The 71,593-nt window shown below is 43.6% G+C and overlaps 3 protein-coding genes across 6 annotated transcripts; 2 read left to right on the top strand and 1 right to left on the bottom strand.

The window, feature by feature from the left end:
• Positions 1–16,435: 16,435 nt before the first annotated feature.
• Positions 16,436–24,798, bottom strand: DAD1 (defender against cell death 1). The gene is made up of 3 exons (XM_033924499.1): positions 24,546–24,798; positions 17,952–18,104; positions 16,436–16,604 (listed from the first exon to the last, which is right to left on the bottom strand). Exons 1-2 carry the CDS (start codon positions 24,754–24,756, stop codon positions 17,974–17,976), a joined length of 342 nt encoding a protein of 113 aa, XP_033780390.1. The 5' UTR covers positions 24,757–24,798; the 3' UTR covers positions 16,436–16,604; positions 17,952–17,973.
• Positions 24,799–24,928: 130 nt separating this feature from the next.
• ABHD4 (abhydrolase domain containing 4, N-acyl phospholipase B) lies at positions 24,929–41,181 on the top strand. 4 transcript variants are annotated; one of them, XM_033924495.1, is made up of 8 exons: positions 25,611–25,875; positions 26,444–26,455; positions 30,309–30,397; positions 31,431–31,803; positions 35,358–35,512; positions 35,785–35,896; positions 37,188–37,374; positions 37,592–41,181. In XM_033924495.1, the coding sequence occupies exons 1-8, from the start codon at positions 25,817–25,819 to the stop codon at positions 37,679–37,681; spliced, it is 1,077 nt and encodes a 358-aa protein (XP_033780386.1). In that variant the 5' UTR covers positions 25,611–25,816; the 3' UTR covers positions 37,682–41,181. The 4 variants fall into 4 exon arrangements, with proteins under 4 accessions (XP_033780388.1, XP_033780386.1, XP_033780387.1 ...); XM_033924497.1 differs by lacking the exons at positions 25,611–25,875; positions 26,444–26,455 and adding an exon at positions 24,929–25,063 and having other exon boundaries at positions 37,592–37,739; XM_033924496.1 differs by lacking the exon at positions 26,444–26,455 and having other exon boundaries at positions 37,592–37,739.
• A 5,392-nt stretch (positions 41,182–46,573) lies between these two features.
• Positions 46,574–47,689, top strand: LOC117350408 (actin-like). The gene has a single exon (XM_033924688.1). The coding sequence runs from the start codon at positions 46,574–46,576 to the stop codon at positions 47,687–47,689; it is 1,116 nt and encodes a 371-aa protein (XP_033780579.1).
• Positions 47,690–71,593: the final 23,904 nt, after the last annotated feature.

Here is a 71,593-nt window from a genome sequence, read left to right as displayed (position 1 = left end):
TGTCCTGTCTCCAAGCTTGCCCAATGCCACCTCTGGAATAAGGCCTCTTTTACAAAGGTGATTTTCGCGGTGGGCCATAGGGATTCAAAGGGTATCAAAGCATTTGCCGCACGGCAGCCGCTACTGAGCCTTTGTAATGGGGGGAGGGAGGATTAGGATTATTGAAGGAGAATCTGCCATGTGACAATGGTGATATTGTCGTACTTTCATATGAAGTATTACTTTTTTAAAATATTTGTATTTTTTTATATTCTTTATTCATTTTTGAATTTTATACTGTTTCTTTAAATTATTTATAGTTAGATGACACAGGTTTGTTTTAACTTTTCCCGTCTTTCTGGAATATGAAAAAAAGGACCAATAGAATACAACTGCCTTGCCATTGTAAATTTCAGATCCCTGAGGCCATGTCAAATATGAATACAGCACGGATGGTTGGAGGAAGAATTCAGTGATGAAAGAGACACCCAACTGGATAATACATATCAAACAGTTGAACAGAGAAATGGGGTGGGGAGATGCAATAAGGGACAACCACCTTTAATCCAAAGGCATGGAAAAGTAGTGTTTTTGTGATTAGAAATTTTTTTTTTAAATGCTCTGGTTACAGGACAAAACAATTTCTCTCAGGAGCAGTGTCTCCAAACGGGTCACTTTTGCATAGGATATGTAGTCCAATATCGCTGCTTGTGTGCTCTCTTGCAGAAGGCTACACACTGTCAACGGCAATGCAAAAATCAGAAAATGTGGGGGGTTTGCCTGTCCAGAAAATGGTAAATCTCATAAGTGACTGCATATCCCTGGCTTTGCATGAGCCATGGGGGCGGGACTGGGGCATAACTAGGGGGGTCTAGGGGTCCGGATTTTACTAGAGTAAGATCTGGCAACTACTCTGACCGTATCTCTTGGTACTTGAGGATCTTCTTTCTTTTCCTGAGCTTATGGTGTTATCGCTAAGGGCAGACACTTTGCTGATTAATGCCCATCTTTCAGCACTGTGACCAGTTTCTTTGCATCCAGCTTTTTACTGGTCAGAATGGGGATAACCCAGGTGATCATAACCTCTTCATTCTTGAGAATTCTCTTAGGATTGTGGGTCCCCCCAGTACTCTTCCAGTCCAATGATGCTAAAGTGTTTACAAAATTCCAATAGGATGTGAGATGTTACTTCATTGCATCTTTCTACATTGAAAATTACTACCCTCAGCACCTTGCAGCCATCTATGAATAGGGTAACTGTTCCTAGCAGTCACATTTCTGTTTTTCCATTTTCCCACTACTGTATGTGCTATGATCCGTATCTCCTGTAATGCACTGTCCTGAGTTGCAACTTTCCAAATTCTTATCCTTTGGTTTCAGTTCCCCTTTCATAAATGTGTCCAGTTTTGATTGATTTACATTTCCCACTCTGATTCCACATTAACCACCTGTTTTTTTCCATGCTGGTGGGAATGATATTGAAACTCTGCTCAAGTGGGAGAAAAACGATTCAGCCTTTATGCTAGACCTTTACCACAGGAGGGCAGCACTGAGCATCTCTGCAGTTAAATATACAGTGGTGCCTCACACAACGAACTTAATTCGTTCCAGGAGCTAGTTTGTTATGCGAAAAGTTCGTTATGTGAAACGCGTTTTCCCATAACAATACATGTTAAAAAAAATAATTCGTTCTGTAGCATAAAATATGCTAAGATGACATAAAAAAAGATAAATTTATCTTGTTAGAGCTGTTAGCATGATATAGAGGGGATATATGTGAAGGGGAGGGGAGACAGGGATTTTGTTGATCCTTGCTGTGTATTATAATCACCCCCCACATACTCCCCAGTACCTTTTTTAATTCCTCCCATCTTTCCCAGCCAGTGGCGTACAGGCCAGAAGCGCAGAGATCAGGAGCAATTCCTCTGCACGCCTGTGTGGGCCCATGCCGATCTCCGAATGGCTGCAGTTAGTTCTTGTGAGTCCCGCGAGAGCTGACTGCAGCCATTCAGAGATCAGCGCAGGCCCAGGCAGTAGCACAGAAGGCTTGCTCTTGATATCTGTCTGCGCTTCTGGCTGGGAAATTTGTTAGACCACCAGTTCGAGTGAGCGGGTGAGATTAAAGTTGCAGCAGTGGTGGCTTTTTTAAAAAAATATGTGGCGGCGGGGGAGGTTTAAAAATATGCGGTGGCGGCAGAGGCTTAAAAATATGCAGCAGCGGCGGCAGGGGGGTTTAAAATATGTAGCGCCACTGCACAGGGAGCCAGGCGGAGAGAGGGCAGTTAAGCGATGCAGCTCGGGCGACTTCGTTATGTGAAACGAAGTTCGTTGTGGGAAGCAAGACCTGAAGTTCGTTGTGCGCAGCGTTCGCTGTGCGAGGCGTCCGTTGTGTGAGGCACCACTGTACTCATTCCTGAAGCAATGTGCCCTTCAGTGGCCATTGTCTGGAATAGCGTCTGCAAACTAAGAGTAGAATGAAAAGGCAGATTTTGAACAGAAGTGAATGAATGAATCCCTTTTAATTTGCCCTTTTAAATTGATCTCAATTGGTTTGTTATTGAAATAAACTGCTTTGCGATCCATAATTGGGGAGGAGGGAATGTGATAGAGTATGAACCTAATCCATCGGGAGTGATGTTGAAACTGCGCAGGTAGGGGGATAAATGGTTCAGCCTTTATGCTAGACATTTGCCACAGGAGTGCAGCACTGAGCATCTCTGCAGTGCTGATTCCCAAAGCAATATCACCCTCCAATGGCTAGTGACTGGAATAATGTCTGCAAACTACCAGATTTTGAACAGAAGTGAATGAATGAAACCCTCTTTATTTGCCCTTTTAAATAGATCTCCATTGGTTTGTTATTGAGATAAGTGCTTTGCGTTCCATAGTTGGGGAAGAGGACGTTCTCTAAATATAAAGTGACAGAGTATGAACCTAAAGCATCTCTTGAGCCGTTTTCAAATGCTGACTCCATGGTAGTCTGAAGATATCACTTTGTTTTGGTTTTGTGTTTTTAATTGTGTAATGAAGCAGACAGACAGACACCAGGACCACACTGTGTTATTGTGAGAAGGTCCACCCTCGCCTGCCACAGTATGCTCTGCTGATCAATGCTTTTTTCTTGCTTCCTTAGATTCTGTGCTTGATCCAGGATTTCTTTTTTTTTTTTTACTTTTAATTTTTTTAATTAAATTTATCAATAAACCATACAAACAGAAGAAAAATAACAGGTCATGGCACAGGTACATATGTATATGTAGTTAATAGTTATGACCAAAGAGGAACTGACATGCAAAGGCATGAGTCGAGAAAAAATTCATGCCTTCTAGCATATGCAGAAAAACAGGGAATAGAACACTAGGGGAGGTAAAGTCTTGTAATTGTAGAGCGCTTCTCTGCAGCAAAGAAACATTACAATTAAATAGGAGCAATGTAGACTTAGCAAAAACACAGAAAGCAAATGCACCCTATGATATAGCTATTAAAATGGGTAGGTAATAATACAATCAATTAATTAATCAGTCAAAGCCTTCTGCTAGGGGTAGCCAGATCTGTTCAATTTTAGACTTGAGAAACGAATTAGAGGAGGTCAGGATCTCATATTTATGGGTTATCAGTACATTGGCACACCATAATGTTGTATTGAGTAAGTTAGCAGATTTTCAGTTTGAAAGAATCATCTGGATGGTCAGTGCAATTAGGATATCAAACAATTTTTTTCTGGTTAAGTGTCAATGGGTCAGAAAGAAGGAGAGATCTGAAAATGAGTATCTCAAAAGATAGGTTTGACGAGATGGGGAGGTATTTACGGATGATTTCCCATATCTCCTTCCAGAAGTTTTGTATGATGGGTCAAGAGAAAAACATATGTTTGAAATCCCCAAGGTCAGCAGAGATTAGAATCTAGTAATCCGGCTCTGTGTAATTTGCTTGGGGTCCAAAAGGCTTTGTGAAAAAAGAAATAGAGAGATTGCATTAGGTAGGTAGATAGTGTGGGTCTATATACTGTCATAAAAAAAGTTGACCATTGAGCGGATGTGCCATTCCAGGAGGAAACATCCAACCAGATCTTTTTGGATTTCGGTAACAGGGAGAAATGAAAATCTCTGAAAACCTTATAATATAGTGAGTTAGTGTGACCCTGAGATTGACCCTATTGATACAAGGGGCTAGTTTTGGTTGATGGGGTGGATAGTTCTAGAGGCCATTTAGTTTTAGTTATACAGTGGTTTAATTGAATCCATTTATAGAATTCAGAGGAGGGAAATTGGAATGTGAGTCGTAGGTCTGCAAAGGGGATTATAGTCAAATTTTTGATGTCTTGGTTTAAGGACCAAATGCCTTTGTTTATAGATTGGGGCCAGAAAATGCATTTATTTTCTATCATAATATTATCATTTTGCCAGATAGGAGCTTGAAGATTTTGGAAATGGGGTGAGCGGACAATAGTTTCCAATTTAATAATTGCAAATCGAGTAGCCTGTATCGTGGCAAGTTGCTGGGGAATATAAGAGCATAAGAATAGCCACTGCTGGGTCAGACCAGTGGTCCATCATGCCCAGCAGTCTACTCTTGCGGCGGCCCTCTGTCTTTCTAGATCAGCAGATTAGAAATGATTATTGTGCTGAATGTTGGGAGCTCTCTCTCTCAAGCAGCCATGCAGAACAAGGTCACACCGGAAGTGGCCCATGTGTTCATTCCTGCCTTATGTGGGTAAAAGCTAAACCCTTCCCTACCCCAGCCAACTGCATCGGTGCTTTTCAATAGCAATCCCTCACACAGCCAAACTTTTTCTTTCTAGTTCTCAGGATTCACATCGGCAAGGGTACTCATACCTTGTCTAATAACAGCTTAGCGATGGTGGTTTTCCGCTAACTTTGCCTTCTAGGAAAGTCAGCCATGGCCAACGTACCTTCAGCTGCCAGGCAATCTCCTTCTCCTGGTGCAAAATGTATTCCAGGATTGCTTCCTTCTCATAGATGTAACCATCAGGGCTAAGGAAAGGAAGATAAGAGAATGTTCTACCAGCCCACACCACACCACCATCAAACAAGCCTAACAAAAGAGGAGATAAGTTCACTTGGTGGTCCATTTGAAGCACCTGCCAGAGGCCTCACATGCATTCATTTCTATCATCCTCTTGAACCTGAATAATTGTCTCTAGCATGCAGTATTCACATCACTACTGGATCTTTACAGGGCTGTAATGACAGGCAGCAGCAGTCAAAGTCCTTCATGGCATCCTTGCTTAGTCACACCATCTGTGTGCCGTAGCCAGATGAAGCTGTAGGAAAAAAAACCCAAGGGTGAAAAAGGTACACCCTCATCTGTGCCACCGTTTCATCCTTTAATTCCACTCTGCACTGCCTTTCTCATAGTCCGAGAAGTCATACAATAAATTAGAGCCAAACATATACAGGGTACAAACAGCATCTTATGTATTTCAAGAATAGATATTAAATTATAAGTAAACAAAACTCACACTCTGAACATAATTAAAATCCCTTCTATTAGTTCAGAAAGTTTGAGAGTATGGTTTCATAGCTACATCTTTAAATGATGAAGCCTTTACCAACATCCTGCACTTTAAAGAGTTTGAGCCATCCCTCTCATACTTCTATGCCAACATTAGACTCTATTCTGATGTTTTTTTTGTGTCCGCTACTAGGATTTGAACCCAGAAATGGATAAATATAAGTTCCCAACAACTGTTGCTGTGAAAACCTGGTTGGCTCAAGGGTTATGTGCTGGGTTAGTAACAGGAGGGTGAGGGTTCAAGCCTCAGCAAAGGAGTAGAGCTGATACTGCTTCAAGAGAAGAGGCTGAGGATTCAAATCTTTTATTGTGTCAGCTACTATGATTTGAACCCAGAAATGGATAAATATAAGTTCCGAAAATCTCTTAATGTGAAAGCCTGGCTGGCTCAAAGGTTGAGTGCTGGGTTAGTAACAAGAGGCTGAGGGTTCAAGCCTCAGCTAAGGAGTAGAGCTGATACTGCTCAAATCTTTTATTGTGTCAGCTACTAGGATTTGAACCCAGAAATGGATAAATATAAGTTCCGAAAATCTCTTAATGTGAAAGCCTGGCTGGCTCAAAGGTTGAGTGCTGGGTTAGTAACAAGAGGCTGAGGGTTCAAGCCTCAGTTAAGGAGGGTTCAAGCCTCAGCTAAGGAGTAGGGCTGATACTGCTCCAAGAGAGAAGGCTGAGGGTTCAAGAGAGAAGAGGGTAGTAACAGGAGGTTGAGGGTTCAAGTCTCTTTTTTTTGTGACAACTACTAGAATTTGAACCCAGAAATGGATAAATATAAGTTCTGAAAATGGATAACAATAAGTTCTGAAAAGCTCTTGGTGTGAAAGCCTGGCTGTTTCAAGGGTTGTGTGCTGGGTTAGTAACAGGAGGCTGAGGGTTCAAGTCTCAGCTAAGGTGTAGGGGCTGATACTGCTCAAAGAGAAGAGGGTAGTTTTACTCAAATTTTGTCCATTCATAGTAAAAAGTAGCAAAAGTTATTAATTTTCACAACCAGGGATAACTGGCCCCTCCTACTCTTGGTCTATCTTATCTATCCCCCCCACCTCCCTGGTCTATCTAACCTTCTTGCTTTGGTGCAACCTAGCTTCTGACTAACCCCCTGCAATCTGTCTACTTACCATCTCTGGCCCCACCTTGCTTCTGACTAAGCTGGACTTGAACCCGTGAACCATTGAACTCCTAGATCAAGTCCAAGTGCTTTAGCCATTGAGCCACCAGTGAGGCAGTTACTAGATGCTTTCGGTTTCTTCCCTTTATACCTTTCATGCTTTGATTTGGATTTAAAAATTCAAACATCCTGGCCCGGGAGTCAAACCCAGGACTCTTTGTTGAAAGGTAATAAAGCTTTCCCCTAGTCCACCAATGGACTGATGAAACTTGACTCACTTTTTCTCCCTCTTATACTTCTTCCTTGCTTTGGCTTTAAAATTCAAACATCCTGGCCCTGGAGTCGAACCCAGGACTCTTTGGTGCAAGGTAACAAAGCATTCCTCTAGCCCACCACTGGACTCATGAAAGTTGGTTTACTTTTTCTCTTCCTTATACTTCTAATTCCTTGATTTGGATTTTTAAAAATTCAAATATCCTGTCCTGGGAGTCGAACCCAGGACTCTTAGGTGCAAGGTAACAAAGCATTCCTCTAGTCCACCACTGGACTCATGAAAGTTGGTTTACTTGTTCTCTTCCTTATACTTCTCCTTCCTTGATTTGGATTTTTAAAATTCAAATATCCTGTCGTGGGAGTCGAACCCAGGACTCTTTGATACAAGGTAACAAAACATTCCTCTAGCCCACCACTGGACTCATGAAAGTTGATTTAATTTTTCTCTTCCTTATACTATTCCTTCTTTGATTTCAATTAAAAATTCAAACAGCCAGTCAGGGGAGTTCAACTCAGTACTCTTTGGTGCAAGATAACAAATATTCCTCTAGTCCACAACTGGATTGGTGATGGTTGGTTCACTTTTTCTCTTTCTTATACGTCTCCTTCCTTGATATGGATTTTTAAAAGTCAAACATCCAGTCCTGGGAGTCAAACCCAGGACTCTTTGCTACAAGGTAACAATCTTTCCACTAGTCCACAACTGGACTGGTAAGAATGGGCTTACTTTTTCTCCCCCTTATACCTCTCCTCCCATCATTCTGGTAAAACTTTCAAACAACTCAAAAAATAGGGGATTTCAACCCACAACCTTTAAGTACAGGTTAGGTACACAGCCACCAAGCCACAAGCTGCTTCATATAATGCTACTAATTTTGCTCCCTATTATACTTCTCATTCCCTAATATGAATTTAAAATTCAAACAGCTAGTCCGGGATGAGATTTGAACCCAGGTCTCTCTGGTACAAGGTAACAAACTATTCCACTACTCCATCACTGGACTGTCAAAATTTGGCTCACTAACAGCTAATGTAACATTGTGCTTTTTTCAGTTTTTGTAAATTGGTCTCTGAACCAATAGCTTCTTCCTGAATCCCTGTACTAATCCCAGACTTGAAGCCCTCACACCTATGAATCCTCTGTGCTTATCTCAGACTGTACATGACATCAGTGGAAGGCCTTAGATTTGAGAATAATCCCATCACATGAGATCTTTTATTTATTTTATACTTGAGGTATGCTGCAACAAATCATAGGAAAAGGAAGAACAGCTGAGGTGATCAATGATTTTTTTTTTTTTTAATCTTACATACCGTCTTAGCTCTATATCTTGGGTAGTTCTGTGGTTATGGAATTTAAAAAAAGACCCCTCTTGTAACTGAGTAACACCAGAGACCTCTCACTCTGCCCACAGACCACCTGGCACTCCCTGAGAAGCACTGAGGGGATTTGTAATAATTTGTCCCTATAACAATCAGCACCACTTTGCCCAGTTAACAAGTGCTGCTTTGCAGATAACTGCTGCCTTAGATTATCAGTCTGTCCACTCTGACATTTAGTAACCATTTCTGAGCTTTTCTGGGAGGACGGGATATGAAACCAAGTAAATAAATATATATTTTAAAAAACGTTTTGCCATATACAAACAGCACTTGAATATTCTTGCAAGACCACCGGAGCTCTAGCTCCAACTGCTACTGTGGTTTAATACTGACGCCTAGTGGTTGTCTGTAGAATAACAGGCGTTAACAATAAAAACCTGTCTTAAGGGTAGCCCACATTGAAAGAGCTACAGCACCAGAATATTTCCTATGGGCTAACAGCCCAGCAGCCTGATCCTGCAAGCAAACAATTCTTTGGTGGGGGGCGTTATCAACATCTATTACTGTTATATTCACCCCCTTATACTGCTTCCATGATTTGGATTTAAAATTCAAACAGCAAATCAGGGGACTTGAGCCCAGGACTCTGTGGTACTAGGTAACAAAATTTTCCTCTAGTCCACCACTGAACTGATGAAAGTTAGATCATGTTTTCTCCCCTTTATACTTCTTCCTTGATTTGGATTTAAAATTCAAACAACCAGTCAGGAGAGTTGAACCCAATACTCTATTGGACCAAAGGGCTGATGGTTCAGATCGTTTCAGTGAAGAAATGTCTCTGACTGGACATTTGAATTTTAAATCCAAATCAAAGCATGAAAAGCATAAAGGGAAGAAACCAAAAACACCTAGGGTTTGGCTGATTGGTGGCTCAGTGGCTAAAGGTTGGAGATCACAGGTTCAAGTCTAGCTTCATCTGAAGCTAGTTGGGGCTTAAAGCAGGTGGGTTGGAGGGGGGTTAGATAAACCAGGGGTGGTGGAGAGAGGGTGGTAGATAGACCTGTGTTCTAAGCAGCTGGGGATTGTGCTACTTTTGTAAAACTTTCAATAAATTTTCAAGGGGAAAAAAATGGATTAAATCTGAATAAAACTACCCTCTTCTCTTGGAGCAGTATCACCCTAACTCCTTAGCTGAGATTTGAACTCTCAGCCTCCTGTTACTAAGCAAGCACTCAACCCTTGAGCCATTGAGGCTTTCACACCAACAGTTTTTCGGAACTTGTATTTGTCCATCTCTGAGCTCAAATCCTAGTAGTTGACACAAAAAGACTTCTCTTCACTTGGAGCAGTATCAGCCACTACTGCCTTCATTGAGACTTGAACTTTCAACTAGAGAATGTTATCAGCCCTTTTTATTCCAGGCTTTACACTATAGGCCTCAGAATCGGAGCTCACAACTGAGATGGTCAGTGTAGTATTGCTTCTCCTTGCTTCAGTCATCGGCCAAATCATTCATCTATTTGCTTTTTTTAAACATTCACCTATTTGTTTTTTTAAATATATGCTTTTTTCAAAATTTTCGTAACATTACTTGAAGAAACTTTTCTACAGCATCTACATGTGCTCAAATTTCCAACGTGCACCTGGCAACTGAGTTTTAATGCCAAGAAATGCAAAGTCATGCATCTTGGCAGTCAAAATCCATGCGAGACTTACACCCTAAATGGCGAGATCCTAGCAAGGACGGTTGCAGAACGGGACCTAGGGGTGATCATCAGTGAAGACATGAAGACTGCCAATCAAGTGGAACGGGCTTCATCTAAGGCTAGGCAGATCTTAGGATGTATACGTAGGAGTTTTGTCAGCCGTAAGCCTGAAGTCATTATGCTGTTGTATAGATCTATGGTGAGGCCCCATCTGGAATATTGCGTGCAATTCTGGAGGCCTCATTATCGCAAGGATGTACTGAGGCTTGAGTCGGTCCAGCGAATGGCCACCCGGATGGTCTCCGGAATCAAGGATCTCCCGTACGAGGAACGGCTGGACAGATTGCGGCTATACTCACTCGAGGAGCGCAGAGAGAGGGGAGACATGATCGAGATGTTCAAATACCTCACGGGCCGTGTCAAGGTAGAAGAAGATATCTTCTTCTTCAGGGGTCCGACGGCAACAAGAGGACATCCATGGAAAATCAGAGGGGGGAAATTGCATGGCGACACCAGGAAATTCTTTTTCACCGAAAGAGTGGTTGATCACTGGAATAGACTTCCACTTCAGGTGATCGAGGCAAGCAGCGTGCCTGATTTTAAGAAGAAATGGGATCGTCACGTGGGATCTCTGCACAGAGTTAAATAGGGGAGGGCTATTAGGGTGGGCAGACTAGATGGGCCGCGGCCCTTATCTGCCGTCTTTTTCTATGTTTCTATGTTTCTTATTCATTATGGTGAAAAAATTGACAAGAAATCACTTATCTCAAGCAATCTTCACTGTTGAAATACTTTTTTTCGAGACAACTAATGTCACAGCTAATGCCTGTCTGCCGACGCGGCCAGCGTTTCGCGGGGTCTATGCTCATCCGCTGCGTCAGGGCCAATACCAAGGCATCATCGCTACAAATTAAACAAACCGTTAAATCATTCATTCTCCAATTCCAGTCACTCCACGATTTTATCAGAGCGATACTCACATCAATAACTCATTCAGTCAAAGATTTTCAAACAGTGTCAAGATGGCGACAGCGTCTTTCTTATACTAGTCCACAGGGACATTGAGAATGTGGGGCATGCCAAATGTGTAAACTGATGATATGTACGGACAGATTCTGTAATCCGAAGGATAAGAAAGAATATGTTTTGAGGCATACCTCTGATTGTAAGACTCAGAGAGTCATTTATATCTTAAAATGCCCATGTGAACTGATATATTTAGGGCAGACATCTAGAAAATTTAATATCCGGCTTTTAGAACATAAAAGTAACATCAAAAATAAAATAGTTGGGGCAACACTTGCAAAACATTGCATTGAAATGAATCTTGACTTTATGTCACTAAGAGCGTTGATGTTAGAAGTGATGCACCCAGGAAAAAGAGGGGGTGACATTAGACGATATCTCGCTCAACGTGAGCAACGCTGGATTAATCGGTTAGACACATTGAATCCGAATGGCTTGAATAGAAATATTGAGTGGCATAGAAATATTAGTTTTCAACTCTGCCTTTATTGGGTTTGTAAATAGTAGTTACGGCATTACGTCCGTGATACGGCATTACGTATGCGGACTAGTATAAGAAAGACGCTGTCGCCATCTTGACACTGTTTGAAAATCTTTGACTGAATGAGTTATTGATGTGAGTATCGCTCTGATAAAATCATGGAGTGACTGGAATTGGAGAATGAATGATTTAACGGTTTGTTTTATTTGTAGCGATGATGCCTTGGTATTGGCCCTGACGCAGCGGTTGAGCATAGACCCTGCGAAACACTGTCCGCGTCAGCAGATAGGCATTAGCTGTGACATTAGTTGTCTCGAAAAAAAGTATTTCAACAGCGAAGATTGCTTGAGATAAGTGATTTCTTGTCAATTTTTTCAACATAATGAATAAGTGCACGTTGGAAATTTGAGCACATGTAGATGCTGTAGAAAAGTTTCTTCAAATAATGCTACGAAAATTTTGAAGAAAGCATACATTTAAAAAACAAATAGGTGAATGTTTAAAAAAAGCAAATAGATGAATGATCTGGTCGATGACTGGAGCAAGGAGCAGGAATACTACGCTGACCATCTTAATTTGTGATTCAACAGCTGTACGTAGGCTCCGATTCTGAGGCCGATAGTGTAAAGCCTGGAATAACAAGGGCTGGTAACACTGATATGTACTGTTCAAAATAAGTGGTATTTTGTGATTTGTTATATTTAAACCACTTGGGTTAGTTGTTTTAGGTTGTATACTTGTGCATTACATTGACATAGTCCCCCTTGGCATGTGAACCCCAATGAAGGTGGCATTCTTCCTGGTTCCTTATACCTTTCCTAAATACTTGGTCTCATCTCTGATGAAGTCATGGAAGGTGAACTCCCGGAGGATCTCCTCTCGGATGTGGTGGGAGAAGGTCCATGAGCCTGTGAGTTTTACTTATTCCCCTTCACTGTGCTTGTATTCCTCTGAAATCCAGCAAACACACAGAAACCTTCATTGTCCTGAGTGCACATAGTAAGCATGTGCTGTGGGTTCTGGGGTTGTATTTATGGTGTCAAAAGGGAAGATTTGGGGAAGCCCTGGGCTGGAATGGGTCTTGGACATGAGGTCAGGTTGATGTGGATTGTAGGTAGGAGATACTGGAGGAAACCAGGCAATGGGCCTCTCTGCTAACTGCTTTGATCCCACTCATTCCCCTTCTCTCTCTCTTTTTTTTCCTTTTCTACAGACAGCAGATTCCCGGTGTTCCCCCCTCTGTAATTGCTGGTGCCAGTGTATGTGCTGCCATGACAGAGCTGCACCTGGGGATCACCACTGCTGGCACTGATATGACAATCACAGCTCTTCTGACCAACACCATCCAATGTGATGTGGTACGAAACTGCACCCCTCACTCTTGGATACCTTAACCCTGTTGTACCTCCATTCCAGAACACCTTAATTAAACGTCTCCACACTTTCTACCCTCTTTTCTAGATATTGTAACCCCCTCGTTCCCCATTCATATAAATCTTAACCTCCCATTATCCAGCTAATCAGCAGGGCCTGTGTCCCTCGCTGACCCGCACCTGTACCTCTCTTAAGTCCCTGCCTGATTTCTCCCGCTGTAGCAGACTGACAGTCAGGAGCGGCTGGAGCGAGCCCTGGTCACCTGCCTTTGGGAAGGGCAGCGATACCAGGTGCAAGTGAACAAGGCCCAGGAGGAAAGACAGAAGCAGGCAGGAAAACCCACGGATGTCCTCGATGTTCTGTGACCACCAGGTTATCTCCTATGTGCCACGGGACATGCTGCAGCTTCTGGCTTTTCTGTCACATACCTGGGACTTATCACATTCAAAACATTAAAAATATATTTATTCAGTGACTTTGTAATCACATTCAGAACATTTAAAAGGTATCTCTTCAGTATGTGTCTTTATACTTATCACATTCAGTTGCCTTCAGAACACAGTACAAAGTTTCAATGATTTGGCAACAATTTCTGTACAGAAATATTCGAGAATTGATTAAAAATAACAGTTATATTCTGCAACAATCTTTGCATGCTGAAAATTTAGCCCTGCTAGCGACTGTGAATCCAAGGTTTGTTGATACTTGGAAAAAACGTTTTGCTATCCGGGTGTCAAGACTTGGAACTCTTTGGTAGGACAGATACAGATCTGTTGTGAGAGAAGTATGTTTAGAAAATTACTTAAAACACAGCTATTTGTTGATGCTTTCCTTTAGTCATACTGTTTATGATCCTGAGCTATGATCTTAATCTGCATTCATGACATCTTATTAACTTTTACTTATTTTAAGCTTTGTTTTTAGGCAAACTCATGATAATACTTTTTAGCTATAAATTTTAAAATTTCTTTGTATGTTTAGCTTATCATGTTTTAAGATTATGTATGTACATCTTGTTAACCGTTTAGTTGTAAACAGTATAGAATTTTTTTTTAATAAATCTCTCTTCAGTGTCTTTATACTTATCACATTCAGAACAATTGAAAGGTTTCTTTTCAGTATGTGTCTTTCTATGATATTGCAGAAACAAAGCATGCCTAAAATACTTATCACATTCAGAATATTAATCTCTTCAGTGTCTTCATACTTATCACATTCAAAACATTTAAAAGATATCTCTCCAGTGACTTTATAGTCACATTCAGAATATTTAAAAGGTATCTCTTCAGTATTTGTTTTTATACTTATCACATTCAGTCCGGCCTCCTGTTCAGTGCCAGCTTTTTATAGCCCAGGGAGGTTCCTGTTTTCTCCATCTTTGGGACTGGCTCTTGCCTGCTTTGAGGATGCTGGAGATTTAGTTAACTTCTTCTACCACATTCTCCAGCAATGAATTTCAGAGTTTAATTACACATTGTGCATTAGAAATATTTTCTCCAGATTGTTTTAAATCTACTACTTAGTTGCTTCAGCGCATGCTCCCTAGTCCTAGTATTTTTGGAAAGAGTCAACAAGCGATTCACATCTACCCTTTCCACTCCACTCAGTATTTTATAGACCTCTATCATATCACCCCTGAGCTGTGTCTTCTCCAAACTAAAGAGCCCTAGCTGCTTTAGCCTCTCCTCATAGGAAAGTCAACCCATCCCTTTCATCATTTTCATCAACCGTCTCTGTACTTTTTCTAATTCCACTTTGGACTCACTTTCAAACTACTTAAGATTTACAAAGTTCCATAGGTTACACCTACGAATCTTTTTTTGAGATACAGTGACCAGAAGTGCACACAGTATTCAAGGTGTGGCCACACCATAGAGTGATACAAGGGCATTATAACATTTTCATCTTTGATTTCATTCCTTTCCTGATATTTCCTAACATTCTATTTGCTTTCTTAGCAGTTGTCACATTTTGAGCTGAGGGTTTCAATGTATCCTCAACAATGATACCTAGATCCTTTTCCTGGGCAGTGACTCCTAACACAGAACCCAGCTGTCGCATAGCTATAGTTCAGGTTCCTCTCTCCATCACTTTGCACTCACTCCCATTAAACATCATCTGCTATTTGGATTCCCACTCTCTTAAGGCAGCTTCTGGTAACACCTGCTCCAAAAGTCCATCTCAGACATTCACTGAGATGGACTTCTGGAGCAGATAGCAGTGACATAATTCAAGAAATCCTGGATCAAGTACAGAATCTAAGGAAGCAAGAAAAAAGCATTGATCAGCAAAACACACTGTGGCAGACAAGGTGGACCTTCTCATAATAAAAGTGTGGTCCTGGTGGCTGTCTGTCTGCTTCATTACACAATTAAAAACACAAAACCAAAACAAAGTGATATCTTCAGACTACCAGAGTCAGCGTTTGAAACCGCTCGAGATGGATTAGGTTCATACTCTATCACATTATATTTAGAGAACACTCTCTTCCCCAACTATGGAATGCAAAGCAGTTTATCTCAATCACAAACCGATGGAGATCAATTTAAAAGGGCAAATAAAAAGGGATTCATTCATTCACTTCTGTTCAAAATCTGCCATTTCGCTCTACTGGTAGTTTGCAGACACTATTTTAGTCACTGGCCACTGGAGGGCTTCAGGAATTAGTACTGCAGAAATGCTCAGTGCTGCCCTCCTGTAGCTAATGTCTAGCATAAGGGCTGAATCATTTATCCCCCTACCTGAGCAGAGTGGCCCCTGAGCCGCTTGTGGGGGTGCTGGAAGGGAAGATGCACAGACAGGAGAGGTACTGGCACCAGCTGCCTACAGGATGTGCCTCTTGCCTCAAAGCACATCCTGTAGGCAGTGAACCGGTACTGGTGCTTCTCCTGCTCCTCGGCGTCTAGATGGTATAAGTTACAGAGACAGTCTCAAACCCTGCCACTTACCTTGGCCAGAGATCTGCGTCTTACAACTGGCCACCCTACATACAGGTTCGATAAACACACTTGTTAGCCATAGCAATGGCTAACAATATTTCTCTCTATTCTATATTAAATTATGTTTTGTTTTTTCTTTTAATTCTCTTTATTTATAATTGTAAACCGGTCAGATATTCATTTTATGATCGGGATATTAAAAACTAATAAACTTGGAAACTTTCAAACTTGCCCTGTGTTTAATGAGCCAAGGAAGCCAGTAAATCTGAATCTTCAGCTTACACTTCCCTTGTGTTTTAAATGAAAGACAGCAAAACTAATCAATAAAACATTTAACTCATGCAAATCTTTCAGTGGGTGAAGTGTGGTCATTTCAAAAGGTTGTTACACAAAATGTCCCTGACTGGGCTGGATCTAGAACTGCCTGAAGGTAGGACAGAGGCACTGCTGAAATTGGGAGTGTTCTGTAGTACCATCTGGTGCATTTTTTATTTATTTTAACAATTATGGGGATTTACAGAGCTCACACTTCCTAATTATCAATTGCAACTTAAAAAGGGAGACAGGGTGCTCTAATTGCTGCAGTTTCCACGTCTGTGCTCAAGCACCCCAGTCCTATGTATATGGAATTATCTGTGGACCCAGAGGAGTCTTAAGGTGAATCCAGCAGTAGAGAAAAAAAATAAGGAGACTCAAACAGCATAAAAATTACATTTTATTTAGAAAAAAAAAACCAGAAAATTGTTGGTCTTCAACAGTGTCAGACCACTAAATGGTGCTGGCAGTTGTTCCCAAAGATCCGAGCACAATTCCATCCCCACAGCCAGTCACATTTCCATTAAAGAGGCCAAAAAACTGGAAACAGGCTAGAAAGAAAGAAACCAAATCTGTGAAACATGCTAAGAAATCATGGATAATCTAAGCGCAGGTCAAAAGCGCAGTGAACATATGCCATGTCCTAAAAGAGCGATGCTGGGATTTACAGCTGCTACCTAGGATGTGTTTCTATTAAGTAACTCTCTGCTACAGGGATTAGGAAAAGTCGCCTTCTTAATACCTAAGTTAGCATGGCACCAGTTTGCATTTCGGCTGGTGCCCCGTTAACTTTTGAGTCACTGCACATACTTGGATATTCAATGCTGGGAGTCAAGCATGCCCCAGCATTGACTATCTGGAGTTAGGTCAGCCTATGGCTAGAAGCAGCTGCTGCGGGTTGATTACCAATAATAAGAACCTGGTGTGTGCAAGGCTTTTGTAGAATCCTTGCTTTTCTAGAAATTATTAGGTAGCTATATGTTTCCCAATAATGTCTAAAGCAGGGGTGTCCAACCTGCGGCCCCGGTCGAGGGCGATGCAGTGTTTTCCTCTGCTGCCCCCGGGTGTTTACCATCTTGACGGCTCCCTCCTCTGTCTTGCTGCAGCGTTTGCGCAGCCCCAGAAACATTTTTTTTGGCCAATGCGGCCCAGTGAAGCCAAAAGGTTGGACACCCCTGGTCTAAAGGTTATTTTGCACTGAAATTAATTTCTGGCTAAGATCATTTTGTCCCAGAGTTTGCTCCTGCTCATTTGCTTTTCCAGCTCAGGTGCAAAGAGGGCTGTGATCTTTCATCATGGTTCTTTTCCCTATTTCGTATCCCCTTCCACTGCACTGGGGCTCTTCCATGAGCCCTAAATTTGGCTTGCTGTAAACACTGGCTCTATTATCTGACCTGGCACAGCCTAAGAATACATTTTCAAAGATCACAGATAAACACTCCCAAGCAACTGAATGTAAAATACCAGAGAGGATTAGAAACATGAATTAAAGTCTGAAGGTCATAAGACGCAAAATCAACACATCTTATTGTGCAGGAAATAGTTTTTTTTTTCCTGCGTTGCCAGACAAGCATTTTACAGTAGAATAACTACAAAACAAGGGCTCATAATACGAGATATGAAAGGATACATTTATTTATATAAATGATAGTGATGGAAGAGAGGCACTAAACTTCCTGATAGGTTTTACAAATGACCAGAACAGGACAAGCCTAGCAGATCCACAGCAATAGAAAAGACAAGGGTGAAATCATATATCAAAAAGCTACTGTGGCATTGTTATCATATTAGAAAGTAAAAACAGTAGGGGAACAGACATCTTTATTTCACAAGCTATAGACCGAAATATAAAATCAGGAAGCAAGTCATTTGTTTTTGGGGCTTTCTTGTTCTCCTACCCCGTTGCCTTTTCCCTGGAACTCAGCCAACGAAGTTGACGACGACAAGATGAAGGATGATGCTGGCAAAGAGGAAGTCGGCAAAGGCCCTCTCGGGAGAAATGCTCTGGAAGTCGCTCTTGTTCTGTGGGTTTATTTGAATCCTCAGACAGACTGGGAAGCAAGGGGAAGAGAATGGCAGAGTTACAACCACATCAAGAGAAGAGGCTGGGTTCAAGGTCACACAGTGAAGACATACTATAGGGACGTTTCACATCTTTTTGCCCTCTCATCTAAATGTCCTGAAAAGCCACTGGTACCCTCAGCCTATGGCACTATATTTTCCTCTTGGTGTAAACCTATTGTAATACTATAACCCTTCCTGCGCATTACAACTATTGATGAACTCTTCTGCGAGGTTGAGTTTCGGTATCTCACGCAGAGAACATATTACCCCGGTGTTAAAACAGCTGCACTGGCTTCCAGTGGTATAAAGGGTTTGCTTTAAGTTGTTATCAGTAATACATCAGAGTTTGTATGGATCGGTCCCATTGCATTTTCAAACCCTGTGGGAGGTGTACCAGCCGCGGAGGAATCTGATGTCTGAGGGTACAATAAGATTGACCTCTACGAAGGAGAAAACTGTTCGGTATGCTAAATCTAGAACAGCATTGGTGTCTGTGGCAGGAGTAAAATTATGGAATTCCCTCCCTGGATTTTCTGAAGACCTGTTCTGACCGTTTACAATTTAGAAAAATGGTAAAGACACAACTGTATGTGGAGGCTTTTCTCTGAAACTTTGTTAGTGGATATATTTAATAAGAAATCTGAATTGTGATCATTGTATTACATTTAGTGAAGATTGACAACATATAATTTCCTCCAGTTTTTGACGTTATTGTTTATGCTATAAGTGATTGTATTGTAATTGAAAGTATGCTGTAATTGTACTGTCTCTGAACCAATGTGAATGCTTTATTTGTTAACCACTTAGTCACAGGTGGTCTAGAAATTTTAGAAATCAATTAAATAGACAAATCAAATTTGCTGGTTTGCACGCAGGAGAAAGGGTACAGAGAATAAGGGCACATTCAGGTTCTTCTTTTTCCCGTCCCCCGAGGCTTGCACTCTAAGTTTGAACTGAAGCAATGCAGAATTAAAGGCTAGAGTTTTTCACGCGCGCTACATGAAAAACTACTGCCTGCTCAAGAGGAGACGGTAGCGGCTAGCAATGTGCGGCAGAGAAGCTTCCGCCCACACACACGCAACTGCAGGCACAGCCAAGCTTCGCCGGCTTCAGTAAGTTTCTTTTCTAAAGTGCCGCAAAGGTAAGGGGGAGGGAGAGAGATAGATTTGGCCATAGGGAGGGCGCCGCCGCCCTCCCTTAACTGCGGGGACAAGGCCATTCACCGCTCCACAGAGTGGTGGATGGCCTTGTCCCCGTGCCCACAGTGAGCACTTCCCCCCCTCCCCCCCACACCTGTTTCGGCAGGTTACCTGCGGCTAGCCACAGGTAACTGCCACCGTGTCATTCTCTAATGCAGGGCTGCCCAAGTCCGGTCCTCAAGATCAAGGCCAGGTTTTCAGGATATCTACAATGAACATGCATGAGAGAGATTTGCATACCAAGAAGGCAGTGCAGGCAAATATCTCTCATGCATATTCATTGTGGATATCCTGAAAACCTGGCCTGCCAGTAGATCTCGAGGACCGGACTTGGGCAGCCCTACTCTAATGCGCGCAGTATTACTGAACACTGGGGGATCTGCACCTAACTTATGTGCCAGGATTTAGACCAGGTTTCAGTTGGTGTAAATCTAACGTGACCATTTATTTTTTCCATCAAAAGGGGACATCTATTAATTGTCAGTCCCGCCTCCAACCCCGTCCCAAATTTCTTCCATTCATTTTTCATGCCACATGTAACTTGATATAAACAAACTGACAAGCAGCTAATAAATGTGTTTACCAAGACCTCAAACACCCGAGAAACTAGTTGAACTGATTTTGTGTCCTTACTGGGGTGACATTCATCATCGGTCTTGTTTGACTTTTAATGCAGACTATGATACCGTATTGTATCTATATGGTGCTGTACATAATAAATCATTTAGAAGAGCACTTAGCTTGTGGCTTGAAGGCTACCCAGCCATTTCACTGGTATGTTTCTTCAGGGGCAAAAGCTCTTCTTATCAGTGTTAATCTGCATTAAAACACACAAACTATATAATTAATTAAATATTAAGTGAAAATCCTACCTAAAACTATTTTTAATTAAAGTGCCAATAATTTATTTAATAACTACCTTTACCTGAATTATAAATAACTTTTCTGAAACCATTAATAATAGTTATTACAATTTAATACTAATATGACTTATCTAATTATTATTAAATTAATTACTGTTATAATAAATTCCTTATGATATTAATTGCCAAAAATCCATATATGAACTATGTATGAAAATAATAATGATGTGTAACTGACATGATTGGACATATTAAAAAACTTTTGTAATCTCATTAATATATTAATTCATCTTATTCATGTGTTAATTTAACTACATTTATGTCATTAATAAATTATTTGATTGACTCTTTGTATTAAACATTACTAATAAAATGTAAATTTCTAGTATTAATTTAATTCAATAGTAAACATTATTCATCTTCTAAACTGTAACTCAATTTCTTAATTATAGTTAATTTTATTCAAAGCTCTATTACTTGTTAGCAGAAGAATACTTGAAGGATATTGCTCCACAATCTGTATTAATAAGTTTAAATTTAAACTGCCCCAAATTTCACCATGAAAACTTGCTACCGACACTGCACACATTATGGTAAAACAAACCAGTTAGATTTAATGGTTTGATTCCTAAAGCATATAGGGAAATTAAATGCTTACACGCATTTTGTTCTGTCCAATGAAATAAAACTATAACATTACAAGCAGAAGAAAGGAACTTGAAAGTTTTCATTTTGAAATTTGGGGACAGTTTAAACTTATTAATATAGATTGTGGAATAATTTCCTTCAAGTTTCCTTTTGCTAACAAGTAATAGAGCTTTGAATAAAATAAACGATAATTAAATAACTGGGTTCCATTTAGAAGATGAAAATAATGTTTACTATTGAATTAAATTAATACTAGAAATTTACATTTTATTAGTAATGTTTAATACGAGTCAATTAAATAATTTATTAATGACATAAATGGAGTTAAATTAACACATGAATAAGATGAATTAATATATCAATGAGATTACAAAAGTTTTTAATATGTCCAATCATGTCGGTTACACATCATTATTATTTTCATACATAGTTCATATATGGATCTTTGGCAATTAATATCATAAGATATTTATTAAACAATAATTAATTTAATAATAATTAGATAAGACATATTATTATTAAATTGTAATAACTATTATTAATGGTTTCAGAAAAGTTATTTATAATTCAGGTAAAGGTAGTTATTAAATAAATTATTGGCACTTTAATTAAAAATAGTTTTAGGTAGGATTTTCACTTAATATTTAATTAATTATATAGTTTGTGTGTTTTAATGCAGATTAACACTGATAAGAAGAGCTTTTGCCCCTGAAGAAACATACCAGGGAAACGGCTGGGTAGCCTTCAAGCCACAAGCTAAGTGCTCTTCTAAATTATTTATTATGTACAGCACCATATAGATGCAATACGGTATCATAGTCTGCATTAAAAGTCAAACAAGACCGATGATGAATATGTCACCCCAGTAAGGACACAAAATCAGTTCAACTAGTTTCTCGGGTGTTTGAGATCTTGGTAAACACATTTATTAGTTGCTTGTCAGTTTGTTTATATCAAGTTACATGTGGCATGAAAAATGAATGGAAGAAATTTGGGGCGGGGTTGGAGGCGGGACTGACAATTAATAGATGTCCCCTTTTGATGGAAAAAATAAATGGTCACGTTAGATTTACACCAGGGGTGTCCAATGTCGGTCCTCGAGGGCCGCAATCCAGTCGGGTTTTCAGGATTTCCCCAATGAATATGCATGAGATCTATTAGCATACAATGAAAGCAGTGCATGCAAATAGACCTCATGTATATTCATTGGGGAAATCCTGAAAATCCGACTGGACTGCGGCCCTCGAGGACCGACATTGGACACTCCTGATTTACACCAACTGAAACCTGGTCTAAATCCTGGCATATAAGTTAGGTGCAGATCCCCCAGTGTTCAGTAATACTGTGTGCATTAGAGTAGGGCTGCCCAAGTCCGGTCCTCGAGATCTACTGGCAGGCCAGGTTTTCAGGATATCCACAATGAATATGCATGAGAGAGATTTGCCTGCACTGCCTTCTTGGTATGCAAATCTCTCTCATCTTGAGAACTGGACTTGGGCAGCCCTGCATTAGAGAATGACACGGTGGTAGTTACCCGCGGGTAACCCGCCGAAATTGGGGGCGGGGAGAGTGCTCACTGTGGGCACGGGGACAAGGCCATCCACCACCCTGTGGAGCGGTGAATGGCCTTATCCCCGCAGTTAAGGGAGGGAAGGCGCACAGTCATCAATCGCGTGCAGCCCCCTCCCTACAGCCAAATCTATCTCCCTCCCTCCCCCTTACCTTTGCGGCACTTTAGAAAAAAAGTTACTGAAGCCAGCGAAGCCCTGCAGTTGGGTGTGTGTGTGTGTGTGTGGGCGGGAGCTTCTCCTCTGATGCAACTTCCGGTTGCATTAAAAAAATCAAACAAGACCGATGATGAATATGTCACCCCAGTAAGGACACAAAATCAGTTCAAGTAGTGTCTTGGTAAGCACATTTATTAGCTGCTTGACAGTTTGTTTATATCAAGTTACATGTGGCATGAGTAGTTGAAAAAGCTATTTTTCCATTGATCTCTTAGGATTATTCATTTTTCATGTACACACAATATCTTAATTCATAATGGTAACCATAAAATTTAAAAAAAAACTACAACGCACACTATATGCAGAGAAAATGTTAATTATCATTTATATTTGGGGGGGTTCAAAGACGTCAAGGCAGATGACTTTAAAATATGCAATGTCACCTCAATAACTATAGAAAAATAGACAAATATAGTGCAAAATATAGACAGCAGATATAAATTCTCAAAACTGACACATTTTGATCACTAAATTGAAAATAAAATCATTTTTCCTACCTTTGCTATCTGGTGATTTCATGAGTCTCTGGTTGCGTTTCCTTCTGACTGTGTATCCTTTCTTTCTTTCTGCACTCAGGCCCAACAATTGTCACTTTTTATTCCCTCAAGTTTTATTAGGATTTTATATACCGCCTATCAAGGTTATCTAAGCGGTTTTTACAATCAGGTACTCAAGCATTTTCCCTATCTGTCCCGGTGGGCTCACAATCTATCTAACGTACCTGGGGCTATGGAGGACTGAGTGACTTGCCCAGGGTCACAAGGAGCAGCACGGGGTTTGAACCCACAACCCCAGGGTGCTGAGGCTGTAGATCCAACCACTGCGCCACACACTCTTCCCTCCTTTCTATGTCCTTAGTGCCCCTTGCTGTGTCCTTCATGCCTCCCTCCTATGTCCTTAGTGCCCCCAGTGCCTCCTTCCTATGTCCTTAGTACCCCTAATGCCTCCTTCCTGTCATTGGTCCGTCACAGCCCTCATCACTAGTAACTTCTGGAGGCGTGTAATAAAATTGCACATTAGTGGCTTAATTTCATAAATGGTGTGCAAACTTAATTGGCTAATGAGCTAATTAGCACATTTTTTATTTGAACATGCATCTTACCAATTGCTATTATATAAAGATCCATGTGCAATAAGATTTGCAACTCTAAGGGGGCATGGCCAGGGGCATTCAGTAAAGATGCACGCTAGAGAATGACACGGGGGAAAAAAATCTGTCCCCATCACTGCCCTGTCACCAGACCACCATCCCCTTCACCACCCCATCCCCACAACATCCACCCTTCCCTTTCGCCACCTCACTGCCTTTCAGCGGCCTGAGAATTTCCCTCCCCACCCTTACCTTTGCGGCGCGTTAGAAAAGAAACTTACTGAAATCGGGGGATAAGGCTATTCACCGCTCCACGGGTGGTGGATGGCCTTGTCCCTGTGCCCAAAGTGAGCACTTCCCACCCCCCACCGTTGCTGCAGGTATCTGCCACCGTGTCATTCTCTAGTACCAATCTTGGGACACCCATTACAGAATACTAATGCTGCTACTATTGCAATATACGCTGAGGGTTAGGTGGAGCTTTCGCAGTGCGGTTACTATTGCGATATACGGTGGGGGATAGTTGAAGCTGCCCAGTCTGGTCCCTATTTATTTATTCAATTTTCTAGACTGTTCTCCCAGAGGAGCTCAGAACGATTTCCATGATTTTATTCAGGTATTCAAGCATTTTTCTCCGTCTGTCCCAGTGGCTTCACAATCCATCTAATGCACTTGGGGCAATGGGGGATCTATTGCGATATACGGCGGGGCCCAGGTGAAGCTAATCAGCCTAACAGTAGGAGGATGGGTAAAGCTCGACTGGCACAGATATCATAACGCGTGGAGAGGCCCTATCGTGATTCCAAAGCGCCCTGTCGCGATACGAAGTGGAGACCCTCACCAGCCAGGACGAAGGAGCCCACGCAGGAGGTGAAGCCCGACAGGAAGGAGTTGAAGGGGAAGGTGCCCACTAGGAGGCAGTAGACGAACTGCATGGCGCCCGTCAGCAGGATGTAGAGCAGGTAGGCGTCCAGCACCTTCAGCCGCTGCGGCGTCGAGCTCAGGTACTCGTCCAGGAAGCGCGACACCACCGACACTACCGACGTCGACATGGTCGAAGCCAGCGACCACCACCCCCGGGCGCACAAACAAGCGAGCGGCGACCGAGGCGGAACTGACGTAGGCAGAGGGCAAAGCGACGTGGCTACCGGTCCCTGAAAGCGGAAATGACGCGTCGGCGCAGGCGCAGAGAACAGGGGGAAAGGAACGCCGCGTCCGCAAATTCCGACGCCGGTTGCTCTACAGAGGGCAAACGGGAAAGGAAATGACTCCTCTGAAGAGGGCTGGCTGAGAACTAGCCGGAAGGTTTCCGCGAGACCGCTAGTCCCACAAGCCTTTGCGATGCAAGTCGAAGCCTGGGTAGGTGCTTCTCCATCTCACGTGATTTCTAGCGAACCAATAGGGACAGGCCCGATAACAAGTTAGGGTGGAATGTTCCCATGGTAACGCAGTAACTAGGTTGCATTCCACTTAGGGCTTTAACAGCATCGGACAAATCAATGTCCAGTAAATAAACGAAACGTCACATATAGTTGTGGATTCCTCTCCCTACCGTTGTTAAACCGAACAGCTCGTAGTGTCTGATTGTCGGGCGCTGCATGCAAAAAGAAGGGGAAGGGAGTTATTATCTGTTACACTGAGGATCCCAAATTTCCAGCGCGCCTTCCTAAAGAAGTTCCAAAAATAGCAAATTTGGGCAGAAACCAAGGGAGAAACCCCTCCTCGGGTGTCACCAAGGGCAAAACTAGGTCAATGACGTCAGTGACAAAAGTTCTAAAACATCCTGATTTCATAATCCCTGAGCCCCGCCCCATGCGCTCAGAAACCACGCCCACCGAGCCAAAGGCAACGGAAGGACCACGCCCATCGTCTGGCAACGGCCGCTGTAAGAAGCTTCTAAGCCCGCCTCCGCTCCGCTAGCCCCGCCCACGCCTCCGAATCGCCGATCGGACCCAACTTGTACCTATTGTAGCCCGGGATCCTGACCTCCTTTGTCCTCGTTGTGCTCCGCGTTCCGACCCCGCCCACCCCCATTGTGCTGCGCGTTCTGACCCCGCCCCGTCTCCCTCCCAGCGCTGCCCCGATCCGCGGGTTTTTTAGCCCGTTTATGTAATGCCCGGGATCGGCGAGGCGGAAGCAGGACGGATGGAGCCAGCCATGGCCGAGGACCAGTGAGTTTTTAGCCCCTTTTCTTCCCTGGGATGCCGAGGATCCTGTTCTCCCTCTTCTTCTGCTTTCTCAGGGCTGGGAGGGGTTCAGATCCCCCCCTTCTTCCAAATATCTTTAATTTTGATCCCCCTGGATTGGGATCCAAGGACTTCTGTAGTAAGGTTGGCATGAGCACTTATTCTCCAAGTGAACCACATTTATTGCAGCTTCCTTATGTGTTTTAATGACCTGTTTACCCCCTCTTTTACAAAGGTGTGCTATGCTTTTTAGGTGCGCTAAATATCGCACGCTAAACTCTAACATGCTTATCCTATGGACACGTTAGTGGTTAGCGCACCCATTGGTTCAGCGTGTGCTAAATCTGCGCTAAAAGGCTTTGCGCACCTTTGTAAAAGAGGGCCTTAGTTTCTTAAAAGAGTTTTGGGGGTGGGAGGGTGAAGAAGATTATCTGAGGTCTTTAATACTTTCTTGTTTAGTGATACTCTGATGAGGTGTTTGGGCTGGATCTCTCAGCCCTGATCTAGCAGGATAAGTGAATATAACATTAGGGTTATTATTTTTTTTTTTTAGGTATTATGCTTGGTGATTATAACCCCCCCCCCTTCCCCTCCCCCCAATCAATTCTACCCATGTTGCCGTTTGACAGGTCCCGGGAGAGAAGAGAGATGAAGATCAGAGGCAGAAAGGAAGAGGAGCCTGGCTTTGGTCCAAGTCATCTGGGTGGTTGTCATAAATACAACCTTTAAAAAACACACACACAATGATTCATGAATCCCCAGGCTCTTGTTCAGGGCAGCTAAGGATCTGAAAGAGGTTTCTGCCTCTCAGCTTGTAATGATGACTTTGCAGTTTTTGTATTTCCATAAGCACCTTTGCTCATAAAATTAGTTTATAATTATTATTGCTGGATGGCAGATGAGAGGACCATGACACAGGGGGATAAAGGGTCATACAAGATCAGAGTTTGCTATTTTATTATTTATGTAAGACGTGTACGAGTTATGCATACAGCTTTTGATCATGCATGGTCATTTGCAAACTACCTAATTTGTAAGCAATGTATACATTTTAAAACAAATCAAATATACCACTTCATCTAAACTTCTAGGCCATTCAGTTGAGATTGATTAACCTGCAGAAATGTAGCTAATATTATAAAGTCCCTACAGACACAATTACTGCAGCTCTAAGTGTGTGGAGAGAGAACAGTTCCATAACTGGGGCTTCTCCATTAAGAGCTTAATTCTGTAATGATACCTGGGTGCTTACATATACAGTATAAATGCTTTTTTTTTTTTTTTTTTTTTGCTATATTTATATGCGCTAGGTGTCAGTGGCTTAACCAAACCCAGTATTTTGCATAGGTTCATGGTTAACTTGGATAGACTGACCCCCCCCTCCCCCCAAGGATCTGCCTCTTGGCATTTGCACTCCTATCTCAGAACACCATCCCTTCCTGATGTAATTTGCAGACGTCTCCAGCAGTGATTCAGTTTTGCTGCCAGCACCGCCCCCCCCCCCCCCTGGGCTTCCCTTTGCTGTGTCCCTCCCTCATTGATATCACTTCCTGTCTGGCGGGACTGAGAAGAGACAGGTTCTGAGATAGGAGGGCAAATGGCGGGAGGCCACAGAGAGGAGAAAGGGGAGAAGGCAGTATAGTGCCACCGCTGGGTAAAGCCACCGTTAACTATGCCACTGTGAAGTGTACGTAACCGCAGGCGTCTAGTCTTAGTCTATCTAATTTTCACACGTAAGAATAGATTCAAGAACCGAAAAAAAGAAAATCATCGGAGCATTAGCCTATAAATAATGCTCCGAGTTTATAGATGGCGCATAGTGGTAGGATCAGTGCCAACTATGGGTGTGAGGATTTACACCAAGAGAAACCCATTGTAAATCCTAGTGTACCAGATAGTGAACGCCCCCCCTGACCCGCCCCCTTTTCAGCCACACACTGAATGATTTGCGCACAGGTTTTTTTTTTTAGAATAGCGTTTCAGCAAGTTGCATGCGCAGATCCTAATTGGAGCCAGTTGCAGTACAGTCCATTCTCGTTATTAACGCGCAAATTCGACTGCCCATGGTTGCATTAATTGCAACCAAATTCCCCATTTGTGCTGCTGTGTTTGCGTAGTTACGAACCGATGCTTCAAAGAAAAAGAAGCTTTTTTTTTTTTAATGCTTTCACTTTCACTTTGCGGCCAGGATTTGCTTCCAAGGTATGGCCCCCAAGCGTCGGGAGAGTGAATTACAGGTATTTCATGCAGGAACCTAACTTTTTCCCCATAGGATCCACTGTTCACTTTCCGCGGTTTTGAGGCGCAGTAGGAACTGCTGGAACCTAACCTCTATTTTCCCATAGGCTCCATATTTCATTATTCTCGATTTTGCGGTTCGCAAACATTTTTGAGAACTATACTGCCGTGAATAACGAGAACGGACTGTAATTGGTGGTTAGCGCCCAATTATTACTAGTTATCAGGTCGTTACTGGATTAAAAGGCACATGTAAATTGGCCACAAGTCCAGATTTGGGCATGCAGTTTTGGGCGCCATATATACAGTGACCTAGTAAGGGTAGGAGGCACCCAGGATGGAGGAGTCCCACCCCCCCCACTCCCGTGCCACCTGCTCATCCATGCCTCTCACTCCACACTTGCAATTACTATTTATTATTTCTATAGTGCTGAAAGGCATACGCAGCACTGTACATTTAAAAAAAAAATCTTTATTCATTTTCATATCTTATATCAAGTGTAAAATAGTTATCACAAAAAATTTTAAAAAATCACTTGACAATCTTACTTATAAACCTTAAAGTATAAAAGAAACCCTTCCCCCCCATTAACAATAAATCAATTAGCAAAAATCATATTTCCCACCTCACCTATATCTTTTTTTAAAAAATTCTTTATTTATTATAAATCATAAACAAGTGTACATAAATACATCCATTACAATTACAATATAACACTTGAAAATCTATATCATATGATCTAGAACAAAAATATATGCCCCCTCCCACCCACCCCTCTCAAAGCAACCTAAAATTCTTTAATCATTGTAAAACATGTACAATGTACATCAAATGTACAAATACACACATTATACTTCCAATATAACACTTGAAATTCTTCACAATCGTTTGAAAGAAAAACATCAATCCCCTCCCACCCACTCTTAAAGTAATTATAGCAAAAATTCAATATTAAATATACCCTACCCCATCCCCCAATGTGTAAATATAATCTCCCATAAAAAAAAATGATGTCTACTCATTATAGTACTTTTCCATTGGCCCCCAAATCTTTATAAAATTATTGTAAGTCCCTTTCTGCGTAGCAATAACTCTTTCCATCTTATAAATATGCCATAATGAGTTCCACCAAAAGGTATAATTAAGATTAGAGTAATTTTTCCAATTATTGGTTATCTTATATAATAACAAGGAGTTTAAGGTGTCTGATCATTAGAATATGTAATCAATGGCCCCCAAATCTTTTTAAAATTATGATAATTCCCTTGCTGTATAGCAAACAACCTCTCCATTTTATAAATATGACAGACTGAATTCCACCAAAAAGTATAATTAAGTTTAGTATAATCTTTCCAATTTCCAGTAATATGTTGCATGGCGACCCCCGTCAGTATCGATAATAGTTTATTATTATTTGCTGAAATCGGACTCTTAAATCTCATAGATGTATCAAATAATATAGTGTCATATGAAAGTGCAACATGATTTTCTAACAATGTATTAATTTGGAACCAAATTAACTTCCAAAAGGCATTTACATAGGGACAGAAAAAAATTAAATAATAATAGCACTGTACATTTTAACATACAATAGACAGTCCCTGCTCAGAAGAGCTTACAATCTGAGTGGGAGTTAAGAGTTGAAAATAGATTCAAAAAAGTGGCCTTTTAGCTTGGATTTCAACACTGCTAGGCACGCCGATCTAAAAGCCTAACTTAATACATCTTGCATAGAATCTGGTCTAATAGGTGTATATTATATCTGAACAGGTCCCTTCAGGTAACTGAAAAGTCCAGGATAAGGATTTTTAGTGTCAGGTGCTGGGGGTAAGAATTTAAAAGATTTAGGGGACTTAAAATCAAATCAAACTTCACTCCTACTTCAGCAGATATGTGCTCTCTCTGATAGCAGTGGGATTTCTGCTTGCACCAACCTTCCTGAACATGCAAGGGTGAGGCAGTTTGGATGAGAATAGGCACCTTTAGCCCGTAAATCAGGATATTTATGCCATTTCCCTGGATCACTGGTATCAGTGATCTGGTAATCTGAGAAGCGAGCTGGTCTTATCACGTGCATCTTTGCTTTCTTGTGCAGTGGAAACTCAGCTGACAGATGTGGGTTGGGACTTCTTAACCTCTTTCCATTCTTGTCATTTTTCTTCTTTCATTCTTTGTGCAGGCGGCAGAACTGGTTAACTGGCTGGATCCCCTCGTGGTGTCCCACATCCATGTCTCAGCTCAAAGCTGTGGAAACGAGAATCCTTCAGTGTGAGTGGCAGTCCCCTCGCCCCTCTTATGCAAAGGCAAGGGAAGTGAGAACGGAGAGCGTGGGAAGCACTGCTGAATAGGAATGAGGTGCATTGGTTGACGTGGGTGTGGTTAGAGTGAATGGGCTGGAGTGCAGTGTATTGGCAGACATGTCTGTGTGTCAGTGGGCAGTAGATGGATTAGAAGTAGTGGTACTTGGAGAGACCTCCCAGGAAAGAGACTTGGGAGTTCTGATCGACAAGTCGATAAAGCCGTCCGCGCAATGTGCGGCGGCGGTGAAAAGGGTGAACAGAATGCTAGGAATGATAAAGAAGGGAGATCAGAGAAGGTTATCATGCGGCTGTACTGGGCCCTCACCTGGAGTACTGCGTTCAGCACTGGTCGCCGTACATGAAGAAGGACACGGTACTACTCGAAAGGGTCCAGAGAAGAGCGACTAAGTTGGTTAAGGGGCTGGAGGAGTTGCCGTACTGTGAGAGATTGGAGAAACTGGGCCTCTTCTCCCTTGAAAAGATGAGACCGAGAGGGGACATGAAACATTCAAGATATTGAAGGGAATAGACTTAGTAAAGACAGGTTGTTCACCCTCTCCATGGTACGGAGAACAAGAGGACACTCGCTAAAGTTAGAAGGGAAAAGATTCCGTACAAACGTAAGGAAGTTCTTCTTCACCCAGGGAGTGGTAGAAAACTGGAACGCTCTTCTGGAGTCTGTCATAGGGGAAAACACCCTCCAGGGATTCAAGACAAAGTTAGACAAGTTCCTGCTTAACCAGAACATACGCAGGTAGGGCTAGTCTCAGGGAGCTGGTCTTTGACCAGAGGGCCGCTGAGTGAGCGGACTACTGGGCACGATGGACCACGGGTCTGACCCAGCAGTGGCAATTCTTATGTACTGTAGGGCAGGAATGAGGTGCGTTGGCAGAGCTTAATATGGGGGAGAAAGTGTCAGTACTGGAATCACAGGAAGCGCTATGAAGTATGATTGAATTGTGCTAATAGAAGGTGATAAAAGTGTCTCTTTTTCTCCTTAGGCATTAAGAACAAGTTTTCCACCCGCTACGTGTCCCTCCCAAACCAGAACAAGATATGGACGTTAACGGTGAGCCCTGAGTACAAGGACCGCACCCCGCTGGTGATGCTGCATGGATTTGGCGGGGGACTGGGCCTCTGGATCCAGAATGTAGACCATCTGAGCAGCTGGCGCACACTGCATGCTTTGGACCTCCTGGGCTTCGGCCGCAGCTCCCGACCGACCTTCCCCTATGACCCAGAGGGGGCCGAGGAGGAGTTTGTAAACTCCATAGAGAGCTGGAGGGAAGAGATGGGCATTCAGAATATGATTCTCCTGGGGCACAGCATGGGTGGCTTCCTGGCAACTTCCTATTCCATTAAATATCCCGAGAGGTAAGCAACAGATGGTGGAACAATTATTGGTTTACAGTAGAGAGCTGCACGGGAACGGGGATGACGGGAATCCCGCGGGACCCGCGGGTTCCCCCTTTGGGTCACGGGGATCCCGTGGGGACGCCCCCTAGGGTCGCGGGGATCCCGTGGGGACGCCCCCTAGGGTCGCGGGGATCCTGCGGGGTTGGATCGCAGCGGGGTTGGTCGAGCCGCGAGGGTAGTCTCCTTCTCCTTACCTGCCCTGTCGCAGCACACATCCGACCGGAAATCTTCCCGATGTCAGCGCTGACGTCGGAGGGAGGGCTTAAGCAAAGCCTTCCCTTCCTCCGACGTCAGCGCTGACATCAGGAAGACTTCCGGTCGGCTGTGTGCGGCAGGGCAGGTAGGAAGAAGGCAATGGCGTACGAAAGAGGGGGGAGGGGGCGGTCCGCCCCGGAGAATGTGCACAGCCGGTCAGGTCCCCCGATCGACCGACAACAGGCCCGGCCGACAAATCTCCCTGCCCTGTAGCCGCGAATCTAAATTACCTCTTACAGCAGCTTCACTACTCCAGCTGCTGTAAGAAGGTAATTTAGATTCGCGGCTACAGGACAGGGAGATTTGTCCGACCGGGCCTGTTCTGTTGTCGGTCGGGTGCAAAAGCGCCACAAAGGTGGAGGCAGGGAGGGAGGAAAGGTGGAGTGGAAAAGAAAAGACGCTTAAGGGGGGAGAAGGCCGCTGAAAGTACTGGGGAAGACAAAGGGGTGGAAAAGAACGCTGAAAGGACATGGGGTAAACGGGAGGAAGGGGGGGGAAGGACCCTGAAAGCACTGGGGAAGACAAAGGGGTGGAGAATGCCACTGAAAGGACATGGGGAAGACAGAGGGGGGAGAAGGCCGCTGAAAGGACATGGGGAAGGCAGAGAGGGGAGAAGAATGCTGCCTGACAGGACATGGGAAAGATGGTGGGGGAGAAGGACACTGAAAGGAAATGGGGAAGAGGGAATGGGAAGAAGACAGAGGTGCCAGACTATGGGGGGAGCGGAGGGAAAAAGATGGGTGCCAGACCAATTTGGGAGGGGGGAGAAAGGGAGAGGCACAGTAACAGAGCAAATGGAAGACACAGAGAGAAGAGAGGCAGTGGATGGAAGGAATTGAATGAGAACTTGAAGAAAGCAGAAACCAGGCAATAAAGGTAGGAAAAAAATTATTATTATTATTTTTTTTTGCTTAAGGATAAAGTAGTATATTAGTTGTGTTGATAAAAATTTATAAACATTAGAGGCTCTGGTAGAAACCCGTTTACAAAGTATGTATTCTTCCCAATTAATATTTCCAAATTAATAAAGTCTTTTTGCTTATTTTTAAATGGGTTTCTACCAGAGCCTTTAATTCAGTAGCATAATTAAATGAAATAACTATTTCTGTAGTTTATAGGGACGGGCGGGGACGTAGGGGATTCCTCGCGGGGACGGGTGGGGACGGAGGGGATTCCTCGCGGGGACGGGTGGGGACGGAGGAATTCCTCGCGGGGACGGGTGGGGACGGGTGGGAGTCCTCACGGGGACGGGTGGGGACGGGTGGGACTTTGGCGGGGACGGGTGGGGACGGGTGGGATTTCTGTCCCCGCGCAACTCTCTAGTTTACAGTCTGGACAAAATTAACGAGAAGGATGTATGATCAAGAAGGATATGTGGGCTAGTGTAGTGATTTTCAAGACTTCCCGGACCCCATTGCTCATGCTTGCTCTCCCTTCCTCAGCCCAGACTATTGTCCTAATTTTAAAAGTAGAACAAATTGCCTTATGTTTAGCTATTGGCCTATAGTTATAACCGAATCTGCCTTAGCTGTTCTAACATGGATCTGATCCATTCTTTTTGGAAAGATATAGGCCCAGATTCACTAACCTGCCCGATCGGGCCCGATCCAGGCAGGTTCGACGAATTTAGGAACAAAAAATATGCAGATGGGGGCGATCGGAGGAACGCCCCATCTGCCTGCACGTATCGCTGTTGTGCGATCCCGCGCATGTAGATGGTCTGCGCGTGCCCATCCGAGACAACTTTTTTTTTTTTTTTAATTTAAAACTTTTTTTGCTAGTTTTTAGCCCTGCGAGCCCGTGGTTTTAACCCACTTTAAACCCGCAGGTTAAAACCATGGGCTCATGGGAAGAGCAGGAGAATGGTGATGTGGCAGGAGAGATTTGGGGAAGATCGAGGCAGAGCAGGGCAGCATGTGGGGCGAGCAGGCAGGAGAGACTGCGGGGCTTCCAGTCGGAAAGATGTTTTCAACTGGTCCCCAGCAGTCGCTTCTTCAGGTGATCGGCCAGCCCAGTTGGATCAGATTGATTGTGTTGTGAATCGCGTCCCAGCCTACTTTGCATGCGTTTCACCTCATTTGCATGCACAGATTCGAAGCGGATGGCAGGAGAGGTAAGTGAATCCGTCCGGAGGAAAATTTGATAGTAAGGGGGTCGCAAACCGATCGGTACACAATTGGTTTGCTTTGTGAATCTAGCCCATAGTGAGTAAGAATAGGTGATAAATTTTCAGGGACGTGGACAATTCTCAGCAGGGCCCCCCGAGAATCATCTTTGGCACCATTACTATTAAAATAGTCTGCGCCCCCTTGTGGAGGTGATCTGTTCCTTCTGGTTTTCTCTGTTTGTATGCCAATGATATCCAGGCGGTGGTTCCACTCAGGAAAGATATACAGCCTAAATCTATAAAAGGCGCTAAAAACTACGTGCACAATTTAATTGAATAATGAACCAAATAGCTCAGGTAATTGGGATCTTAACATTATCAGTGCTAATTGGAATTAATTAAAATTTATGCAAGTGGTTTGGATGCGGGTTTTGGCCAGGGCCTCCAAAACCAGCGTCGGTCACATGTCAGTTGCAGAATCGTGACCACTTGTAAAGTAGATACCTGAAATGGAGGCCAGGGTTCTTCTGCCTACTTTACACAAGAATCGTGTCCACAGCGGATCCTATGGTCACTTCTGGCACAAGCCACACTCACTTTGACCATAGGTTCCGGTTGGAACCCCTGTGGAAGCGATTCTCGTGTAACAGGACAGGGCATCGGCAGCCTGTTCAATAATAAGTGCCCGCAGGCGCCTAATTTAAAAAAAAACTTTGTTTTTAAACAACGCAGTCAATTGCGTCGTTTAATGCCAATTAAACGAATTAAGCTAGGCAGCGGTAGGATGCGTAACATCACCAAACGTTCGGCGTCCTACAAGAATCAGGGCCTAAGTGTTTCCATGTGGATCCACAGATTTACCTGCTCCAGGTCTCCTTCACTGTTTTGTCCTCCAATGTCTACCCCTGGAGGTTTGTTCAAACAGCCTCCATCCTTTTATTGAAGAAACAGTTCCTTCTGTTATTATTATTATTAGTCTGCTCCCTTGAAGCCTTCTATTGTTTCTTGTTCAGCATTTATACTTTCCAAGGCATTTGAATGCTATGCTGATGGTCATCCTCCTCGTGACGCCACTGCATTTACAGGAAACAATGAGCTCATAGTCTCTAAGCTCTTCTGCTGACCGTTGCCTTCACTCCTCTTTCTACAGGGTGAAGCATCTCATTCTGGTGGATCCCTGGGGCTTTCCCCAGATGCCCACAGATCCCGATGAAATCCGGAGGCCCCCAACCTGGGTGAAAGCTCTAGTCGCTGTTTTTGGGCGTTCCAACCCCCTGGCAGTATTGAGAGTGGCGGGTCCCTGGGGTAAGTGGGTGCAAGTTAGGTTTATCCTTGTAGAGCTGTGAAATAACCCCTAACCTCTCTCCTAGGGCCCCTTTGACAAAGCCACGGTACTGATGCTGCCGCTGTAAACGAACCAAAACCAATTCAATTCCTATAGACATAAGAATTGCCACGCAGCAGCATTGCTACAGTGGCTTTGTCTCTCCTCTCTGTCATTGCAAGTGCGCCATGAGCTCCTTTTCCCTGCTGTGTTTCATGCTTGCACTCACTTGACCCCCCTCCTTGCTTCACAGGCCCAGGTCTAGTACAGCGGTTCCGACCCGACTTCAAAAGGAAGTTTGCAGACTTCTTTGAGGATGATACGATTTCAGAATATATTTACCACTGTAATGCACAAACTCCAAGGTAAGGAAATGAATAATGGTGAGGTCATCTTTATTAACAGTAATATTCTGTTCTGTAATAAGGCCATCCTTGTACACAGAGCTGTACAAGATGATACACAATGCTTCAGTACCTGAAAGAGCCAACAAGTACAGTTGATGCCTGGAATGCGCTCCTGAGGGAAGTGGTGGAGAGGAAAACGGTGACAGAGTTTAAAAAAGCATGGGATGAATACAGAGGATCTCTAATCAGAAAATAATGGTATATATTGAAGAGCTAAGGTCAGCACAGGACAGACTTGCACGGTCTGTGTCATGTACAGTGGTACCTCGGTTTACGAGTGCCCCAGTTTGCGAGTGTTTTGCAAGACGAGCAAAACATTTGCAAACTTGGTGCCTCATAAACCGAGCTTGCCTCGCTGTACGAGCGCCCCACCCCCGCGATCCGGCATCCCTCCCCCCCCTCAGCAGTCAATGACACCCTTTACCCGACTTGGCACCAGTGCCGGTGCCCAAAGATCCTCCCTCTTCTGGCGCGGTCTGGGCTGGGCGGTGCGTTGGAGATCCTCCTTCATCTGGGCTGGGCTGGGCTGGGCTGGACTGGCTTGGCTTTGAGCATTTGCGCATGCTCAAAGCCTTCTGGTCTCGCTCTCAAGCGAGACCAGAAGGCTTTGATCATGCGCAAATGCTCAAAGCCAGTCCAGCCCAGCCCAGCCCAGAAGAAGGAGGATCTCCAACGCACCGCCCAGCCCATGCTCGGGGGGGGAGTAGGATCGCGGTGGAGGGGGGGATGCCGGATCGCTGGGGGGGGGTTTGGAACAGCGTCGGATTCCTCAAGGGGGGGGGAGAATGGAGCAGCTTCGGTAGCCTCGGGGGGGAGGGAGGTGGAACCAATCAAAACAGTTTCCCTTACTTCCTATGGGGAAACTTGCTTTGATAAACGAGCAATTTGGTTTACGAGCATGCTTCTGGAACAAATTATGCTCGTAAACCAAGGTTCCACTGTAAATGGCCATTCAGTTGAGGATGGTTTAGATGAGCTGGAGTGAGCTTCGATGGAGACTCCAGTAGATGCATAATACCGAGCAGAGCTCTGGGTTTCTGGCCCAGAAATATCTTAAGAAAAAGAACAATTTAAATGAAAGCATTAAATTATAGAGAGTGTATGTTTGGGCAGACTGGATGGCCCATTCAGGTCTTTATCTGCCATCATTTACTATGTTTTTAAAAAATGTTTTGAGAATAGGGAGACTGAAATTCTGACCTCTCCAGCATCTTTGGCCTCACTACTCCTGGTTCTCTCTTCTTGACAGTGGTGAGAGCGCATTTAAAACCATGATGGAGAGGTTTGGTTGGGCCAAGAGACCGATGATGTCTCGGATCCACCTGATCCCCAGGGATTTCCCCATCACCTTTGTGTATGGAGCTGAGAGCTGGATCGATCTCAGCACAGGGGAGAAAATGAAGAGGGAGCGGCCAGGATCCTACGTCAAAACTGTGGTAATGTTTCTAGGGAGAACAGAGGAATCCAGAGAGAGAGAGACAGATAACGGAGGAAGAGTAAAATGAGTGAGGGAAGAGAAAAGGGAGAGACAAGAGTTAATGAGGTGGTGATGATGAAGGGTGAGAGAGTTCACAGATCTAAGGGGGGGAAGCTGGGGAGGTTTGGGATGGGGGAGTGGCTTATCTTTTCTAACTGTTTCTATTATTGCCTTAGGCTATCGAGGGAGCATCTCACCATGTCTACGCCGACCAACCTGATGAGTTCAATGTCGTCGTGCGGGATGTTTGCGATGCTGTGGACTAATGGCAAGAATTAAACGAGTGATTGCAGGGAAAAGAGCACTGAACAGAGAGGGAGAGAGAGCACGGCCACAACAGAGGACTGGTGATGGTTTCAGGCTGTTAAAGTAGGATGCGTCCCTCTGGGACAGTAGCAGGAGAAACCCTGGAACTGGACTTCTGCCCCTCTAAATTGGGCATTAGCTCGCATCCTTTCATCCTCCCATTTCCTAGGCAGTGGCCTAGTAAGGGAGGCCAGGGGGGGTTAAGTGTCCCAGGTGCCGTCTTCGCAGGGGGTGCCAGAACCCAATGTCTCACCTCCTCTCTGCCCCCACCCCCAACGTACCACTTTAAATGTTCTCCGGCACGAGCAGTATCTTCCACTTGCTGCTCGTGCTGGTTTCAGCTCCCTTCTGATGTCACTTCCTGGTCAACTGGACCAGGACGTGATGTCAGAAGGGAGCCAAGGTCTGTGCGAGCAGCAGGTGGAAGATACTTTTTCTGCTGACAAACGTTTCAAGAGGTACACGGGAGGGGGGGTCCAAGTGGCGTGGAAAAGTGGGGGGCACACAACGTGGTGATGCTGGGCGCCATATTTGTGCTTTGCTTTGTACAAGGCAAATAACAAATACAATACTATACAACCTCCCTTGTTATGCCACTGCTCCTAGGCTAGGCTCTTTCAGCCTTTTATCCAGTTTTATCATTGGCTTCTATCTAGCATTACGTAAGTGTCCTTTCCTTATTCCCCATTGCTGGGTATTTGCAGGGTGATCAGCAGCTGAAGGGAGCCTGTTCTGGGACAGCCTTTAAAGGGGGTAGAGGAGACTCTAGGGCTGATCCTTCCCCCTCTCCATCCAGGAGGCATCTAGTATTCTGATGCTTTTTTCTTTCATCTCCTCCCCTGCTTTCTTTCTCTGCCACTGTGCTTTACAAGGAAAGTGTTACTATATATGGTATCAGCAATGGGCTTGTAGAGGGCATGGAAGTATAATGTTTTATGCCACACAGCAGTAGCTGCTCTTTGCTCCCTGGAAGCCCAACAAGCCAAAACAGTCCAACCCCTTCCCCCTTGAAGTAATTATGGAGCAGATCCCCATTTTTTTATTGTAAGCAGTGCAAGGTGGATTAGCTATTTAATAGTGCCATCAAGTGGTGTTTTGGGGAATTGCACATGCATTTTGAGGTTTTTTTGCCATATTTTTGAAAATTTTATGCAGAGCTTGGTTCCTTTATTTTCTATGAATGCATTGTTCTTAAGAATTTGAGCATGTCTGTTTTTTGTTCCAAAATAAGAAAATGAAAACCCAAAAACTTTCCCCCTCCTATATTTTTTTTCTGGAAACTTTGCCCACTCATTCCTTCCCCTTGTCTAGACCTGGCACATTTCATTATCTAAACACAACAACAAACCAAAGCATTAAAACCAAACACAAAATTGGCATGAAAAGAAATGTTTGATTCTCTATTCCTTACAGGAATATTATTACAGAGTTATAGCATTATTTGAAGTTCATTGTGCCAAAAATATGCTTTACCCTCTGACCCTTTCTATGTCCTCGTAAGTGCCTACGTTATCTTTGAACAGCATCACTACCTCACCAAACCAACTGGCCCCCTTGCCAACAGGTCAAGACTGATGTGCCCATTTGCTGAAGTATTGCGCTCTCAAGCGCCAAGAAGACTTTAGGTGTGCCTTTGCAAATAAGCACAATAGCTGACTTTACAATCGCTGCACAATCGCTTCAGCTCAGAGAACATGGTCAGCAAAGAGGAAAACTGCCACCAGATGCAAGCGCTGTGTTTTCTTTCACGGACAGCTCGCCCCACACAGGGGTCGGTGTGAACTGGTATTTCCTAAAGGTTTTAGCTAAGTGTTTTGATGATATGACCAGTTGTAGCATCGGCATAGAATGCATTGTGATTGCTCTGGTCTGTCTCTCCAACTCCATCCTTCTCTTTCTCCCAGTATTCTTTTTGTTTCTGTTTCTTTACCCCTTGGCTCTCTTGCCCTCTGCCTCTCTCATGCATTGTGGCTACAATCCTCTCTCAACTAATGGTCAGTGCTAAAAGTGGCCTGCTATGAGAGATGAAAGGGTTTCGTTACTTGCTGCCTTTCTAACCCTGGTGATGCTGTTAGTTATAGAAGTATCAGACATAAAAGTGTTTCTCTATGCCTACAGACACTGGAGCCCTCTTCCAGCACGTCTCCTACCCTTGAGTGGGCATGAAAACCACTTTTGTTTTATGTAATTGGACTTTTAGCTATTGGTTTAAATTTGTAATTGCTATAAATATTTGTAAAATAGCTGCTTTGTTTAATTTATTTAAAAAAGAAAACTGTTCTGTGTATCCTTTGGGGTGATCGTTTGTCTCTATGGATAACCAGAAGGGTCAAAGTTCCAAACCGTTTGCACTGGCAAATAGCAAAGGAGGGGGCTAACTTTTCTTACCAGAAACTTGCTTTTCCTCTCTCAACTTAAAAGGGTGCCTGCTTTTCTAGGGTGGACCTGTTTCCCTGAGGCCCCCTCCCCCCCAGTACCTCCATGCAGGTACAAGGCAGGTAGCTGCTTTCAGAACATGCACTTTAGCTAACTTGCAAAGAGAAACTACTTTACTGTTTTTGTTTCAAAATTTAAAATAAATATCCCCTCGTTTTACAAGTATACAGAAATTTGAAAGCTGCCTTTTCAAAGGAGTCATTTTGTCCTCTTGCCGATGAAACTTTAAACCAGGCCTGCACAACTCCGGTCCTCGAGGGCCGAATCCAGTCGGGTTTTTGGGATTTCCCCAGTGAATTTGCATGAGATCTATTTGCCTGCACTGCTTCCATTGTATGCATATTGATCTTATGCATATTCATTTGGGAAATCCTGAAAACCTGGCCTGGCGAAGGCCGAAGTTGTGCAGGCCTGCTTTAAACTAACGTGTTTTATCAATTTGGCAACAAGCAAAACTGCTCAATCTCTGAAGTAGTGGGAGAATTTGTCATTCTTTTCCTGTTTCCCTTCCTGGACCCTGGGAAGGCAGCAACTTGCATCTAAGATGGTTTTGCTAATTTTTTTTTCATAGTACAACGTGGCCAAGGTTGTACGTTCTTTCAGCCTTTCCAGAGACTCATGTGCATGGTCACTGTGGCCTTAAGATAACAGTTCCTGTGCCTAATCACAGCCCTGGCCCCAAAGTAGGAGAGAAATACAGAAAAGGCTACACTTAACAAAATGTTCTAATTGGGGTCACTTTGGATTATTATCTTTCTGCTGTATTGATTTTCATATATTAATAATTCAGTGTTTTGCTTCACAAACCAGAAAGTATTTTTCTAAAAAATAAACAAACCCTGACAAATTATGTCAGAAGAGAATATTGACAGTCTTTGACAGTATCTGACCAGACTTACTTATAATGTATATATATATTTGAGGTTTTCTTCTGTGTGTTTTAACAGATATAACTTTTATGTCACTGACCAGTCTGGTACCTTTGTAACTTTTTTTTCTACTTGTAATAAAAAAGAAGGGGCAATTTGTGTTTTGCATTTCACTGCCCTCCTGGCTGAGGTTCTGGTAACATCTCACACCCTGTTGAAATTTGGGTTCTGTTGTGTAAATCGGTGAACACCTAGCTTGTACAAAGATGCTAACCATAAGCTCTGACTTTGCAGAATGAGCTGTACGGGGCTGCTGTTACGAAATATCCTGGGATCGGAAGCATGGAATATTGTTACTATTTAGGTTTCTGCCAGGTGCTTGGGACCTGGATTATTTGCTGCTGGAAGCAGGATACTGGACTACGTGAACCGTTGGTCTGATCCAGTAGGGATAGTCTTATGTTTTTATGATATAGGTGAGGTGGTTGTACTGGGTGCTGTGCAATGGAAGATGCCAGTAGCTGAGAGGGCTGCAATTCATGCACCAGGCAGGGAGAAGAGAGAGAGCATCCAAGAGCTGAGGAGAAGAAATGCATCACTCCCTATCCTGTACCAAGCAGGGGAGTGAAGAGAGCTCACCCACCCTACTCCCTACTCAGCTCCCCCAAGGACCTGTAGATCTTGACAGGTCCTTCTAAGAATTCCACCTGCTTTGCCAATGGCTGTGGGCCTGTGTGCATTCTGCACGGATCAACAAACCTTGATGGAATCTGTCAAGAGTTCACTCCCAAACCTCTTCCTTTTTCAGTGATCCACATTTCCACTGTGAGGCAATGTTTGGAACTGAAGTTGCTAAGTTTCAGCCATTCTTTCTCACCATGGTAACAGAATCTGTTTTAAAAAGTCCCTGGATGAAAGTTACTGGCCAGTGATTAGCCCTTCCTGATGCAGAAACCCAGCCAGTGGGCCGGTGGAGACTTATCCCACCTTGGAGGGGGAGGCTCAGGACATCATCATCAGGTAGAGATAGTGGAGCTGTATGAGATGCTGCTGTGGGAGAGGGTCTTTGTGCAGCTGAAGCCACCAGTTCCATCAGAAATAATTTTTAGATTTGTGCTACGATGGAGGAAAGGCAGATTTCTCCTCTGTACTTTCACACCATACTCCATTGAGTTTCAGCTGGTTTCCCAAGAAACCAGATTGTCTCTGGCTGGTGGTAGACGTAAATGTGCCTATTACTAATTGCCCATACTGACCAGGAATTATACAGTCCTTTCAATAGCTGGAGGTAACGGACTGTAGTATGCATTATTTCCACAAGAGGGTGCCGTTGCCCAACCTATACTAAGGCCCTCTTTTACTAAGGTGCGCTAACCAATTAGCATGCGCTAAACGCTAACGCATGCATGTTAGTCTATGGATGCATTAGGGTTTAGCGCATGCTAGAGGGGGTAAAGTTTGCTCCTTTCTGTTCGAGACCAGACTTGCTTGATCTCAGAGCTGAGCTCAGGTAGGAGAAACCCTCCTTGGATGATTCTGCCCAGATCCCAGGAATAATTTCAGTTCACAGCAAATATGAGAACCTAAAGCAGGGGTAGGGAACTCCAGTCCTCGAGAGCCGTATTCCAGTCAGGTTTTCAGAATTTTCCCAATGAATATGCATGATATCTATTTGCCTGCACTGCTTTCAGTGCATATTCATTGGGGAAATCCTGAAAACCTGACTGGAATACGGCTCTTGAGGACTGGAGTTCCCTACCCCTGACCTAAAGCGTCTTCCCTAGCTTCCTCCTCCTCTCTTCATTGGCTCTGGCCAAGTTAGGACAGTCGGGGTCCCTGAGAGTTGTTCCATGCGCCGTTTTCTGTTGACGTGTCCTATCGCCTGGAACTTTGTGAATTTGCCCTTCCAGGCTTTCCCCTGCTGTAGCAGACATGGACAACGTTAACCACATCAGATGAAGGCAGGCAGAACAAAGACTGGGCATGTGCACGAAACCTTCAGGGGCATGTGCACGAAACCTTCAGGGACATGGGCTTGGGGTTAAAGACAGGCAAGCTGACTCGGAATTTTGTTTCTCTATAAAACAGGATAATTGCTAGACTAAGTTCAGATTTCTATTCCAAACACACCCTGAAGAGGTTTGTAGACCTCAGAGTAAAGGTACCTTCAGGTGCAATTGTATACCTGAGTAATTGGTTAGTGTGGGGGGGGGGGGGTACCATCTATATTAAAAATTTTATTGCTCTAAGCCAAATTGACCTCTTGGGATATCAATATATTTATTATTAAAAAACAAACAAACCCATAAATATTGCAGCCCTTTGATTCCAATCAAGGAGCTTTTATCATTGTTTCAACTTAAAGCAGGGGTTCTCGACCCAGAGACCTTAGGACACAGCAAGACGGTCTGGTTTTCAGGATATTCACAATGAATACATCTGAGAGCCAGTGAAGAGAATCCCTGACATGCAAGAGGAGGAGGAAGCTAGGGAAGATGCTTTAGGTTCTTATATTTGCTGTGAACAGAAATTATTCCTGGGATCTGGGCAGAATCGTCCAAGGAGAATTTGCCCTTACTGAGATCAAGCAAGTCTAGTCTTGAACAGAAAGGGGAACACAAAAGCGTCCTTACACAAATGCAGAAGAAAGAGGAGTAGATGGACTGGATGTGATCAGGTTTATTACTAACAAGCAAAAAAGAGAAATACAGTATAATCTAATCTAATCCTTAGGTTTGTATACCGCATCATCTCCACGTTCGTAGAGCTCGACGCGGTTTACAGTAGGAGAAATAGGAAGGAACTACAACAGAGGGTTAGAGGTAGAAGTGTGAAGAAAATTTAGAGGACTTGGGATGCCAAGATAGAAGAGTTTCCTTGATTCCTAAGTTGGAGGGAGACTTACATTTTTTGAGAAAAGCCAGGTTTTCAGATGTTTGCGGAAAACTTGGAGAAAGCTCAAGTTCCGAAGAGGGGAGATAAGGTTGATCCAGAGCTCAGTGATTTTGAAGTGGAGGGAGGTCCCTAGCTTTCCTGTGTGGGAAATGCCTTTTAGCGAGGGGAAGGATAGTTTTAATTTGTGGGAGGATCTGGTGGTATTAGGGTTTGAGGAATTCCAAGAAAGAGGGATAAGGGGAGGAAGGATACCATGTAGGATTTTGAAAGTTAAACAGGCGCATTTATAGTGGATCCTGGCGATTATCGGAAGCCAGTGGAGCTTGGCCAGGAGCGGGGAGACATGGTCAAATTTACTTTTAGCGAAGATGAGCTTGGCTGCGGCATTCTGAATCCGTTGGAGTCTGTGGAGGTTTTTCTTAGTTAGGCTTAAGTAGATAGAGTTGTAATAGTCCAATAAAATTGCCTTCTTCAGGGGGTCCTTGACTGGGAAAATAACAAGGTGCCAGAACCATACACCACATCAGATGCTAGAGAATGGCAAAAGAAACATCAGAGATGAAAAGCACACATAGCACATTGAAATATCTTTATCAGAAGCTTCTATACCACTACTAATGACTGGGGAGTCAATTCAGAGCGGTTTTGCACAGTAATCATAGGACGCCAACAATGAGTTTGAATGCTAATGTGTTCCCAGTCAAGGACCCCTGATGAAGGTATTTTTTCATATGCCAAAACATGAACCGTGTAGGGTTCCACCTACCTTTCGGTTCTACCCCATCTCTACAATATGCCAGCAATTGGTTTACTGTATCTTTAAGACTGATCTGAGTATCATAGATGATTCTGCATCACAGATTAGCGCCAACCAGAGACTATTTGTGATTATTATTTGTTATACTGTATTTTGTTTTTATATGTTTTGCTTGTTAGTAATAAACCTGATCACATCCAGTCTCATCCACTTCTGCATTTGTATATGCAGGACGTTTATATGTGAGCATTGAGGTTTTTCTGTTTGTTTTGTTTAGAACAGAAAGGAACAAACTTTAGTATAGGCTGAGCAATGGCACCCTCTTGTGGACATAATGCATACTACAGTCCTTCCAGCTATTGAGAGGACTGCCCACAATTCCTGGTCGATATAGGCAATTAGTACATGGCATAGGAGTTTCTAAAAGGGATTAATAAGGCACATTTACTTCTACCAACAGCCAGAGACAATGTACTTCCTGGGAAACTAGCTGAAACTCAAATTTATCTCAGTCATATTCAATGTGAATATCCTGAAAATCTGATAGCTGGATGTGTCCTGAGGACTGGGTGGAGAACTCCTGCTTTAAAATGGGGGGGGGGGGGGGGAATGCTAGAAGCTCCTCAATTGGAGTCAAAGGGCTGCAATATGAGCTTTACCCAACAGATGGCACCTTTACTCCACTGAGGTCTGCAAACCTCTTCAGGGGACATCCTTGCTGATTGCAGAGACAGACCAAAGTTTACTGTCACCTAAACTCCAAGGCTGGAAAGTCCCCTTCCACGGTAGAGTCACCCATGTTTCTGGTGATGTATTTGGGAATATAAATCTGAATATATTCTAGCTATTATTCTCCTTTGTAAATGAAAGAAGTTACAAAAAAAAAAAAAAAATCACATTTAGCTTCTACGTTTCATTTTTAATTGTAATTCTTTTAATCCCATGTGAAAAGGGATGAGAGGATCACAGAGAGTCTTGTATCCAATGTATTGATAGAAAAAACTTTTTAATTGCTTCTGCTGGGATTTTTGAGTGCAGAAGTGTTTCTTCCATTAGAAAGACTGAAAAGGGAGGAGGTCCAACTCCACTGAGACCTAGGTACTTTGGGCCAGTTCTCAGATGACAAATTTACTAAAGAACCACTTCGTTATTGTTCTAGGGTTGGTCAGAGTAGAAAAATAATGCATTATGTCTAAGATCTCTGTCTGTCTGTCTTTCATTCTATGTCTCTCGTTCTCTCCTGTTTCTCTCGTACTCTCTTTGTCTCTGTCTCTCATTCTCTGTCTTTCTCATTCTTTCTCTCATTCTCTGTCTCTCGTTCTCTCTGTCTCTCTCGTACTCTCTTTCTCTGTCTCTTATTGTGTGTCTTTCTCATTCTTTCTCTCATTCTCTCTATGTCTCTCGTTCTCTCTCATACTCTCTGTCTCTCATTCTCTATGTCTCTCGTTCTCTGTCTCTCATACTCTCTCTCTGTCTCTCATTCTTTGTCTCTCTCATTCTATGTCTCTCGTTCTCTGTCTCTCGTACTCTCGTTCTGTCTCTCATTCTGTCTTTCTCATTCTCTCTATGTCTTTCGTTCTGTCTCCCTCTCGTACTCTCTATCATTCTCTGTCTTTCTCATTCTCTCTATGTCTCTCGTTCTCTCTGTCTCTCTCGTACTCTCTTTCTCTCTGTCTCTCATTCTCTGTCTTTCTCATTCTCTCTCTCTGTCTCTCATTCTCTCTGTCTCAATACCAGAGCTTTGTAAAAGGAGCTCAAAACAGCTGTTGTTCCTGGGACTCACAAAGTTTAAATTTAATCTAAAATATTTTAATCCCTTACAGGTTCTGCAGTTGGTAATCTAGTTCCTTCACACAGATATTTTCTCTCTAGAAGAGAGAAAGATAGGAAGAGAGATGTCGCACAAGAAATGGGATAGGATGGGACAGTCCACCATAGTAATTGACAACGGCAGCGACTTCTGCCGCTCTGGGTTTGCAGAGGATGACAAGCCTCAGTCCATCATCAGAAGCATAGCTGTATTCCCTGACGTACTAGGAAAGAAGCACTGTGAACTCAGGGCCAACCGCCCAGGAGAAACCTTGGCAGCCAAGAGGGCCCCTGTGAAACATGGCATCGTGGTCAACTGGGATGCTATGGAAATTCTATGGAACCATGTTTTTCTGTGTGAGCTAAGGACCTTCCCAGAAGACCACGCAGTACTGGTGACTGACTCTCCCTCATGTCCAACTACCAACCGAGAGATGATGGCAGAGGTCTTCTTTGAAGCCTTTGATGTTCCTGCCCTCCGGGTAGCCCACACCGCCCTTCTCTCTCTCTGTTCCTATGGGCTCATCAGTGGCTTAGTGGTAGAAGCTGGAGCTGGGGTGTGTCACACAGCACCTGTTTATGATGGAGAAGTCATAAGGAAAGCCACTTATCGCTTGGATATTGCAGGGAAAGTGCTCACCAAGTACTTGAAGCAGTTACTGACAGATGGCCACAGCCTCCTCTCAAGCCTTAAGAGGAAAACAGTGACAGGAATCAAAGAGGAACTATGCTACATCTCCTTAGACTTCAACAAAGAAATTCACGAAAAAGACCATCAGCGGGAAAAGGACTTTCATCTTCTGGATGGGCAACAAATTACTCTTGATCAGGAACGGTTTCTCTGCCCTGAGCCTATGTTCAAGCCAAAAATGCTTTTGGATGACTCTTCTGGTCTTCATTCACTCGCCTTCAGCAGTATCCTGAAGGCCCCGGAGACCTTCAGATCCAAAACACTGTACCGGGTGGCCCTCTCAGGGGGTTCAACCATGTTCCCCTGTTTCCCAGAGAGAATTCGTAATGAGCTGGTAAGCCTTGCCCCTGAAGATTACCATTTCCAGGTCATGGCAAGTCCCAGAAGAATCAATAGCACTTGGTTAGGAGGCTCTATTCTGGCCTCACTCAGCAGCCTGCAAGGAACAATGATGACTCGAGAGGACTACAATGAACATGGGGCTGGCTATGTCCATCAGAAATTCAACTAAGCTGACAATAAAGACTAAATGAAAGCCAGGCAAGACTCATTGTCTTGGGGAGAAGATATATGGGAGTTTAAAGGAATGTAAATGGTACTTTTTTAGCCTAAGTCATAAAATTTGTTAATACAATAACCAGTGGTTTTACCTTCTTGTTCACAGTTGGTTGGTTTAAGCAAACCAGATGTAAAAAAAAAAAATCATGTATATCTATATAAGTATGGTAGAAAAAACGCCCTCACCAGGAGCAGAGAGCAGTGATATTTTTGGCTCCAGGTGAGGGCGTTTTTCCTACCATACTTATTGGTGTCTGTACATAGGAGGCATGGCCCCTGACGAAAGCAAGAGTGAAACGGTTGGACAGCCGTCGGGCATTAAGATGAGTGCCTTTCCTTTACAGAACTTGATGCACTTTATAGTTTATACAGAGCCTGTTTACAATTAATTAATTTAGATATAAAAATAGTATTTTTGCACATGCCACCCTGCTAAGGCCAATGGTGAAAACACCACCCCAGTAAGGGCATGAAGAAAGTTGATGAGTAGTTGAAGAAAGTTGATGAGGTCTAGCAAAAAAATTCACTTGATAGAAATTTTGTCCTCATTACTTCATATTTCGTATGGATAAGGTTACCAGATGTCTGGATTTCTCTGGACATGTCTGGGGGTCCGGACAGATTTTCAAAACCTAGCACTTTGTCCAGGTTTTGAAAAGCTTCAAAGTCGCATCAAACAGGAGGGCATCCTAACAAGAGTGGGGGGAGGGGGGTGGGACTGGGGCTTAACAGGGTGGGGATGGGTAGAACAGAGTGGGCCTGGGGGGTGGGTCTAGGTGGTCTGGATTTTACTAAAGTAAAATCTGGTAACCCTACATATGGAGCTGAAGCTTCTATTGAACACAACAATTCAAAGCACAGGGCCAGACTTCTTTCCAAATCGGAACCTGAGTGGTTTGCATTGAGGAATGCCATGGATAGACTGAAGAGCTGCATAAGCACTGTTTTGACTTAGGTTGGAAACCATTTTGTAAAATATCAGAAATATTAGAAGCCAGCCTTTCTGTTACTGCCCTCTACAGGATGGCTAAAATAGTACAATAAGATGCTATCTCAAACCAGTCCTCAGAACACACTGAGCCAGTCAGGTTTTCAAGATGCCCACAATGAATATGCAGGCGATAGATTTGCATACACCTGAGGACTGGAATGAGAATCCCTGCTCTAGGCTGACATCTAAGAAAAGGAGAAACGTCCTAGTGAGCATATGTAGATTTACTTCCCCTGCTGACAAATGTGCCAGTTTAACAGGGGCAGAAAACAGGTTCTATCAATTCTTTAAATACAGAGGAATCTGTTCCTGTCACACACACACACACTTTGCAGAAATGATTCGCTCTTTTCACCCTTATCCTTTACTTGCATTAAAAGTGGCATTAGATGCAGTGGCATAGTGAGGGTAAGTGGCACCCAGGGGGTGCCCCTCCCCTGTCCTCTTCTCCACTGCTCCCCCTGCCACGCACTCGCCCCCTTCCCTTCCCCCGTACCTTTTTAATTTTCCAGGCGAGAGCAACAGCACAAACTTGCTGCCCGCATCGTGTTGGCTCTCTCTTTGACATCACTTCCTAGGTGTGGGGGCCCGGAAGTGATGTCAGAGAGAGGCGACACCAATGCAGGCAGCAAGTTCGTAATGCTACTTGCGCAGGAAAAATGAAAGAAGTACAAGGAATGGGAAGGGGCACAGGGAGGTTGGGAAGGAGGGGCCGGAGAGGAGCATGGGTGCCTGCGCCCTTTACAAAGACCGTGCTCGGGGCAGACCAACCCCCGTACACCCCTCTTACTAGACCAGTGATTAGATGGAGAGGGGTCGTAACTTTAAGGCCCTGGGACAACCTAGGTGGTATTCCAGGGCTCCCAGTTCTTCCCCCTGTGCTTTTGTTAAAGATATCTTATGGAGTATTGGCTAGATTTTTGGTCATCTCAGCAACATTCAGTCCTCCACCTACAGTCCTGCCAGTGGGTGGTGCTGTTTCACTATCACATTTTCAATAGTGAGGGATAGGCAATCTCTGAAGGACTCCAGAGAACCTGCCTGTCCCTAGCAATTGACAGCAAAATATTGAAGCGCCACCCCCTACTGGTCGCAATGCAGTTGGAGGACTCCTGCGCAACTTGGAGGGAGCAGTGCCACTGCCAATGTTCCCTCTGAGGAACATTGTCCTACACCACAATTTCTACAACGGTGAGGGGGGGGGGGGGGGTGATGACAGAAATATCAGGATTTCAATCATGAGGGCGAGTTTTGTGAGATTTCCAGGGCACCTGCCTGCTTCTTGTGATTGAAAATGCAACATTAATACACCACCCTTAATGGTAAGAATGATGGTGGTGGAGGGAAGTTTGCATCTCAATATAGAAATAAAATGATAGAATCTAGAAAAATATGAGCTGGGGAAAGACAGAGCTGGAATGAACCTGAGAATGTCTAATCCATCTCTCTGCCTCTAGGTGGAGTGTACTTAGGACCCAGAGAGTTCAGAGAAGATCCACCAGTGACCTCTGGTGACGGAACTCTTCAGCAACTAGGGAGGCTAGAAAGTAGAACGATTTGGACACCATCCTTCCTGGGAATCACACAGAACTTGTCTGCCCCTGGTGATTCAAACCATAACATTGACACATCATGGTGGAGGACTCTGGCACATGTTAGAAATAAATGACTAGAAGATGGTGTAACGCTGACTGAAGAAGATCTCACAGACTTACTCAAATGACAGAAAGGTGGAAAGGCCGTTGACTAACTACTTCAAAACAGAGATAAGCAGATGATATGATTCTTTAAAACTTAATTACTTGATCAGCTTCCATTTAGAAAAAAAAGTTTAAATATAATACCCCTTTTTCAGTAGAATAGAAGAAATGAAGATGGGGGGATATAAAGAACAAAATGGGCAAGAGACAGATGAAACACAGAATTTTCCATGCGTCACCTACCACCCTGCCACCCCTGAGCCCATGAGGTCAAATTCTTCATCCACAAACACTGTCTCATCCATGTCCTGCCAAAGTCCTATTCCCAGCCTTAACATATGGCTGCCACGAAAGTGAACCCCCTTCCCCAAAGGGTGGTAGATGGCTGGATTAGTCTCCCGGTAGAGACGGTGCAGACAAAAACTGTGTCTGAATTCAAGAAAGCCTGGGATAGGCATATGGGATCTGTTAAGGAGGAGATAGTAGATGGTACGGTGGGCCATTTGACCTTTATCTGACGTCATGTTTCTAAATGGCTTATAATGGACAAATTGATGAGCCTGATTTTGGGCGAGTTTTCAAAAGTATCCCCATGTACCGGTTGCATGCACCAGAGAACTGTAGCGGAAAGGGTAAAAATTTTACTGTGAGTGTAATGAAAGGTCGAACTGAAGCATCCTCTCCCATTGGGAGCAGGTTGACTAGGGAGGGAATGAAAAATGTGTACCCTTAGGTGGGATAGACTTGGGAAATAAAAGGTCCATCAGCGTTTTCTTCCAAAAGGGACGCTAAAGAAATTTGGGGTGTCCAGTACTATTATTAATTATTTCTATAGCGCTGCCAGATGTACGCAGTGCTGTTCAGTCGCAAAGAAGACAGTCCCTGCTCAAAGAGCTTACAATCTAAACAGAAAAGACAGACAAACAGGATGCCATGGATACAGTTAAGGAGAACGGTTAATCTGCTGGCTGGGTTGGTGGGCAGTGGGGAGTAGGGTTATGAATTCAAGGCTAAATAAAGGAAAACAACAAACTGGGTTTTCAGTCTGCTTACAGGGATGATGTGATAAGAGGTAGAGAATGACACGGTGACAAAATCCATCACCGTTCCCGTCCCCGCGGATAACTGCGGTAAACCATCTTCATGTCATTCTTTAAGGAGAGAGGGAAGAATCAGAGTATGAATAGCCACAACCACTGACCCTCAAGCTTTGCTATGAAGAATGCTGGTGTAATAGACATTAGAAAATGACATGGGATTATTTCCTGCGGTTATCCGTGGGGGATGGGAACAGTGATGAATTTTGTCACCGTGTCATTCTCTAATAAGAGGGTCCCACGTTCACTCATGCAAATGACAAGGAAATTAGAGTTTTGGGGAACGGACATCCCAACCCACTGAGAGTAAGTTATGCAAAGTATTTTCTCCCTTCATCGATTTATGAACTCTCTCTGACCCATGCACACCACTCTAAGAGCAAGGATTCAGTCTGTCCGGAATCCTAGTATCCCCTGGACTCTAGGATGATCCTCGGATTCCTTCTCAGCTTCATCTCCGGTAGCTCTTATCTGTCTTTCATACCCCCTTGTTGATAGGTTTACGATTTTCCAACGCTAGATATGATGATCTGACTTTCAATTGTCTTATGATTTGTAGCTGTCCAGGCTGCCGTGGTGCTGACCCAATCCGGGTCGGAAACCAAGCCGGCCGGCCAGTCCCTGCAGATCTTTGATGTCAACAGCTACTGGATGGCCTGGTTCCGACAGAAGCCCCGGGGGGGCCTGGAGGGCTTGGCGAACGTGGGGGCCAAAACCAGCAGTCGCTTCCACGCCGAAGAGCTGGAAGGACGCTTCGAGGCGTGGAAGGACTTCGATGCCCAGGTGTATTATCTGAAAATGAGCCAGCTGCGCCCGGCAGACACGGGAGTGTATTACTGCGCCCGGGGAGACACCTACATGGCCCACAGTGCGGGCATCCTCCCTCTCTCTAGGACAAAATCTCTGCTTTGATAGGAATGGTTCAGACATACACGACCCCTTCTCCAGTTAGGCGCCAAATTGAGCATTTTCAACTAAACTAGAATCTGCATCAGGACAGGATTTAACTGAGCCACAGCTGGAAAAGGTGCAGAGGATGTCCCCAAAGGCATCTGTGCATGATTCCTACACTGCTCTCAAGCATTTCTTTTTTTTAAAAAAATATCAAGTTATTTCCCCTCCCGAGCTGTTATCTTTGTCTTATGTATACCTAAATCAGGTAACTCGCCTTTAAGCTAGTAAACAAACCCTGCGCTACATCCCCAAACCTCCATCTCCCCTCCACCCCCCAGTCCCTCCACTCCCAAAAAATAATAAAGCAAGTGTCCAAAAAAAGAAAGCAAGTGATCATTTTTCACCAACTGGGTGTAAAATTCGTTTGCAAGTGAAATGAAGGAGTCTCTCTAAGATCTGAGAAGTTTTACTGGATTTACAAAAAAAAAAACAAAAACCAACGCTAGCCCACCCTTTCTGTTGAGTTTGTGGTTATAGGGGGGGGGAAGTGGATGAACTTTTTATGGTTAGTCCTCGGATCCCTGGAGGCTAAATAAGATACTTAGAGAGGCAACGAGGAAATCCCCGTGGCCCGGCCCCTTCGGGAATGAGCTCAGAGAGATGTCAACCTCCATTGTGACGTCACCGGTGAAGCGATAGTGTTCTGAAGCGTGAGGTCATAATGGCAGGATCCCTTTCTCTTCGGACTGGATGGGGTGGCGGCCGGCTGGAGACGGCTGATGCTCCGGGTCCCGGGGAAGGAGTCCTGCGCTACGACCAAGCCCGCCATGGGCAACTGTATCTGCAAGATGGCCACCAAAGGCCAGGGAGGCAAGGGCAAGTCAACCTCGCAAGCGCAGGGCAAAAAGCCCTACTCCAGGGCTTTCAAAAGACGACCTTCTTTGGTGGGTAAAATTGGGAAGTTATGAAACGAAGTAACGATGTGCTTAAGTTAAGAGGAAAGGTTGGACTAAAAGAAGCGACAAATTGAATGCAAGCGACAAACGCTTGGAATTTGTTCTCCTTCAGCCTGGAAATAAGAAGTTGCAAATAGTGGTTTGTCCACACGGTGGCGCCATTGATATTGCCTTTGCAACATGATTTGAGAAATTTGTCACGATAAAGGAGGTACGCCAGTGACCCCCCCCCCCCCTAATCCGTTGTTGAAATGGACACCTGCAGCGCCCTTAAAGAAAAAAAAAAAATTAAATTCAGTTGTATCTTCTCCATAATACTAGAATTGTCAGACTTCTTCAACTGTGTCTTCAGATACCCCTCATTTCCCTCATGAAAATTTTGAGACCAGCAGGCAAAAGAATATTGGCATACTGGGACAGATCGAAGGTCCATCAAGCCCAGTATCCTGTTTCCAACAGTGACCCACCCAGGTCCCCCAAGATTTTATGCTGTGGATTTTCCCTCAAGCCATCTCAATAATTGCCTATGGTCTTCTTTTTTAGGAAATTATCCAAGCCTTTTTTAAACCCTGCTAAGCTGATTTCACCACATTCTCCAGCAAAGAATTCCAGAGTTTAACTACACATTGTATGAAGAAATATTTTCTCCAGTTTGTTTTAAATTTACTACTTAGTAGCTTCATCGCATACCCATTAGTCCTAGTATTTTTGGAAAGAGTCAACAAGCGATTCACATCCTTTCCACTCCACTCAGTATTTTATAGACCTCTATCATATCACCCCTGAGCTGTGTCTTCTCCAAACTAAAGAGCCCTAGCTGCTTTAGCCTCTCCTCATAGGAAAGTCAACCCATCCCTTTTATCATTTTCATCAACCTTCTCTGTACTTTTTCTAATTCCACTTTGGACTCACTTTCAAACTACTTAAGACTTACAAAGTTCCAAAGGTTACACCTCCATATCTTTTTTTGAGATACAGTGACCAGAAGTGCACACAGTATTCAAGGTGTGGCCACACCATAGAGTGATACATCTTTGCTTTCCATTCCTTTCCTAATAATTCCTAACACTCTATTTGCTTTCTTAGCAGCCGCTGCACATTGAGCTGAGGGTTTCAAAGTATCCTGAACAACGATCCCTAGATCTTTTTCTTGGGCAGTGACTCCTACCATAGAATCCAGCATCAGTTAATGTACTAAGGGCATAATTTTTAAAAAGAGTTTTTCACTACCTTCAAAATTTGTAAATAATATGATAACACGGTATCCAAAATTACCCCCGATAGGAATCGGAGTGCATCCTACTTTAACTTCTAACGGCAAAGATACCGGGTCACGGTGACTGGATATACAATTTAAATTCTCATTGAGAAGTGAAATTTCATGAGGGGAGCCTGAGTATCGTCTGTGTACACAACGTCCAATGGTCTGTCCCAGTGTCAAAAGTGGTTCTAGATAGATGTTAACAGAAGTGGCGACAAAAATCGATCCCTGAGCTAGACCCACAAAGAATTTGACTCTGAATTTCCCATTTTAACAATATTCCATCGACCCTGCAATTACGAGGAAAATCACTTTGGTTTAAAAGTTGTTCTCCTGTTGGGGATCCTTAACTTGGTCAAGGAGTAAGTTCTGATCTGCTGACTCTGAAATGGAGTTAAAATACTTCTGGTTGCCCCATCCTGGATGAAATAGGAAGGAAAAGGTGGCAGGATCTGTAATTAAAAGTACAAAGCACTGAAAGCCTGGTTTTCCTCTCCTAGTCCTACATTTTAAATGTTTTTTTTTTTTTTTTGGGGGGGGGTTGCTACCACTGCTATTAATTATTTCTATAGCGCTACCAGACGTAGGCAGTGCTGCACAGAGTCACAAAGAATAAGAAAACATTGCAAATGTGTGTTTTTTGGTAATTGATTAGGAAGCTGGCTGAACTATTTCCTTTTAGTGAAAAAGTTTTGCAATAATCGTTTTGCTGGAAGATCAATGGCTCTCTTCTCTGGATATACAACTAATTGCAACTTACAGGTCTCAAACATCTTTCCCTACTTTATAACCAGTAACTTCGTTTTCTCATCTGCAGGTTCAGGCCATCCCTCTTGCTGCTTTGGAATGGTCCTGTCATGCCTCTGACACAACCCCCACATCAAGGGACCCCCCCAGCACAAGCCCAAAACCCTGTGCCCTGGACACAGCCAGCCAATCCCAGGAAGTGAACGAAGAAGGGAACAGACATCCCAGCGAGGAGGTCCGTGGAAGGAAGAGGATGGAGAGGAAGTGCCGTCACCACAAACTGGGCAAAGCCTTTGACAGAGAGATGTTGAGGGAAGCCCACTATCTGTCCCTGTTGGACAAAATGGACTTGGAGACGCAGGAGGACCTCGATCGCTGGTATAGTTTGGGCTCTCGAAAGTTAGTTAAGTAAACCTGGGAAGAGAGAGCCAGGGCCCCGGTTGTCTACTACATAATAAATGGGCTTGAACCATGGGTAGGGCTGGTTGTTTTTATTTTTCTTTATTTCAGAATACATTAGTGGGTTAAAATATATGAAGGCATCGGACTTTCCTATCTGCACTGTGGCTTTAATATCTGTCACATATTAGAAATCCGGTATTTGAACAAATAAAGCAGAAATCTTTCAGCCGTCAATACATAGATTCAGGGCTCATAGACAAAAACGCGCGAGACAATTGCGCTCGGACAAACCCACCCAGACAATCGCACGCAGGATGTCAGCATGCTGGATTTCAACAGTATTTTAAAGCGCTGTGAGGATGTGTGTGTGTGGGGGGGGGAACCCCCACTTTAGTTAGAAATGTTGGTGCTCTCGGGGTATGTAGGGGGACCCCCCCATTACAGAGGAAACAACCTTTTTCCCTATTTTTTTATAGGGAAAATTACTAACTCCTCTGTAATGGGGGGGGTTTCCTCCCCCCCCCATGGGAGCGGCAATGGGAGTAAAGGGGGGTTCCCTCCCCACATCCCCTCGGAGCACTTTACAACAGTGTTGAACTCCAGCGCGCTGACATCCTGCGCGCAATTGTATGGGCGGGTTTGTCCACACGCGATTGTTTCATACGCTTTTGACGGGGTCACCAGATTCAGTGGTATAGTAAAGAGGGTGTGAGGGGATGGCCGCCCTGGGCGCGGTCTTCCTCGGGGCGCCGGCACCCCCTCCTCCTCTCCACCACCCTTCCCACTCCTCCCCCTGCCGCACGCTGTGCGCCTCTTCCCTTGCCCTTTTTAACTTCAGCACGAGTAGCCATGAACCTGCGGCCACGTCGGCTTTGGCACCCTCGCCTGTGAAGTGATGTCAAAGAGAGCGCCGAAGCCAACATGGGCAGCAAGTTCATAGCTGCTCACGCTGAAGTTAAAAGGGGAAGGGGACATGCTCGCTCATCAAGGGGGGGGGGGGAGAAGAGGCAGGCACGTCCCGGGCACCGCTCATCCTCGCTATGTCACTGCATAGATTAGATTTCCCAGGATGGTATGAATTTGATCTATCTCATGCCTTGCAATATTCTCCATAATTTGGCCTGCGTCAGAAATGGCATTTCATAATAATAATAATATGTATACCTCCAAAGCCATAATAGTTTGAGGCGGTTTACAATAAGAAGTACTGGACAATCAGTGAAAAAAATATAATACAAATCATCAGACATACATACAAGATAAAAAATTAAAACAGTGAATCATTAGGTTACAAATCAATCAAACAACTGTATCTTTACTAATTTTCTAAAAATAAAATAAGATGGAGCACGCATAATAATATTTCCTAGCCAGCCATTCATTTTTCCTGCCCGAAAAGCAAGAGTTCTATCCAGAAATCTTTTAAAATGACAAGCATTTACAGTTGGGTAAGCAAACATGGATTCTGCGTTCCTGTTAAAACGGTCTAGGAAAAAGTGAGAGACCAGGTACGCAGGAGCCACACCAAAGATTGATTTAAAACAGATACAGGAAAATTTAAACAGAACTCTTGTCTCCTTTGGTAATAAGGAGTAATATGTTCCCATTTTTTCAAACCAAAAATCATCCGAACTGCTGAATTTTGAATAACTCAAAGTCTTTTCTTGTATGTTCCCATATAAATAATATTGCAATAGTCAAGCATACTTAGGATGGAAGACTAAACTAGCAGACGAAATGATACTACATCAAAATATTTTTTTAATGGTTCAGAGTTTCCATAAGACCGAGAAACATTTTCTGACTAACAAATCCGTATGTTCTTCTAAAGTGAGATGCTGGTCCAATGTCACTTCCAAAATTTTTATGGAATAGTCTATAGGAAAATCCTATCCATTAAAAAATATCGACGTATCTTTAATTTTGTCATTAGGGCTCACCAGGAAGAATTTGGTTTTTTCAGAATTAAGTTTCAATTTAAATCCAGTCATCCACAATTCAATCTGGTTTAAAATAAAGGATAACTGGCTTTTTATCTCAGGAGTTAGGTTAATAAGGGGAACAACTATAGTGATATCATCCGCATAGATATAGAATTTCAACTTTAGGCTTTGCAGTAAATTCCCCAGAGATGGAAGATTTATTCTCACTGTCTGTTGGCCTGAGTTTCTGTCACTCAGGAGTTATACAACCAGCTACTTGATGCGAGTGAAGCTCTTTGTACCTATAAGCTAAAGCAATTTTCCTCAACGCAGTTTCAAGGCACACCAAGCCTCTTGGATTTTCAGATATCCATAATGAATATGCATGAGAGAGATTTGCATACCAAAGAGGCAGTGCATTCAAATCCATCTCATGGAAATTCACTGTGGATAGCCTGAAAGCCTCACTGTCTAGATTAAGAATCATTGGGCTAAAGGGGGAATGCCCGAGGCTCTCCATAACAGAAAGGGAGACTCTGTAGCCATTGCTTCCATTTATTTAATTAAATGCTTATTATACTCCACACAATAAAAAATCTTTGGTGGCTGACAATGTGTATATAATTCAATGCAACAGAGAAACATTAAACAAACAACTGTATATCGTTTTCACCTAATTCTTATTTTACAGTCTAAAACAGTGTTTCTCAAACTGTTCCAAGGCACAATGGTGTGTCCCAAAGAGATTCCGGGTGTGCCACGAGAGATTCCAGATATTTTTTTAAATATCCCTCATAAGTATACACTAGAATAGATGACATGTGCATCGCGCATGCAAGAGTCTGTCAATGTCATGAGCATCATTTTTTGACGTGCTTGGTCCTTGAAAACATTCTGGAACCCCAAAGACTATCACCATTCCATGCAGAATCTCAGAGAGCAGCAAGATTCCAGAATCCTAAACAGCAACAGTGGCTTCCCCTATGTCTGTCTCAATAGCAGACTATGGACTTTTTCCTCCAGGAACTTGTCCAAACTTTTCTTAAACTCACCTATGGTAACCAATTTCTGTGATGGCATCTTGGCTCCAAGATTCCATTACAGAATATAAAGGTAATGGTAATGGTGCCCATGTCAATGCTGGGCACGATGGACCACTGGTCTGACCCAGCAGCGGCAATTCTTATGTTCTTATGGCATGCCAACGTGTGCCAAGTGATGGGTCTAATTTAAAGTATCCACAGAACAAAAAGGAGATCTGTTGTTTATTCAAAAATAAGCAAAATATCAAGTTTCAAGTTTATTTTTATTTTGATATACCACCTATCTAGCACTCTATGCGGTGTAAATACATATAAATTCAAAAGCAAATCATAAAAGGATGAAAACAAATTATACAGAGGGCCAAACAGAGAAACATGATGGCAGATAAAGGCCTAATGGCCCACCTAGTCTGCCCATCCGAAGTAACCATTATCTTTCTTTCTCCAAAAGAACCCATGTGCCTATCCCAGGCCCTTTTGAATTCAGACAGTGTCTCTGTCTCCACCACCTCTTCCGGGAGACTGTTCCACGCATCTACCACCCTTTCTGTAAAAAAGTATTTCCTCAGAGTACTCCAGAGCCTATTACCTCTTAACTTCATTGCATGCCCTCTCATTCTAGAGTTTCCTTTCAAATTAAAGAGACTCGATTCATGCGCATTTACATTATGTAAGTATTTATACATCTCTTTCATGTTACAATGTTGTGTATGGTATTGCTCCAAACTATATGACCGATAGATTTCTCATAGCATTCCATAAACATAGGAGAGGCCTTAGGCGCTTGGGCCAATCAGGCCCTAGGATCCTGTGGGTTGGGCAGGGGAGGGGTGGGCCCACCTCATTTGGACAGAGGTGGGCCTGCTGGCCGGACGGTGCGAAGACCCGTCCGGCCAATTTGGTGGTAAGCTTGAGGGGGGTTCCGGGGTGGGGGGTTCGTTGGGGGGTGTCTGGCAGGAGAGGTTGAGCACCCTCCTGCCGGCGATCTTCAGGGAGGCCGCTGGGGGGGGGGGGGTCTGGGGAGGGCGGTTAGGGCATTTTGTTGGGGGGGTCATTGGGGTGGGTCCGGCAGGAGGGGTTGGGTACCCTCCTGCCGGCGATCTATGGGGGGGTGGGTTCTTTTGGCAGGAGGGTTTGGGCACCTTCCTGCCGCGATCGTCAGGGCAGGGGGGATTGGGGAGACTGGCAGCCGTAGTTGCGGACGCTATGCAACATGGATGCCGGTTACAGAATCAGAAGGATATAAAAATGCTGGAGAGGGTGCAGAGACGAGCAACGAAGCTAATAAATGATATGGAGAACTTGGAATAGGAGGAACGACTCAAGAAACTGGAACTGTTCTCCCTTGAGAAGAGGAGACTGAGAGGGGACATGATTGAGACTTTCAAAATCCTGAAAGGCATCGACAAAATAAAGCAGGAAAATAAATTATTTATATTGTCCAACGTGACACGGACAAGAGGACATGGACTGAAGCTAAGGGGGGACAAGTCCAGGACAAATGTCAGGAAGTTCTGCTTCACGCAGCGAGTGGTGGGCACCTGGAATGCTCTCCCAGAGGAGGGGATTATTGCAGAATCCACCGTTCTAAGATTCAAAAGCAAATTAGATGCACATCTCCTTACAAGAGGCATAGAGGGATATGGGTGACTAAAATTACGCCAGGTGAACACCTGGCTGGGCCTCCGCTTGTGCGGATCGCCGGACTCGATGGACCGAAGGTCTGATCCGGAGATTACTGTTCTTATGTTAGCGTAGGCCCGATTCTGTATAGGACACCCCTCCCGGGCTTTCAATGCATATTCAATGGGGAAATCCTGAAAGCCCGACTGGAATATGGCTCTCGAGGACTGGCGTTCCCTACCTCTGGACTAGAGAATGCCATTTGCGCCTGCTATAGACCTGGCATAAGTGGACACACTAACATTTAGGGATCCCTGGTGTGGGTTTATTCCAGTCTTCCATAACAGTCTGGGTGTCTAGATTCCCTTATAGGTTAGCTATTTCCCGCATGGCCTTAGGGTGTCTACATCTAAGCACCCCTTTAAAGAATTACCCCCAAAGACACCCAAGGTGATGATTCTAGAACAAGGGTAGGCAATTCCGGTTCTCAAGAGCCACAGGCAGGTTAGGTTTTCAGGATATCCACAATGAATATGTATGAGATGGATTTGCATGCACTGCCTCCTTGAGATGCAAATCTATCCCATGCATATTCATTGTGGATATCCTGAAAACCTGACCTGCCTGTGGCTCTTGAGGACCGGAATTGCCTACCCTTGTTCTAGAACAGGGATCTCAAAGTCCCTCCTCGAGGGCCGCAATCCAGTGGGGTTTTCAGGATTTCCCCAATGAATATGCGTTGAAAGCAGTGCATGCACATAGATCTCATGCATATTCATTGGGGAAATCCTGAAAATCCAACTGGATTGCGGCCCTCAAGGAGGGACTTTGAGACCCCTGTTCTAGAATCATTTCTTCATGTGAATAGCAGCATCTCGATGTGCTTGTCACAAAAAAAAAATGTAGAACTACTGATTTCAGAAAGCTGCTGTTACATGTGGACATTCAGACCATGCAGCGATTTCAAGAAGGAGAAAAATAAACTCTGCTTGTGAATTTCTCATTTTTGCAAAGACAATACATGTGAAAGAGGGACAATTTTGACGCCAGGTTTCAGACTCGCTCAAAGGCCTTCATAAGTTATTTAGGAAAGAGTTCATATCAGCACGGACTTTGTGGGGTATTTAGAGAGTTAATCCATTTCTGCTTCCAAAATTAAGCCAGTTTAAATTCATGGTCTTCACACATATGCTTTAGGTTTGTACAATGGAAGTGGAAGTGGCATTTTTCACACATGAAAGTTACAAAATTCTCACATCCACGTGGAAAAACTGACGCTTCTGTATGGAAGTAGTAATGCATCCCTGCAGGAATTTTCAAAACTGCAGATCTGGTTCTAAACCATCACTGGAAACAAGCACATCCCGACCTGGATGTCCCAATTCTGGCCTCTGTATTCTATGTAAAATGGACCTCCACGTGCCTTTATATAAAAAAAAAAAACTAACAGATTTTGCAGAAATTATAGCTAGAATGAGTCCCCACACATTTGCCCCAGGTTGAGAACAGATGTAAGTCTATACATGCAAAATTGCACTTTTTATCAAGAAACAAGCATGTCACAATTTTCCCAGGCTCTACACACGCTCCCACCTCTATGCATTCTTCATCATGTGTGCTCATTTTATTCAAGGCGTTTTACATGTGTCTACCGGTATATATATACAAAAAAATGCCTCTGTAAAATTGCCCTCATTGTTCTCCTTTTCAGCGTTTCACTGGACAAGAAGCAAACTGGAGAAATTTCAGGAAAACCTATAGTGACCTTGGGTTTGCAAATATATTCATCGACATAGAATATTAACGTACTAAAATTAAGAGGCGTTGAACTGTGACTTTTTAGGTTCTGGTCACAACCTTCTTCTGTGAACTCATTATGTGACCTTTGGTCAGTTGCAAAACCTCCCTGCAGTTGGAAATAAATGGTAAGCTCTTCAGAGCAGGCACCATGCAGCTGTGCATGTCACACTGACCTCTTGCATGATCTGGTGCTTTGGAGGACAGAGGAGACATTAGGGGACACTCAGTTTTATGAAAACTATTTGCTTGTTTAAAAAAAAAGTGAGAATAACAAAGAAGTTGTGCATACAAATTGAATTAAGTTTAATAACCAAGAAACTGGCAGGGAAGACCTCTCTGTGCCAGGGAATCTCTGGTGAATTAGAGCATTCTCAGAACTTATTAAAAGTTCAACTGCTTAACCTTTAATCACCACAGAGAAACAGTTCTACAAAGTTCGGTCTCCAGAGGGATCACTAAGTTAAACCTCGTTAATAAAAAAGAGTTTGCAGTAATTAATCCACCAGAGGCAGGCAGTTGTCGAAGCAGAGAATAATTGTTCATTAGTTTATTCTTATGAAAATGTCTTAACTGGCTCCCTGTGCTTTTACTGGGGCTGGTTGCTTAGTGTTCATCTCTCCAGACAACAGAGACAGAGGCCTGGCAGCTGCCGGTGGCACTGGTTGGCCAGCTTGTTCCAGATTTTCAGAACAGGGGAATCCAGTTCTGGCTTTGCTCCAGGACGTTTTGAGACTCACCGTTCTGATTTCCAAAGGAAAAAAAAAAAAAAAGAAAGATTCTTCTTAAAATTTAGAGCCAGTCAGTCACCTTCCAGTTGCAAGCCAAGGTGGACAGTTAGTTTGCAAAATCCCAAAGCAGGATCAGTAGCTGACGTCTGTCATAGTGACCTGCACCACTTTGCCTCATGCTGCAAGAAATAGTCACCCGAAGTTTAAAAGCAGGGAGACCCCAACCTTCAGGAAGTACCTTCATGAAGTTGGGGTCTGTTTGAGTTACACTTGAATGTTTAACCCTAACATTAGACTTAAAAAGATAAAATTAAAGGCCATCTCTAAGTGTAAAAGCAGGGAGAGCCATCTCTGTCCCACTGATATTGTTTTTGCCACCTTCTGAGTTGTGCACAAAGAAGCTCATATGTTGTGATTTATGGGTCAATATTTAAATGCTGTGGTCAGCGTTATTTTGGAACACCAGCCATGGCATTTAAATATTTTTTACATACTGTACATTCAACATAAATTGGTAGTGAGTAGTGCTAAGCTCAGATGGACACTGCTGACCACACTGTCTCTGGAGACAGAGGAACATAATGAAAATCATAAGAACTTAAGAGTTGCTATACTGGGACAGACCGGAGGTCCATCAAGCCCGTGTCCTGTTTCCAACAGTGGCCAACCCAGGTCATAAGTACCTGGCAAGATCCCAAGAAGTCAAACAAATTTTATGCTGCTTATCCTAAGAACATAAGAACATAAGAAATGCCTCTTCTGGGTCAGACCCGAGGTCCATCGTGCCCAGCAGTCCGCTCACGCGGCGGCCCAACAGGTCCAGGACCTGTGCAGTAATCTTCTATCTATACCCCTCTATCCCCATTTCCAGTAAGAATTTGTCCAATCCTTTCTTGAACCCCAGTACCATACTCTGCCTTATAACGTCCTCTGGAAGCGCATTCCAGGTGTCCACCACACGTTGGGTAAAGAAGAACTTCCTAGCATTTGTTTTGAATCTGTCCCCTTTCAACTTTTCCGAATGCCCTCTTGTTCTCTTATTTTTCGAAAGTTTGAAGAATCTGTCCCTCTCTACTCTCTCTATGCCCTTCATGATCTTGTAAGTCTCTATCATATCCCCTCTAAGTCTCCTCTTCTCCAGGGAAAAGAGACCCAGTTTCTCCAATCTCTCAGAATATGACAGGTTTTCCATACCTATTATCAGACGTGTTGCTCTCCTTTGAACCCTCTCGACTAACGCCATATCCTTCTTAAGATACGGCGACCAATATTGGACGCAGTACTCCAAATGCGGGCGCACCATCACCCGATACAACGGCAGGATAACTTCTTTCGTTCTGGCTGTAATACCCTTTTTGATTATACCAAGCATTCTATTTGCTCTCTTAGCGGCCGCTGCACACTGTGCCGACGGCTTCATTGTCATGTCCACCATTACCCCCAAGTCCCTTTCCTGGGTACTCTTATTCAATGACATCCCTCCCATTGTATAGTTGTACCTCGAGTTTCTGCTCCCCACATGTAATACTTTACATTTCTCAATGTTGAACTTCATCTGCCATTTCGCCGCCCATTCTTCTAATCCTAGGAGTGAATTTCCCCAAGTCCATCTTAATAATGGCTTATGGGCTTTTCTTTTAGGGTTCAAGGTGGATTACATTAGAGGTTATCTGGACAATTCCAGAAGAGATTACATAGTTGAGCGGTTTACTTTGGGGGATTAAGATACTTCCTGTGGAGTTAGTTTGTCTTGATGGATTTCTTGACTAGCAGGGTTTTAATTTCTTAATGGCGGAATAAAAGTCACTAATGTAATGGAATGAGCCAAACCTTTTTTAAACCCCGCTATGCTAATGGCTTTCACCACTTATCAGCAGATGAGGATCAGCACGGTCCAACCAGTCTGCCCAACACTGGAACTCTGCACAGCTTCATGATTAAATACAGGTATATTTAGGGAAGAGGCCCTGACCGATTTAGCATGCGTGAATAATTAGTGCACGCTAAATGCTAAGATGCCCATAGGAATATAATGGTGGCCCGTGGCACTGAATTTACAGGTTTGTGGATTGAGTTAGCATATAGTTGGTTAATGTAATATTCGGTACCCTTATCCTCCACTGCCAGCTCTAGACTCCGTCCCTTCTGTCTTGCTACGCCATATGCCTGGAACACACCGCCTGAGTCAATCCGTCAAGCTCCGTCTCTAGCAGTATTCAAATCCAAGCTAAAAGCCTTTTTTGAGGCTGCTTTCCAGTGGCGTAGCAAAGGTGGGAGGCATCCAGGAGGTGGCGCCCTTCCCCCTCCCTCATCTCTGCCCCCGTTCTTTCCCCAATCTCGCCTGCCACACGCGCCCCCCGCTCCTTCCCTTGAACCTCTAGTTGAAGTTGTTTGCGGCAGGCAACAACGTGCTCCTCATGACTCTGTCAGCTCCCCCTCTGACGCCACTTCCTATGCGCGGCACCCGGAAATGGCATCGGCGGGAGAGCTGATGGGGTCGCGAAGAGCATGCTGTTGACTGCCGCGAACAACTTCAACTAGAGGTATGGGGAAAGAGAAGGGGGAGGAATGGGAAGAGGCGGGGTGGAGAGGAGGAGGGGTGCCAATTCCCCCTCCAACATGGTGCCCGGGGCAGAGCGCCCCCCCTCGCGCCCCCCCCTACTTCACCACTGCTGCTTTCAAGTCTTAACTCCCATTCACCATGTGATACCTATCTTTTTCTCTGCAAGAAACTCCCCAACCCTCTGTTCCATTTGTTCTGTCTGTTCTAATTGGATTGTAAGTTCTTCTGAGCATGGACCATTTATTACACGTTGAATGTACAGTACTGTGTACACCTTTCAGCACTATAGAAATGATGGTAGTAGTTGTAAAGATAGAACTGACTTTTAGGTGGTCCTATCTATGCATTTAACCTGGCCAGTTAAGAGCTGAATATTGGCTGTTAACCATTAGAGTATGACACGGCAAAAAAATTTATCACCATTCCTGACCCATCCCCACGAGCTCAGTCCCCGACCCTGCCCTGTCCCCGCAAGCTGGGTCTCCGTCCCCGCCCTTCAGACTGTTAGGTCCCATCCACACAAGCCTCGAATAGTTATGATTTTATACTGAACTTATTTTATTAAAGTATAAAAAGAGACTATTCTATACAATTGTCATTTTATAAACACAAATAATACAGAGCAAGGATCAACAAAACCCCTGTCTCCCCTCCCTTTCACAAATATCCCCTCCACTATTGTGAAAACTGAATAAACCAAATTACTACAGAATGCTACATAGAAAAATCAAGCTAACAGAATACTTCAGTCACACATGGCAGGAATAGTGTTAGGGGAGAGCAACTGCCCCCTGGTCAGAGAGAGAGCCCTAAGCCAGCTGGAAGCTAAAGAAGCACAGCCCAGTTATGTTTAATACCAGCTCTAGCAGCATACATGTTTCAAATCTGAAATATTCTAATCACAAAATATAAAATCTTCTTTTTTTTTCTAACTTTTGTTATCTGGTAATTTTATTCTTCAAATCACATTGTCTCAGGCTTTGGTTTCCTTCTGTCTTCATCCTGGCATGGTTGGCTCTTGAAGGTAAAGTAGGCGCAAGAGGAGCTGGGGAGGAGATGCTGAGTCTTACACGGGCGCAATTTTTTTACCACAGGAGCAAGACTTCACAGCTCCCATGGGGCAGTAAAAGGTCTTGTCCCCATTCCTGCAGTAAACCAGTTGCAAATGACTTCATTACTGCGGATTTACTGCGGTGACCATGGTTTACCACAGTAAATGGTCCTCGTGTCATTCTTTATTAACCATCTAACTGCCGACTTCATCTTCAGAATGCACCCAAAATAGCCAGTTTGCTAACTGGCTATTTTCAGCAAACTAGTTAAGTGCCACTGAAATTACCAATTCACCCCAAACAGGCGACTTAACTGTTACTGGCTCGTTAAATCACAAAAATATTAACTGTACAAAGAGTAATACTTAATAAAGATGTTGCAGCCCTCCAGCGTCCTTCACCAGTGTCCATCTATCCATTTTGTTAAGCTATTATTTAAATCAGGGTCAATATTAAAAGCATTATAACTCAGCAGAAGAGGCTCCAGTCCAGTTAAATCACTCGGGTGGGCCTCTCAGTTGACATTCGCAGCACTTAACCAGATACTATGAGGAAAGACTAAAACGGTTGGGGCTCTTCAGCTTAGAAAAGAGATGGCTGAGGGGAGATATGATTGAAGCCTACAAAATCCTGAGTGAAGTAGAACGGGTACAAGTGGATCGATTTTTCACTCCGTCAAAAATTACAAAAGATAGGGAACACTCGATGAAGCTAAAGAGAAATACTTTTAAAATCAATAGGAGGAAATTTTTTTTTTCACTCAGAGAATAGTTAAGCTCTGGAACGCATTGCCAGAGGATGTGGTAAGAGCAGATAGCGTAGCTGGGTTTAAGAAAGGTTTGGACAAGTTCCTGGAGGAAAACTTCATAGTCTGTTTGCCCTGGTTTTGGCCAGGTGCTGGTGACCTGGATTGGCCACTGTGAGAACGGGCTACTGGGCTTGACGGAACATTGGTCTGACCCAGTAAGGCTATTTTTATGTTCTTATGTCTCCAAACTTTTCGCCACAAGGGCCACATTGGATACTTCGGCGCTTTTCAGCGGGCCGTAGTAAAAAAAAAAAAAAAAAAAGATAAGTAACTTGAGATATTAGTTTTATCACGAGAACTCCGTACAAGCATATATGTGAATAAGTGAATGTGCACTTTTAAATATAAATTTATGCAATTACAAATTGAGCATTATACTGCACCACTGCAAGTATTCTTATGGACAATTAACCATAACCACCAGAAACGAACTTCCAGATTCAATTTAAAGATTACTCACAGCGCCAGAGCTGCCTACAATGCCGCAAATTGACACTGTCGATCGAGGCCGAACAAGTACGAAGAAATACCGTGACGTATACAATTACGATTCAGTATGAAATAAAGCTGTGAATAATATTAATATTAACATATGGAATATCAATAGATTTTGAACACAATTTTTTTTAGATTCTTATTGGCGCATTTCCACACAATTCTTCCACAGGCCGGATAAAATCATTTCACGGGCCAGATGTAGCCGTACTTTGGAGACCCCTGCTTTAGGGGTCCTGTGCCTCTTCAAAAGCGCTCATCCGGGATCATTGTGTATGTCCGGAAGCTGGGCCACGCTCACCATTGCACCAGTGCCTTCTATTGCAGCTCTGCAAGTGCAACGAGCAGCCACTGACTAATGTCCCTTCTAAGGTGAGCTGGAGTCCAGCGGCCACATTCATACCATTTGGTGGTAGGGCAGCAATAACACAGCTTTAGTCATGAAGGGCAGGCAGGACCCCTGAGTTCCCCTTGCTATTGAAACTGCGATGTTGCTGCAGTGATAGAAATTTGAGAATGACATGGGGACAAATTTGTCCCCGTTCCCATAGGAACTCAATGACCCCATCCTGTCCCCGCAAGTTTTGTCCTTATCGCTGCCCCATTCCTGTAAGTTCTGCCTTAACCTCACAAGCCTCGAACACTTAGGATTTTAAAGTGTTTGGGGCTTGTGCAGATGAGGACGGAACTTGTAGGGATGGGGCAGAGACAGGAAAATAACTCACAGGGGCAGGAAAATGAGTTCCTCTTCCTGTAGTAAAGCCCGATTTTACTATAGGAAGAGGAGGTCGGAGCAGACTGTGAGTGATTTTCTTTACCCGCCGGTGCTCCAGCTGCCCTCTCCTGCTTTTCCAGCTGCCCTCTCCTGTCTCCCCTGTCTTTCCTGGACCAGAACCCCTGCAAATTTCAGGGGAGTACTGTAGTGTGAAAAGTTTCAGCCTCTGATAACCAGAGCTGGAATTGTGATGTCAAAATGCCTCATTCCACCAATAAGAGCCAACCTCATCAGTGTTGTCACAACGGCTTCATTGTTCTAGACTTGGCTCACTTTTACTACATTTTGATTTCTAGAGTGGTGCAGTGTAGAGAATGACACGGGGACAAATTTGTCCCCGTCCCCGCAGGAACTCAATTTTCCCATCCTGTCTCCACAAGTTTTGTCACTGTCCCTGTCCCTTTCCTGTAAGCTCTGCCTTAACCGCACAAGCCTCGAACACTTATGATTTTAAAGTGTTTGAGGCTTGTGCAGATGATGGAGCTTGCAGAAATGGGGCAGGGACAGGAAAAGAATTTGACGGGACGGGGAAAAATTTGTCCCCATGTCATTCTCAAGTAGACATGCAAGTGGCAGACTCTCATATACTTTAGCTAAAACGTCACTGCTTTCTGGGCCCCACCGAATCCAAGGAGCCAAAGGGCAATTTTTTCTATGTGGTCTGGTCAGACGGAGAGCTGGCTCAAGGAGTCCAGCATGCTTATCATGCTCCTGTTGCCTTACATAGACTTAAAAAAAATTTAAAAGGTCTAGTTTCCATGTTATTTTTTTTTTTTCATTTCATAATGCTCTTCAGTGTCATAACTGTTCCATTAGATCTTACATTATTGCTTTAAAATAAGGCTTTTGTTTATCTCTTGTAAATGTTGTTGCATGTCTGAAAGAAATAAAAAAATCTTTTTAATTTGTTTGGGTCTCTGTAAAATGCAGAATCATTATTTGTCCTGTACTACATTGCCCTACATCCCTCATTGTTTCTACCAGTTGTCAATCATGACTCAAATTTATCATATCCTAAGTAGATAAAAGTAATTGCTCTTTCTTTGCAGAACAATAACTGTAGCTGTGTGTTTTCGTGGATTTATGGTGCCATCTTGTGGCTGCTGGAAACTTTACAGCTCATTTTCCTTCTGAAAGACAATCTTTTTGCAATAGATCAGTGATCTCAAACTCAAACCCTTGCAGGGCCACATTTGGGATTTGTAGGTACTTGGAGGGCCTCAGAAAAAATAGTTAATGTCTTATTAAAGAAATGACAATTTTGCATAAGGTAAAACTCTTTATAGTTTATAAATCTTTCCTTTTGGCTAAGTCTTAATAATAATATTGTCATTTATAGCTAAAGAGACATATGATCAAGAAACTGTTTTATTTTACTTTTGTGATTATGATAAACATACCGAAGGCCTCAAAATAGGACCTGGTGGGCCGCATGTGGCCGCAAGTTTGAGAGATCACTGCAATAGATGAAGCTTAGGTATTGTTATGTTTTGTATTGTGACATTGTGGCATGTATTGTTTAAATTGTACACCCCTGCTGAAGGAGAGGGTTTATAAAGATGTTTTAAAATAAATACATAAATTAAACTAACTAAATAAGAGTGAGGCGTGCGAGATAGACGCTGGTATATTAGGCCAGGTAAAAACCTGGCGTAATTTAACGGTACCTACCTCAGTGATGCCTAGCGATGCCTAGGCATGATTCTATAAAGGGCGCCTAGCAGGTGACTGACAACTGTGCAGACCGGCATCTAAAATTTAGGCGCAGTTAGACGCTGTTTATAGAATCTTATGTTAATCAGGTTTTCTATTCCACCTTTACCTATTCGGTTGAAGGTCAGGTTACATTATAAGAGACTGGGTCAGTTACTCAGGAAGTTACAATGGACAGACTGACACGGACATTCACTAGAGATACCAGTAAAGGGAGATCAGTTATTAATATATTTAGGCCCTCTTTTACTAAGGTGCACTAATTGATTTAGTGTGCGCTAACAGCTAACGCATGCATGTTAGACTATGGACACGTTAGCGTTTAGCATGTGCTAATTAGGTTTGTGTGCGCTAATCGATTAGCACACCTTAGTAAAAGAGGGGGTTAGGGATCCTTTTACTAAGGCGCGCTAACCGATTTAGCACGCGCTAAAGATTAAGCGTCGCTAGGCAGCCTAAGAGTTTAGCGCCAATCTCTTAAATTATTTAATTAATGCTTTTTTTTTTTTGATTGGCTGAAAACTAATGTGGTCAATTACCAAGCTTTAATTCAATAAAAAAATAAATAGGCTTAGGCGTCACTAGTCAGCCATAATTAGGTTGCTTAATGCCACCTAATGTAGGCGCCATTTATAGAATATGGCCCCAGAGGCATGTAAGTATATGAGTACGCATTGATAAACACTGGTCAAGAAAAAAAAAATTTTCCTTTGCTACCGAGAGCTTAAGAAGTGTTAATTTTATGGCGCTGATTTCAGATCTATAATTGAAATTCAGCTAGCACGTCGGGTTTCTGAGAAGTTTAAGTGGGTTTAAGTCGGGTTTAAGTGGAAGTATGGTTAGGGGCGATGGATAGGTGTTATTGACTTAGGCATCGCTACGCATCCGAGATAAGTGGCTGTAAATTACACGAGTGAAAAGCTGGCGTAATGGAGCGGTGCCAACCTTTAGGATGCCTAGCAGTTGATTGACAACCGTTTATAGAATCCGACCCTTGGTGTCTGTGGTTATGAGTTACTGCCACATTAGAAAGAATGTTGCCTCATGACCAACTGGTCTATGAGGCCTGGAAAGCTCTTCAATTGCAAAATTATATTTTTAGGTCCTTTTGTGGCCCTTTCACCAAACTGCAGTATAAAGTGGTCTTAGTGCATCTCAATTCTGTGCGCTTAAGTTTCTTTTTACAACTTGGGAAAAATGGCCGCTTTTCCAATATTGTGAATTAATGACCACGTGCTAATTCTCCGATTAGCACATGGCCATAAGCGTGTGAGCCCCTTCTGCCTC

Source organism: Geotrypetes seraphini, chromosome 16 (assembly GCF_902459505.1).
Source record: "Geotrypetes seraphini chromosome 16, aGeoSer1.1, whole genome shotgun sequence".
Lineage (NCBI taxonomy): Eukaryota > Metazoa > Chordata > Amphibia > Gymnophiona > Dermophiidae > Geotrypetes > Geotrypetes seraphini.
The sequence above is the reverse complement of the archived record's forward strand: the minus strand, read 5'-3'. Positions and strand labels throughout refer to the sequence as shown.

Excerpts from the sequence above, each read along its gene's own strand:
- ABHD4 (XM_033924495.1), top strand. The coding sequence starts at position 25,817 with ATGCCCGGGATCGGCGAGGCGGAAGCAGGACGGATGGAGCCAGCCATG. Across the intron at positions 30,398-31,430 it reads GGAAACGAGAATCCTTCAGT|GCATTAAGAACAAGTTTTCC; the intron begins GTGAGTGGCAGT and ends TTTTCTCCTTAG. Across the intron at positions 35,897-37,187 it reads TGTAATGCACAAACTCCAAG|TGGTGAGAGCGCATTTAAAA; the intron begins GTAAGGAAATGA and ends TCTTCTTGACAG.
- LOC117350408 (XM_033924688.1), top strand. The coding sequence starts at position 46,574 with ATGTCGCACAAGAAATGGGATAGGATGGGACAGTCCACCATAGTAATT.
- DAD1 (XM_033924499.1), bottom strand. The coding sequence starts at position 24,756 with ATGTCGACGTCGGTAGTGTCGGTGGTGTCGCGCTTCCTGGACGAGTAC. Across the intron at positions 18,105-24,545 it reads GGGCTCCTTCGTCCTGGCTG|TCTGTCTGAGGATTCAAATA; the intron begins GTGAGGGTCTCC and ends CTTGCTTCCCAG.